General features: G+C 33.3%; 6 protein-coding genes across 8 annotated transcripts; 3 read left to right on the top strand and 3 right to left on the bottom strand.

Moving 5' to 3' along the window:
• Positions 1-511: 511 nt before the first annotated feature.
• On the bottom strand, positions 512-1315 carry LOC118039046 (14 kDa proline-rich protein DC2.15). Its single transcript, XM_035045613.2, has one exon. It carries the CDS (start codon positions 1200-1202, stop codon positions 789-791), a length of 414 nt encoding a protein of 137 aa, XP_034901504.1. The 5' UTR covers positions 1203-1315; the 3' UTR covers positions 512-788.
• A 17358-nt stretch (positions 1316-18673) lies between these two features.
• On the top strand, positions 18674-20826 carry LOC118039047 (probable aspartyl protease At4g16563). The gene has a single exon (XM_035045614.2). The coding sequence runs from the start codon at positions 18804-18806 to the stop codon at positions 20292-20294; it is 1491 nt and encodes a 496-aa protein (XP_034901505.1). The 5' UTR covers positions 18674-18803; the 3' UTR covers positions 20295-20826.
• A 4522-nt stretch (positions 20827-25348) lies between these two features.
• LOC118039048 (phosphatidylinositol/phosphatidylcholine transfer protein SFH11) lies at positions 25349-30438 on the top strand. Of its 3 annotated transcripts, XM_035045616.2 has the most exons (12): positions 25349-25460; positions 25561-26505; positions 26621-26720; positions 26881-27147; positions 27312-27389; positions 29035-29136; positions 29219-29268; positions 29385-29493; positions 29576-29644; positions 29793-29882; positions 29952-29993; positions 30080-30438. In XM_035045616.2, the coding sequence occupies exons 2-12, from the start codon at positions 26120-26122 to the stop codon at positions 30122-30124; spliced, it is 1338 nt and encodes a 445-aa protein (XP_034901507.1). In that variant the 5' UTR covers positions 25349-25460; positions 25561-26119; the 3' UTR covers positions 30125-30438. The 3 variants fall into 3 exon arrangements, with proteins under 3 accessions (XP_034901507.1, XP_073268242.1, XP_073268244.1); XM_073412141.1 differs by having other exon boundaries at positions 29952-30082; XM_073412143.1 differs by having other exon boundaries at positions 25367-26505; positions 29952-30082.
• A 3529-nt stretch (positions 30439-33967) lies between these two features.
• LOC118039158 (uncharacterized) lies at positions 33968-35063 on the bottom strand. The gene is made up of 2 exons (XM_035045769.2): positions 34909-35063; positions 33968-34812 (listed from the first exon to the last, which is right to left on the bottom strand). The coding sequence occupies exon 2, from the start codon at positions 34748-34750 to the stop codon at positions 34085-34087; it is 666 nt and encodes a 221-aa protein (XP_034901660.1). The 5' UTR covers positions 34751-34812; positions 34909-35063; the 3' UTR covers positions 33968-34084.
• Positions 35064-39755: 4692 nt separating this feature from the next.
• On the bottom strand, positions 39756-47085 carry LOC118039055 (copper-transporting ATPase RAN1). The gene is made up of 9 exons (XM_035045632.2): positions 46598-47085; positions 44969-45583; positions 44155-44584; positions 43632-43957; positions 42819-42877; positions 42372-42714; positions 41865-42059; positions 41504-41761; positions 39756-40681 (listed from the first exon to the last, which is right to left on the bottom strand). Exons 1-9 carry the CDS (start codon positions 46925-46927, stop codon positions 40205-40207), a joined length of 3033 nt encoding a protein of 1010 aa, XP_034901523.1. The 5' UTR covers positions 46928-47085; the 3' UTR covers positions 39756-40204.
• A 13395-nt stretch (positions 47086-60480) lies between these two features.
• On the top strand, positions 60481-64763 carry LOC118039057 (thioredoxin O2, mitochondrial). The gene is made up of 7 exons (XM_035045633.2): positions 60481-60800; positions 60911-60976; positions 61184-61234; positions 61366-61445; positions 62293-62337; positions 63293-63387; positions 64439-64763. Exons 1-7 carry the CDS (start codon positions 60584-60586, stop codon positions 64446-64448), a joined length of 564 nt encoding a protein of 187 aa, XP_034901524.1. The 5' UTR covers positions 60481-60583; the 3' UTR covers positions 64449-64763.
• Positions 64764-69465: the final 4702 nt, after the last annotated feature.

A 69465-nucleotide genomic window follows, 5' to 3' on the forward strand; every position in this document is an offset into this window, starting at 1 on the left:
GGGTGAACCAAGGTCTTATGAGTAAGACAGCAATACATGTGTAAAATTAAAAGCAAATTAAAGCCAAAACCCGTGCATCTCTATGTAAACATTAAACAGTGCTTACAAACAGTTAAACACTTCATCCTCTCCTCTTTTAGTTATTGTACAATGATACGAGAAATTAATGGGGTGAACATATGGAGTTCCAAGTTATATAATAGATGAATACTTTTGATTAAATCACAAGCATTAGATTTGTTGTAAGCTTCGAATATATTGGATAAGAAATAGACACCATTTAGATTTATTCTTTCTTAATGCATTCTTTTCATCCAGTTTTCTCTAAGATGAATTTGAGTTTCTCGTAAATTTTCTTCGGATGGTAAGAGTACTAATAACGGACTCAAGAACACTCGTTTTCTTTTTCTTTCCTGGATAATACTCACCGGCGGGGAGTTTAAGCATGCAACAATTTGTCATATGCAGAATCATAGACAAGAATTGCAAGTTTACTTCAAATAATTATAAATAAAAAGAAACAAAAAGAAGGATTTATAGCTGGAATTACATCTTAATCAAGTTCAACCGCGGCATTCATTACATCAAAAAAAAAAAAAAAAAAAAAACTTGAGGAGACATTATCAAGGGAAGCTACGCTTATTCGTGGAAAACAGACAAGCACTGAAACAAGCAAAGCAAGTAGCTGTTACACTTACATCACACGATTCTTAATAGAAAATCAAAGTACTTCACACCATGAAAAATCACACACTAAGCAAACCATGCATAATGGAAAAAAAATACTTTTAGGCGCACTGGAAATCTTTGGGGACCTTCTTTCCACAGACATTGAGAAGCAAGCTTAGAGATACTGGAATATTAAGGTTGATGCCCAAGATGTTAGCTTTGATGGCAGTGCAAAGGCAAACAGCAGCCTCGAGATCAAGAAGGCCTTGGATGACACTACAGCAAGGTTTTACTGGGGGAGTGCCAACGGTGACATTAAGCAATGAACCGAGCAAATCAGCACATACACCTAATTTAAGTGCATCCTTTGGGCACTTTCCACCGGAAGGGTTTGGTGTTGGTGTTGGTACTGTTGGTGTTGGTTTGGGTTTAGGAGGAGGGGGGCAACTGCTACTCTTGGCGGTGACTAGGGAGAAGAAGAGAAGGTTGACTGCAAGAAAGAGAGCAAGTGATGTCGTGCTTTTGGAAGCCATAGAAGAGAGCAGTAGTTCTAGTGAATTATAGTAGTTGAAGCTATAGAAGAGAGCTGTTTCAGTGATGGAGAGGTGCTGTAAGGGATGGGTTTTTATAGGGTTCAAGGAGCTAGATTCAGTCGGCTAATCAGACTTGAGGGAAAATAATTAATAGAATAAGTTCGTTTAGCCATGTGTGCTCTTGGAATTTATAGCTGGCAGCAATATTTGGCAAACGTTTGGATGCTTGTGTGGTGGGGATTAATTGGCAAATTGCCATGTTCCTCGGTCCTAGCATCATTACCATGGTATCTGTCTAGTCAGCAATAAGATTAAAACCCTGCACCATACTAGTTCTAGTTATCCTGGGCGTCCTCAGAATGAAGATGGTATGGTTGCTTGAACGTCTCACGAGGAAACAAATTTGAGAACCCACCTTGACCACATGTTCTACTATGTAAAATTGATTGCTAAATGTGCTCATGCATACTGGCTATGATGGAGGCAAGAACTTGCTAAGACAACACTTAACCAGTAATGTAAAGACGACTGCCTTTTCTTCTACCTTCTTTTTCATGAATGGTAATCCATGTCTTTCAGATCCCTTCTAAATTGCAGGTCAGATATCCTATTGCTGAGTTCGAGCTGGTTTTGATTATTGTTTTCTTGTACCCGACTGTCACCCTTCAAGATTATTCATCTTGGATATTAACGTACAATTTAATCCTCTACTCTTAATATACTTGATGCACATATTCATCCATGAATAATTAGCTTTGCTAAATCTTTTCCTTCTTAATTTTCCAGGAAATTAAACGTCCATTCCAGCCAAATCATGCATACAATTTCAGAATTATAGAAGTGTAGGATATCATTTTTTAAAGGATTTTTTTAACAACTTCAGTGCAAAACAAAGAGGTTTGTTGTTTTTCGCCTGTTAATTATTGTTGAATATGTACTATAGTTTGGTAACGAATACGCTTCTATGTTGGCTTATTCGATCTTGTGAAGTTTACTTGGTCCATGTGAGTGTCACGGGCAACCCTAAAACCTACAACATGGGCTCCACTGCGGTTCTTGATGGAATTATGCAAGCTATCAGCAGAATACATACCAAATTAAACCGTAGTCATGATTTGTTAATTTTCTCTCCATTCACACTGTGGAGCCAGCTTTAGCTCCAATGGTAGCTGATTTGTTCATTAATTACTATTGTTTTACCAAGTCTGCACATCCAATCTTGGAACCATTACATTATTGGATTTTAATTATTGCTTTAATCATAAATCACAGATCAGTATTTGATTCCGATCGGTGCTGTTTTGTTCTTGTGAAGATGAATGCGTCATCTATGATGCACTTTTAGAAACTCGAAGGTATATATATATATATATTGCAAGTTTGCATCGGCGCTTTCCTGTGGGATAAAAAGCATGCATGGTCCCTCTGTTTTGCACATTTATTTAATCAAACTCTATTTTGAATTGGATCAAATTTATTCCTCTAATTCATTGTTCAAGTAATTAATTTGAGACTCTGCAACCAATTACATCATAACAAGCGGCATTCATCTAGCTATATAATTAGTATCGGATTGTGGGATCGATGAAGGGGCTCAAATCACCTTAGATTGGAAGTACAGGAGTTGATTTGATCCAATTTAATGTAGAGTGACCATGAATTATCTTAGCCAGAGAAGTCGACAGCAATTTGTCATGTGTAAGCAACGGCAAGTTGAAGGGCTCCAAAGGACACAAGTTCTAACTTCTTACATTGATTCCTGACATGGGTTGCAGAAGACTAATACAAAAGTACCAGAACATGTCTTTCTTGATTCGATCTACAACATTGTGGGCATGTAACAGTTGGAAATAGTATTGCAATACTAGGAAAAAAAACCCCCCAAAATTTCGTTCATTTTCAGTGTTTGGTTATTAGGGAAGAAGCTTGAAGGTTAAAAAGGTTAACGTCTTTGGAAGTCCAGTCTATTATAGCATATATAGGCTAGTATATATTTAGAAAAAAATGATAATACATATATATATGTATTTCCTCCTCCCAGTCTCTTTTGGAGGCTGCTCCTTCTCCTGTCGTGCCTTCGCAAAACTTGTTGTCTTCCTCTATTATGCACTCTTCTCCTGCTGCTGTTGGCTGAAATCTTGCCACCATCAACGTTTCAAATTTGTAGACTTCCTCTACTGTTGTTTCCATGCAACTTGCTTCCATGGAAGTTATTGTTTCACTCTTCAATATTCATCAAGTTATTTTTTTGAAACTTACAAACACAAATTATATGTATTAGCGAATGCAGATGAAGTCATATTTCCTTGAACAAGGTGTTTTTTTATTTTGTTGATGACTTCTTGTCATGTCATTCTCCTCATGTGGTTGCTACTAATAGTATTTCTCATCACGTTAATCATTATTTTCTTCATTGGAAACAACATGACCATCTTATTCTAAGTGTATTACTTTTTTTTTTTTTTCAATGGATGTTCTCCATCTTGTTGATTGCCAAACCTTACACTTTGTTTGGCGTACTCTTGAGCTAACTCTTGCTTCTCCATCTAATTCTCATATTATACAACTTCATGGTTCCTTTCAAAATCTTCGATAAGGTAATGATTCGGTCATTATGTTTATATAAAAAGAAAAGACATTATTTGATGAATTAGTTGATGTTGGCCGGCCAATTTCACTTCAAAACTTTAATTTGTATGTGTTTTATGGTCTTATGTGTGAATTCAAAGAGTTGGTAACAACCCTCATGACCAAGGCATAACCTTTTTCGTATACAGATCTTCATAGTTATCTTCTAACTCATTAGTTTCTTCACAGGACTTCCCTTCAATCCATAGGTGTTGCTGTCATCAATGCTCCTTTACTACCCACGCTAAACCAGCCCTACAACACTTATTTCCCAATGTTAGCCTTTTTGTTCTTGTGGTAAAGGTAAAGGATGCTTTCATGAAGGGTAGCGTCCTATTGTTGGCAACGTAAGAGGATATAGGTTTATTTCCCGGTCTAATTTTATAGCTTTAGTGGGTCTTCCAACAATGATTGGAGGCAATGAAATTAGCAGCAAAACAAGGGGCATCATGGCTTTTCAAAGTGGTATAATGTTTGGTGCTAGTTATGTCAAGTCTTCGGCCATTGAGCCTCTCAATGTGTTCAACTTCAAAGCCATAGACAACAGCCTAGTGCAAATCTTGCGTTGAGAAATATTTCCTCAACATGTTCTGTCGATTGGTTTCCTGACATCAGTGCTAATCAACATGTCACACATGATCTTGCAAATCTGACAGGGTTTGAACCATATCTCGGTAATGATTATTTGCTTGTTGGTGATGATAAGGGATTTTCCATATCTAATATTGGTCATACAAAGTTATATACACCACATCATACCTTTACTTTGTATAATATTCTTCATGTCCTATATATTCAAAAACATTTTATTTTTTATCATAAATTTTGTCTTGATAACAATGTTTATTTTGAATTTCACTCATTTGTGTTTTATATAAAGGATCTCAACACCAAGGAACTGCTCATTTCCAGACAGAGTAAAGATGGTTTCTATGTTTTCTTTGAGTCTTCTTTAATGTCAATTCCTCAAGCTTATTGGTTTCCTTGCATATATGCTTCTGTTAATCTATGGCATCGTCGATTGGGTCATCCTGCTTCCTGTATTTTTAATTTTTTAGTATAAAAAACAAGATTGCTTGTAGCTCTAAAAGACTTAATTTTTAGTGTCAAGCTTGTCCGTTAGGAAAATCGTTGTATCCGTTTTTAGGATCTACGGGTCACAAAACTTCTACTCCATTTGAATTATTTTTTCATAGTGTTTAGGGTCCCGCTCCTCTTTTTTCATCTGATGGTTTTTGTTATTTTCTTATTTTTTTTTTATGAACATACAAAATATATATGATATTATCCTCTTATTGCGAAGTCTAATGTTTTATCTATTTTTCATTAATTTTAAATTTTTGTTGAGTATCAATTTTTACTAAAACTTAAATCTGTTCAAATTGATTGAGGTGGTGAATACCACATGTTATCCACTTTCTTTTAGACCATTAGTATTCATTATTATTTGATTTGTCCTCATACTCATGAATAAAATGGAATCGTTTAACGTCATTATAGGCATATTGTGGAAACTGATCTTACTCTTTTAGGATAGTGTAAATCACCATTAAGATTTTGAAATTACGCTTTTGAAACCTCAATTTATTTTATCAATTTAATGCTTACTCTTGTCCTAAACAATAGATCTCCTTTTGATTGTCTTTTTCAACGGTCTTCTAATTATAATTTTTTACATACATTTTGGGTGTCTTTGTTTTTTGTTTTTGTGTCCCTATCATAATCATAAATTAAAATTTTATACCTCTTCATATGTGTTTTTAGGCTATAATTCTTCTCATCTTGGTTATCGTTGTCTTAACATCGTTTCTCAACATATTTATATCTCTCGTCATATCCATTTTCATAAACAAATTTTTTCTTTTGTCAGATCTGAACAAATTGCACAATCCGCCTCTCACTCTCCATTCAACCCAACTAGTCTTCTACCCAATCTCCTCATCTCCCCACTTTTTCATTCTTCTATACTTGCTGCCACTCAACCTCTCCGTCCATATACCCCTCATACTCACACACCTATTTATGCTTACCAACAATAACTCGACAATTCCCTTTATCCATCACTACATGCATGTTTATCTAACAATCATACTATAGGTACATGTTCATCCCCCTCTATTTTGCAGCGTATCAAATTTGTTGTTGTTGGTCCTCCTGGTTGTCCTAGTGATGTTTCTCCATTGTCTGCCAGTGATGTCTTTATTACAAGCTCTACTCTACTTTTACTGATAGGCTAAGTTTAGTTGTAAACATGTCATCTTATCCCTTGTAGCAGGATCCCTATTCATATTCACCTCTCCATGTATCGACGCCTATAGTTCTTTATCTATGGCAGCTAAAGACAACCAATCTGACTTTTTTTTTTCGGCCACCACTAACACTCCTACCTCTCAGGTTGTTTCGTTTCCTGCCTATCACTTACCTTCTTTGATGTTGATAAGTGTAATGCCTAGCACGATGCTATGCAAGCTGAAATTTAAGCGCTGCCTTTCAATGACACTTGGTCCCTTATTCTTTTTCATCATTCGATGAATATTGTTATTTGTCATTGTTTATACAAAATCAAGTATCGTTTTGATGGCAACATTGAGCGTTATAAGGCTCATTTGGTTACTCAATGCTTTAGTCAACAAGTAGATATTGATTACTTTGAGACTTTCAATCCTTTTATTAAACAAGCTAATGTTCGGTTAATTTTCATGGTTACAGTGTATCGTGGTTGGAAAATTAATGAACTTGATATTGATAATGCTTTTCTCAATGGGATATTAGGTCTACATACAACAACCTCCAAGTTTTGTTGACTCTACTCTCTCTTCTTATGTATGTTGATTGAATAAATCCTTATATGGCTTCAAACAAGCTCCTCGAGTATGGTACACTCAACTTAGTGATTATCTCGTCTATATTGGCTTTCATGCTTCGAATGTTGACACATCATTGTTCATTTTATTTGTGGGTGATGATATTTTTTTATATGTTAGTCTATGTTGATAATATCCTGTTAACTGGAAGCAACCCAACCTTACTTCACATATTGATTCATATTGAGCTCAGAGTTTAAGCTTCAGGATTTAAGAGTTGTTCATTATTTTTTTATGCTTCAAATGTTAACACCTCATTATTCATTTTATATATGGATGATGTTATTTTTTTTATATGTTAGTCTATGTTGATGATATCCTGTTTACTGGAAGCAACCCAGCCTTACTTCACATATTGATTCATACTGAGCTTAGAGTTTAAGTTTCGGGATTTAGGAGTTGTTTATTATTTTTTAAGCATCAAGGTTCATCCTAGTGTTATAGGTATTATGCTACGGTTAGATAGTATGTTCTTGATGTTTATTGTCATAATCTAATTTTGGGTTATTCCTTAAAAATCACATTTTTTTTCAAAATAAAAATTAAAAAAAATAAGAAAATAAAGGCTGGTAACGTAGAGAAAGCAAGTCGGCAAATCAAGCTGCAATTTTAGAGGAAATTTTAAGGCCTAATTGTACCCTATTATGCCTAAAAATGGAGAAAATGCAAATTCAAGGTCAAATTAAATGATTATTGGATGAATTTGTATAAAAATTAAGTTCAATGACATAATTAAATTTTTAATAGGCCAATTTGATTTAATCATGGGCCAAATTAAATTTTAATTATGTTAAAGAATTAATTTGGGTCTAATTAAAGGATTTAATTAAGTGCAAGGACTTAATTATACTTTAAAAGAGACAAATTAATTTTATTAGGGGCTTAATTGGTGAAAATTAAGTTTCGAAGCCTAACTTGAGCTTAATTAAGAAGATTCAAATTTTAAGAGACCAAATTTATTTATTTTTCAAGTTAATTGACTGAAATTAAGAGCAAAATTGCAAGAAAATTGAAGTTTTTGGATCAATTAAGGGTCAAATTAACAAAATTCATAGCCAAGGACTAATATGTAAAAGAGAATAAATTAAAATTTTAATGGTCGATTAGGGGTTAAATTGTATAAAACAGAGACTAGGGACCACAATGCAAAAGGCGCGTACATTAGGGGTTCTAATTCAAAAGTATAGCGTCAATTATGGGTGTAATTAAATCAAATTTAAAGAGAGAGGATTGAAATGAACTTTGACCAAAACCAGAACTATGGTAGTGTTCATCTTTTTTTTTTTAATTTTCTCTAAAATGACAACTTAAGGAGGCTACTTTGTAGGTGCATTTGATGCATCTAATATCCATCAAAATTGACTAATCTTGCACACAAATGATCCTTTGTAATTTCTCTACAACCCTATATGGCCTGTTCAGGCTGAATGACAACCTATCAGCACTGGTGTTGGCCTAAAACGGCCAACTTAGTAAGCATTTTCCTACAAATTTAACAACTCAGGATGTCTAATTTGAACCAACGATTGGGATCATTTCCAACTGAATCAACCGCCTATATATATAAGTGGATTTCATGCCCTAAGAGAGGATAAAATCGGGTTCAAATTTAGCCAAAAAACCAGCTTTTTCCAGTTTCTGCACATTTCTTCTCTATTTCTCTCTCCACCATGGCTTCAGCCGTTAAAAACCCCACATAAACCTTTTTCCTCTGCCAGCAAACAGTTGCTCAGCCTCCTTACGAACCCAAATCCTCACCGACGATAGAGACAGCCACTACGAGGTCCTCCCTCTCCTCGCTGCAGATTTTCTTCTTCTGTTTCTTCTTTTTTCTTCCTCCGACACAAGAAACCAACATCGTCACCATTTCTTCCTCCACTCCGCCTTGAGCAATCAACACCACCAAGCATTGCCAAGACCACTAGCCAACCACTGTGAACGTCTTTCTCTCCTCTACAAGATGTTTCTTCTTCTTGATGTGACCAGTGTCGTCCTCCACCATTGCAACCACCACCTCTTCCACCATCCTTAGCCAGACTACTGACGGCAGCCATGACCCTTCAACCAGGTGAGCCCCCTTTCCTTTCCTTCTTCTTCTTATTCCATGTTCATTGCGTGAATAGTAGGCGTGAATAATTCAAGTCCGACTATTCATACAGGACGTGAATTATATATATTCAAAAATCATTTCAAAAAAATTATGATTTTCAGATATTTTTCTATCAATTTTTCATAATATCGAGTTGTATATTTACAATATAAAATATAAATCCGGTATTAAAATACCTAGTTTTCTCCAAAATATTTTTAAAAAAAATCAAAACATTTTCAAAAAAAATCTCAAAAACCTTTAAATTAATTTTCCATTAAAAAAAAAAATTCCATGCATACAGTCAAATCCTAAATTTTTTCCAAGCATATTTTCATTAAAAAATTGCATCTTTTTCATGTTATGAAAATCCAAAAAATAGATATCATAATCGGTTTATGAATCATTTATTAAGGTATGACCAAAATATCAAAAAATCTTTTTCCCAATTTATTTTTTAGGGTCTAGACATAGACTTTAATATTTGGGGGGTATAAAATATAATTACACAATAAGGCACACCGTCAGGTATTAAAGATACAAGGTGTAAATAAATACGATGCTAAAATTCAGACTGTAGAACGGTTAGGATTTTACCCAATAAGGTAGAGACTTTCTTATGAAAAGAGATCTACATTGAACCTTTGAAAAAACCAACAAATAAAAACTTGACCTAGAAAAAAAAAATTAAACAACAATGCAACTTATAGGTAGGGTGCACTGGGGGTGATGCGTCTTCCCCTTGCACAACCAGTCCCTTACCCAGACTCTCGCAGACCATAGGTTTCTAGTGACCATAATACTAGGTGGTGACTCCTAAATATTAATCATAATTTTATGATTAAATTTAAAAACCTTTCCTAACATATCACACCTCATTAGGGAGGCACAACAAAAGCCTTCGTCGTTTTTAGACGACGTCGTGGCGCGCGACCCCGTGACATTTATCATTAGCAAGTATGTCCTTTTGCATGCCTATTGATACTCTTATTTCTACATCAAAGGTTACTTTCGTGTTAAATTGCTTGATCCTTAATCCTACATGTTTTTGGTAAATTATTGGTGCGCTTCAGTATCTCAGCTTTACGAGACCAAACATTTATTTTTTTGTTAACAAAGTCTGTCAATATATGCATGCTCTTGCAGATTCACATTGAGCTGTCGTTAAACGAAATCTACATTATTTTAAGGGTACAATCTCATTTGGTCTTCATATCACATAGCTCTTCTTTTTCCTTGCATGGTTTTACAGATGCTGATCGAGCTAGTAGTGTTGATGATTGTAAATCTACGGGTGACTATCTTGTTTTCTTTAGTCATACATTGATTTCCTGGAAGTCCAGGAAACAACACACTGTTGCTCGATCTTCTACCGAGACTGAGTATAAAGCCTTAGCTAATGGCATTTATGAGGTCTTATGACTTCAATATTTATTGCAAGATCTGCAGATTACTCCTTCTTTAGTGTCTATGACTTGGTGTGATAATCTGGATGCTACTTACTTATTTGTCAAACCTATCTTTCATGCGTGTACTAAATATATTGAGTTTGATTATCATTTTGTTCGTGATAGAGTTGCTACAAAAGCCATTCATATTCGTTTTATTTCTTTTAATAATCAACTTGCAAATGTTCTCACAAAACCTCTCTCCTCTTCCTTTTTTTTTTGCTCTTCAGGTAAAATCTTCACCCTCGATTTGAGGGAGCATATTATAGCATAGGCTTGTATATATTTAGAAAATGTTTATTATTCTTGTGTTGTAATCTCTACATTAACTATTGTACATTATATATATATCCTTTAATCAAAACTCTCATTACATGTATTTCTTTTTTCTTTTTTTTTTTGATAAAAACAAGTCTTTTTTTTTTTATTAGAAGTATAATTCTAAGTAAAAAAAATTATCATAATATGAAAAGCAAGTTTCAATTAAAAAAAAACATGCCTTTATAATTTTTACGTGATTATATGAAAAAAAAATTTTATTTAAAAAAGTATGTAAAAAATTCATAATAAAAAATTACAATATAGATAATATATTCTCATTAAATATTCATGTGTATTTATTTTAAATATTTTTTTATGTTACTTTCATATATATTATTTATAAAATAATTTTTAATACTATTATAAAAAAAATATTATTAAAAAATTATGGTATAAGCAGAATTTTTTAACATATCATTTAAAAAAATATTTTAAAGAAATTCATTATAAAGTATAAAAAATAATCCAATTGTATAAATAAAAAAGATGAAGGATGAATATGGGTGCATGGCCTTTTAAAAAAAGATAAGGGCTTCTAGGTTTAGAAAGGTTTGATACGCATCTGGCCTATTATAAAAATCTCAGATGCACCTTTTTCTTCTTTTTTTTCATTAACTCAAGAGTACAATACATCATTCACCTAAGTTTTTTTTAATTAACAAACTTATGCATGGATTGCATGTCACAATAAATTTTTGACTATTTTAGTGGTTTGAAAATTAAGAAATTTGAATCTTAAAATCTAAATTTTAATATATTTTCATCTAAGAATACAACCTAACTAGTTTCAAAACACAAAATTAAATTGAATTTTGAGGATTTTTATCTACTTTTTCTATCACGATTAAATGGCCAAATGAGAACTTTTATTTTCAAGATAAATACATTAATATTAAGATTATTTTTTATGATTAGAATATGACCAATCAAAATTTTTTTTCATTTTTTTTCTATGTTTCTCTTTTTCTTTTTCAACTATGACCATTCATATTCGTTTTAATTAGCTATAAGTTCAAAGAAAAAAAAAACAGAGAGAGAAGGAAAGACTTGAGTCAGTTAAAAATACAGATTGATTCAGGACCTATCAATCTAGTGAAACCTACTCTAAGAACTTGTTATTTTTTTAAAAAAAATAAATAAAATTGTTTTAATAAAAAAATCTTAAAAAAAAAAAAAAAACTGGATTAACATAACTAACCTTCCCGACCTTGTCCTTACTCTAGACGGGACTTTAACTCCTAAAGATCCAAACATTCCCTATCCGTTAGTCAATTGACAAAATAACATATGGGATATCTCCACCGTTTTTTCTATGATTTTCTATTTCACAGTAAACTATTGATTATTAAGAAAAAACTAAAAGGCATAGGTGATTAATATAAATTATATTTGAGATCTTATTTAAAAATTAAAGTTATTAAATTGAGATAATTCTTTGATATAATATTAAATTTTCGATAATCAAGTGGTCACAAATTTGAATTTTACAATTTTTATTTATTTGATAAAAATTAAGCATAAAATAATATGAGCATGTGCAAGTTTTAAGCCCAAAAATTTTTTACTTGATGAAGTGTGTTAGAAAATAATATAAATTATATATTAAAATTTCATCCAAAATCTTAAATTATTGGATTGAATTAGTTCTTTTACGATGATTATCTATTCTTCCCCTGCAACAACAGACACATTATGATCCGCACAATGCATTTTTTTTTGTTTTTCCTTTTTTCCCCTTAATTATTTTTTTTCCCAAGAAGGGAAAAGCATATGTGACTTGTGTTATTGAAGTTATCCATCTAGGAGCAGTGGAATCAAAGACTGTCCCTCCAGGATCAAGATGAAGAATCCACCAGAACAGACATAGATATATACATATGTTACAGCTATCCAAAAAATGTGACAGAAAACAGCAGAGACATGCTTCCCATGATACTACAGCATGAACTCTACCATCATTGATTGCCTTTATGAGCAGTTTTGAATTCCCTTGGCTGTCTGTCCGTTTCCAAAAGTCAAATTAAAAATTCTTGAAGGGTTCTGACAGCTGGATGAATCCTAAATCATCAAGCAACAAATGAACCAATTGTCCTCTCGAGATAGTGACCAGTGTCATTAGCAGATTTATCTCTTTCGATATTGCATCACAATGTACGGGATGCTGCTGTGCTTTGACAAGAAAAATCTGTGTCCAAGCCAGTTGGAGCTAGACGAATGCTGTCCGGTGCTGCTTCATTATTAGATAGATCATGCAGCTTCCGCAGGAATGTGATTTCAACCAACCTAGGAAGGAGGAGGGAAAGTTGAAAATAAATAGATAAATACATTTGCATGAGCTCTAAATAATAAAGAGGATCATTTTTCAACCAAAAGATGAATCACTTGAAAAATAAACTAGCCATGTTTATGGACTCGTAAGAAAAAGAAAAAAACACTTGCGTTGGAAGAGGGAACACTGCATCAATTTAACTAGAAATCTTTCCTCTGTGTTAATTACTATATCTATCCTTCTTTAGGGAACACGTACCAATTATTTTCAGCTGGCCAGATTTTAAGTTTCCATTAGAGTCAGTGTAATGAATTAGTCTGCGACAGAGGAAATTACTCCCACCTGTCAATAGAAAAACTAAAGCAGATTATTCAAGACTTTAGTGCAGCCTAGTGAAACATATTCACATTCTGATGATGTTACTGATTTCTGTCGAGTTTTCAAAGCTGCCAATGAATACTAATTTCTGAAGGATAGCCTTTGTTTGTTATAATCCTAGCTACACAAACATAGTTGCCAAGGAATAACACCACACAACATATTTTAGTGTCATTTACTACTCAGCACCCTTTGCAGGATCGAACATTGAGTTTTATACTGTACGTCCTCCACTGTATGTGAAAAAAGCAAGCACAGCCACAAAAACAGATATATATATATATTATGTGTGTGTGTGTGTGAGAGAGAGAATATGAGGATTGGATGCCAAAACCATCAATCGAGATACAATCTACCATTTTCAAAGAAGAAATAAGATTGCAAAAAAATACTTACAGAACAAGGAAAAAGAGAAGGAACAGTAGATAGTCTATTCAAACACCTGGCCATAAGTCGTAGCTCGATATGGCACAGTCAAGTGGATAGTCCACCAGCAGCATATCATGAGCATGTTGTTGAATCGGTATATATTAACCCTTCGCCCAATAACTCCGAGTCCAGAATCTCACTAACCTGCAATTGAATCAGAAACAAACTTCATAAGTAAGCATTTGCATAACCTTCAACTACCAGCAACTCACCAAACACAATCTACGACTTTAGAACCCCATTTCAAAACATTGACTATACTTGGAAGAAAAACTTTACCATCTAAGCAAGAAAAACACCCGCGAAGAAACAACTATTCGACAAGGAATACCAATTACTATACTTGGAAGAACATCTGCTCGTGAAGGAATATCCTCACCAATATGGAGTTTATTAGAGCTGTCAAAGAACCATCTCAACCCAAAAGTTTAAGCTGTTAGGTGAGGTCCCAAGATATGATTTATATTATTCTCTAACACACCCCCTCAAGTGAAAACTCTTTGAGCTTGAAACTTGCACATATCCACATTACCTTGTGCTTAATTTTATCAAATAAATGGGGATGGTGAGATTCGAACTCGTGACCGCTTGGTCATTAAGGCTCTGATACCATGTCAAAGAACCATCTCAACCCAAAAGCTTAAGCTATTAGATAAGGTCCGAAGATATGATTTATATTATTCTCTAATAAGAGCGTATATATGTTAAGGATCTTTATATTCTTTCCCATACCATTCACATGCAATACTTTTCTGGTTCTGATATTCAGGATCTATAGTCTGTTTGGCCTCCCTGATTTTCTAGATTTTATAGATGGCCTTACTTTTAAAAAAAATTAATTAAGAGTATCAAAAAATATTTTTCATAAGAATATTAAAAATAAGTTGCTTTAATCCTTGAAGATAGATAGTGATTTTTTTTATAAAACAATAAAAACATGACTAAAAAGTATCAATATAAGATAAAAATAACATTTATAAATGCCAACTAATTTCATCATGTTCAAGGTTTAAATCAATTTGAACGAGTTTTTAAACATTTTTATGCTCCAAATTAATGAGAGCGTGGAATTAGATAGATAATTATTAAAGTATAGGGTTGAGGATAAGAAATCTGATTGTATATAAATGGATCACCTAATTGCAAATTATGTATATTATATTGGTAAAACTAATTTTGAGCTTGCTATTGATACAAACTCATTAAATCATTTCATCTATATTTTTAAAACTATATTTTAAATCATTTAAAAAAAAAAGAATAACTAAGAGAGCTTAGAGAAAAACATTAATAAAAATATGCATTTCTCTCAATGTTCTTTTTATTCTTGAATTCTTGACCTTACATTGTTATTTTTTTATTTTTTACTATATATATCATTTTTTCAACAAGTGGTATTAGAATTTAGATTTAATTATTTAACATAGTTAATTTAAATTTTTCACTTTAATGATCTAAGTTGACAAAAGGCAATTATGAAACTTGGCATTGTGGGTATGGTTTATACAAGAGAGATTAAAAGCTTTTTCCAGTAAGGACTCTTTGAAATTTCTTTTTTTAAAAAATTTATAAGCCTTCTTTTGTTCTAAGATGTAGTGATTTTCTTTACTGTTTGATGGATGCAAACGATTATGGCTGGTAGGACTGTTACATGGAAGGTGCTGACTCATAAGAAGTAGGCTTTCATGAAATATGGGACGGGGTAGGCCTCTGCAACCTTTGAAAAAACTAAATGGAATTAATTTCTCGCTCTGTGAAAGCATGTTCACTTGCGGGAAATGCCTTATCAAAATATTTTTTTGACCACTAGTATATCTCTAATTCCTAAATTCCTAATATACAAAAGTTAAGAATTATAAATAAATTAACAAAAACATAAAATGTGTTGCTCTTTTACTGTTTGCTTCATTGTGGATGCTGAGACATTTTGACTATGGATTGTGGTAGTGTGCTGCCAGTTTTGCCCTTGGTGAATTCATTACTGGGTGTTGTTAGGCAGGGGCTGTCTTGGTTTTTGGTTGCTTTCTTTTTTAGAGGCAAAGTGAGGCAAGGAACAGTCAACCATTTTTTTTCTACTGTGAGTCAGGGCTTTCTACAGGCATGCAAGCTTGGTGTTCAACCGAGACACGTAAAATCAAGGACAATATCAGGTGGATCAGTGGATGGATTCATTGTACTGGTAGCTACGTACAAGGTACATGCACAAATGTCGCATGGATTCTAGGACAAGGTTAGCAGCTTTATCCAAACTGAGGGGCCCATTTTTAACTTCAAATAGAACCAAACAAAATCTTAGGACCCCTTTGACGTCTTGGCTTAGCAATGAAAAGGGTTTGTTCCTATTTCTCTGTATCAGGGTTCAAACCTCATTGTACATGCCTGTCATCCTCGTAGTGCCTTACATGTTCACTGGATTTACAGGATATTCAGTGGTCGTGGGATTAGTCGTAATGCGCGCAAGCTGGCCCAGACACCCACATAAATCAAAAAAAAAATCTCTGCGCTCCTTCTAGTGTACAGTGTACACTGGGCTGAAACATACATGCTTGGAAGAACTTTGGAAGGATATATCTTTCTGCTACTCCAATTCACTGACACAGCTAGGTTTAGTGCTCTGTTTGAAAGAAATAGCAGTGATTGCTCATCTCTAGCGTGAGTTCCTTGTTATGATTCTTATTACAGAATTGCAATAACTGTGGCTGTCTGGAGCCTGAAACAATTGCGAGTAAGCGAAGAAGAAAGAGAAAAATAGGAAATTGTAATAATATATAAGCATATTATGCTCCATTTTATACACCAGGGGTGAGTAAAAAAACCAATTAAACCAAGAAAAAAAAAAAAAAAAACTGAATTAACCGATTAAAAAATCATAAAAAAATTCCGGTTTGGTTCGATTTCAGTTTCTAAAGTCTGAAACCGATTGAACCGAACCGAACCTAATCGGTTCAACCAGTCAGCACTTAAAAAAAAAGTAAGTATAAATACAACATTTTCTAACCCTAAAATCACATTTAGCAGCCGCCCCTCTGCATATCACTCCCTCCCTTTAGCCCTCTCCTTAGCCCCCCCTTCTTTGTATATCCCTCCCCCTTGTCTACATATCCCCTTTCTCTGCATATCCCTCTCCCTTCCCTCTAGCCCCCTTTTCTATGCATATCCCTCTCCCTTCCCTTTACTCTTTGTAAACATAAAATTATAAGCTTTATGGGGTGCTTGTATGATGTGGGTAAGTGTCAAGTGGTGGATTTTTTTTCCTTTCATTACCCCTCTTTTTTTTTTCTATTGTGTTTCTTATCTTTTACTGGCTTGTGTGGCTGAGGGTTTGGACAATTTATTCATACAAGTTTTAGCCAACGAACATTATATCTTTTGTTTATTGTGCGCAGTAGAAGTTTTGATTTGGAGGCTCTTGTTTTAATTGTGGGTGGTCGGGACATGGAGCATCAAAATGCCCAAACAGTGAAGATTTCTAGTTGCCTTCTTTGACGTAGGAATTAGGGATTTTTTTGGGACTGTGAACAAGTTGGAATAATTTCGGTTTGAACCGGTTTGGAAGGGAAAAAAACCAAACCGAACCGAACCGAAATTAATCGGTTTGAACCAGTTTTGGTTCAGTTCGGTTCAAAAAATTAAAAGAAAAATATTTCAGTTTGGTTGTTTATTTTAGTTCAAAACCGAACCGAACCGGAAATGCTCAGCCCTATTATACACTCCTTAACAGATTAGTCCTAGACCTTCTAGCTCTCTCTAAACTCTCCCTATGCTTTCTTCGGTCTAACTGATCCATCCCCTTCCATGCCGTGTAATTGAGTTTCCATGCTACGTAATTGAATTTATCAAATTCATCACTGTGAATGAAATGCTAGAATTATATTTCCAAGTACAACATTTAGAAAAAGTAAGAATTTCTCATTTTACTTTGTGAATATAAGTGCGAATCTTTACTTTATTATAGGCTTGGGGAGAAATTAGCAATATCCTTGAAGATCGGGTATTTAGAGAGTGTTTAGAAGTGGTAGTGGTTGTTTTTTCAAATAGTTTTTCATGCCGAAAAGCATGCCAATAATGTTTTTTTATTTTTTAAAAATTATTTTTGACATCAGCACATCAAAACGATCCAAAAAGTACAAACCGCACTCAATTTTAACAAAAAAAAAATTAAAATTTTCTGAAAAACAGATTCAACCTCAATCCTAAACAGACACCATTCGTTGATGACTATGTAGGCTGGTTGCTGATTTACAGTTATCCAAAGAAAAGAAAATGATTCAAAAGTCGTAGACCCCGTTTTGGCAATGACAAGCAGAATTTCATGAAATTTAAAATAATAATATTGTTTTAAAATATTTTTTTATAATTTTTTAATTATTTTAATGTACTAATATTAAAAATAAATTTTTTTCAAAAAAATTAAAAAACTAATATATATATATATATTATTTTATTTTATTTCCAAATAAAAAAAAAAACTTTCAAAACTATTATTATTTCCATCCCAAATAACCAGAACTCTTAAAAGGAGAAGGATCGTACCAGCTATATTTTTTATTTTGCCCCTTAAAAACATGTACATACACTTAAATTTTACTCTAGGTCGACCCAGTTCAGTGCATTGGTTTGACTTCACTTTGAATAGTGAACTGGACTTTGATTATTATTATTATTATTATTTACCCCCTTCCAGCCTTTCAGGGGCTTCGATTAGTCTTTGACTTCTGATATGTTTCTTTACCATGTCCTCTGCATCAGATTAGTTGATCGTTTTAATTAAGAAATTAATGGTGGCTGTCCTAACTTGTATAAGTCCAGGCCCAGACAAGACCTGTTAATACTTTGCTTGCTTCAAGTAGGTATAGTCACTTAAAATCTTGCGCCATCGGACAATTAGAGCAAGTACTCCAACTCCACATATATTCCTCCACGTTTCCATTACTTAAATCGCCAATGATTGTAGCTCTCCTATACAATTCCATATATATATATATATATTGAAGCTTGCTTGCCTGGCTGCTAGCAACAACATAGACTCCATTCTCTCCCAGAACCTTTCTCCTCACCTCTTCAAAACTCCCCTTTCAGCATTCTATCCTAAATCAAATTTCAACACCATTCTCTCCCTATGCTCCTTCTCTCTTCTTAAAAAAAATAAAAATTACGCAAAGTGCTTGCTGGCTCATGGCAACCTCTTACGCTTTGTTGCTCTGTTTCTCACTCTGTTTCTCCCACATTTTTATCACTACTTCACGAACTCATTTTCTGCCTTTAACTCACTCCCTCTCCAAAACCCAATTCACCTCCACCCACCACCTCATCAAATCCACCTCCACCAGCTCCATCACCCGCTTCCGCCGCCGCCACCACCAGAAGAACACCCACAACCATCGTCAAGTCTCCCTCCCTCTCTCCCCCGGCAGTGACTACACTCTCTCCTTCACTCTCGACTCCCAACCCATCTCTCTTTATCTTGACACAGGAAGTGACCTTGTTTGGTTCCCATGCCAGCCTTTTGAATGCATTCTTTGTGAAGGCAAAGCTGAAAACACTTCTCTAGCTTCCACTCCACCACCTAAACTCTCCAAAACCGCCACCCCAGTATCTTGCAAATCATCTGCATGTTCGGCTGCACACTCCAACCTCCCAAGCTCCGACCTTTGTGCTATTTCCAACTGCCCGTTAGAATCCATCGAAACATCTGACTGTCAAAAACATTCTTGCCCGCAATTCTATTATGCTTATGGCGATGGCAGCCTGATAGCTCGCCTATACCGCGACTCTATTAGTCTACCGTTAAGCAACCCAACAAATCTGATAGTCAATAATTTCACATTTGGCTGTGCCCACACCGCGCTAGCCGAACCTATTGGAGTTGCTGGGTTTGGCCGGGGAGTCCTTTCTTTGCCTGCTCAACTTGCTACATTATCTCCCCAACTTGGGAACCAATTCTCTTATTGTTTGGTGTCTCATTCCTTTGATTCAGACCGACTTAGTCGGCCGAGTCCGCTCATCTTAGGAAGGTATGATCATGATGAGAAAGAGAGAAGGGTAAACGGTGTTAATAAGCCTCGTTTTGTATATACTTCTATGCTCGATAATCCAGAGCACCCTTATTTTTATTGTGTTGGACTTGAGGGTATTTCTATTGGTAGAAAGAAAATCCCGGCTCCAGGGTTTTTGAGGAAGGTTGATGGAGAGGGGAGTGGTGGGTTGGTGGTGGATTCAGGGACTACTTTTACTATGTTGCCGGCGAGTTTGTATGGCTCGGTTGTGGCAGAGTTTGAGAACCGAGTTGGGCGAGTTAATGAGCGAGCTAGAGTTATTGAGGAAGATACTGGATTGAGTCCTTGTTATTATTTTGACAATAACGTGGTGAATGTGCCAAGTGTCGTGCTGCATTTTGTGGGGAATGGATCCAGTGTGGTGCTTCCTAGGAGGAATTATTTTTATGAATTTTTGGATGGTGGTGATGGAAAGGGGAAGAAAAGAAAGGTTGGGTGTTTGATGCTGATGAACGGTGGTGACGAGGCTGAGTTGAGTGGCGGACCGGGGGCCACGTTGGGGAATTACCAGCAACAGGGGTTTGAAGTGGTTTATGATTTGGAGAATAAAAGGGTTGGGTTTGCAAGGAGGCAGTGTGCATCTTTATGGGAAACCTTGAACCAGGATTAACAATTAAACCTTAAGAGGGTTTAAGAAGTCCGAGGTTTTGGGTTTTGTTCGTACAAGTTTAGTTCATATTCGCATTTCACTTTTTTGCTTTTGGCATTGAACTCAATAATGTCCATTGAAATGTTTATTGCTTGGCAAATAGGAAGGTGGACGTGAGAAGCAAAAGAATGAAATGCCTATAAAAAGCTGTGTAAAGTTGGTATATATAGTGGTTTTTGTAATTAAATAGTGTTCCAGGGATGGATGATGTATTTAGTTTGAGCAATGCTTTGTACATTTTCAATAAGAGCTGACAGTGACGATGCAAAACGTTTTTCCACAATTCCCTTTCTCATTTACTATGTGTTTGTTGAAGCTCTTTAAATCTTCTCCAATCCGCAGGCACTACTGATCATAGTTCCCAAAATTAAAATGGGATGAAGTTAACCTTACTGGAAGAAGGTAAATTTGTATCCCATAGGTCAGATTTTTCCATGAAGGCAATGATATTTTGCCAATCTCACCTTCTCACTATGTTATCTTGCTGCTGCTATTAAATTTGATTTTGAAGATCTGATCCCCAGATTTGCTGCACAATGTGGACCATCTTATGTTTCTTATCTGAATGGCGGCTACCTGTTGGACCTGCTATTGAGGTACATTGAAGATTTTTAAAAAAAAAAAACATGCATGGCCATTCAAAAGTATGAACCCATCCACAGAATTTCGATTGCTGTTCTTGGCTGACGTCTGATTTCATAGGTGTTCGAGTTATGTTGGAACTGTTAATTGTTTTATATATACTCAGGAGAAAAGAATCATTTTGGGATTCATTAAAAGAGATTTCTTTCTTAGTACATGCACCATGGCAGCATAATATAACACCACCAAGTTTACTGGAGTGAGTGAAATCTCAATTTTTACTGCATAATGGAGGTCATTAATTAATTAGCAGGAGTAGCAAAGTTTACTTGCAAATGAAAGCCTGTTTCAGTACTCAATTACAATTTGTTTCTTCTTCTTTATTGAAAGGGCCACCTCGAGAGAAGATGTGCGTGTGCAGCTCCCAAGGACGAGCTGGCATGGCAGTAGAGGAGGGTCAACTCAGTCATGCAAAATGCTAACCAGCTGGCAACCAGTTATAAGATGTTGGCTGCATATCAAGAGTGGCTTCTTCTGCGCAGGCAGAGCCAACCCGGCATCCATCACCTCGTTTTGATCCATCGATCCTGTAACTTTTACCATGAAGACATCCATTTCTATCTACAGTACGACAAGGATTCTAATTACTCCACAGAAGAACAAACCTTTTGAAATAAGATTTTTGAAAACCCTTTTTGATACTGAGTTCTTTATTTATAGTAACCAAATTGCAAGAATTGTGGGAACACTTCTTCCTTTTCTATTTTTTATAACAAAAATAATGTATCTAATTTTAATTCGATATCAAAAAACTTCAGTGGTCACTGCAATTTTTGCGGTATTTCCTCCTTTTTTTTTCCCTGTAAACTTTGGCTTGGTAGCTGAGTCACGAGTCAAGAGTCAACCACGCAGGTTGGCGGAGTATTACGTGGCAAGGAGAGCAAAAACGCCGCCAGGATCTTCTCTTTGTTCGGAGGTAGAAAAACGTGTTCTCGATTCCCCAAAAGCTCAAAAGCTCAAGGATTATGTCTCTGTATCTGTCGATCTGGATACAACTGGCTAGCTGTACCCATGCGTGCGTTCCTAGATACTTCGCCACGTGTGTTTTTCGGGTGCCATCATCTCGGGCCTGCGCCTCTCTCCTGCCTTTTACGCAATTTTCTGTCTCTCTCTTTTTTTCTTTTCTTTTTTTCTTTTTTGTGCATGTTGTTTGGAATTGGATGTCATTGTTTCAAGCACTGCATCGCTGCAACTGCCAGTGTTGGAGCCACGTTAACCCATCAAGGTCCTATAATTTTTAGAAACTTGCTGGTGCCAATACCCACCAGAAAATAAATAAATATATCAAGAATATTGTTATTATTCAGAAATGAGATTTTCTTTGAATAATTCCATTATTCCCAAGCATTTTGATAAAAATGTCGAATCCAGATAGAATGCGTCAACCGGATTCCTTGAAGAAACTCTTGGAAAAAAAAAACAATTGAGACTGACGCCTATAAAAGGATATATTAGGCAATTAGGATGCAAAATACAAACAAATGATGAAATGAGACCTCCTCCTTACCCCAAATTTATTTTATTAATCTATAAATATATTTGTTAAGCTATTTATATAATTTATTTAAAACAAATTCTCATTTGATTATAGCAAATTTATAATTGACTACTCAAAATCACATAAAAAAATACTATATAAATAATATATTTTTTACGATTTTAATTGGAGTTTATTTTATAGTCTATAAATTGAACAAAAATATATATTTTTATTCATAAAACATATTTGAAAGAACAACTTTATAAAATTATAGTTTTTTATATGAAATGATGGATCAATTATATAACTGTATTTAATTGGCTGACAATTAACAATTGTCACGTTTTAAAAATATCATATATTTAAATATTATTATTTTAAAACATAATAACTATTTTATTTTTACTTAAAAATTAAAATATTTAGTAAATATTACATTTTAAAATCAGGACAAGATTATACAATATTATTAATTCAAATCTTTTTAAAATATACCATACTATTATTCTATAAATACTTTTAATATATTAAGTAAAGTCCAAAATAAAATGATGAAACATGGGATTCGCTTTCCTTTTGTGCCCTCCAGCCTGGCGCCATGAAGTTGCCAGTTCAGCTGACGCTAACAAGTTGGTTGAGCTTCCCGCCGATTTCTCCTTCATTTGTAATGGATTTTGAGGGTTTTCTGAGTTAGGGAGTGAGGGAGATGTTATCCATTTACTTGGATCGTCGTGGGTAAAGAGGAATTCACTTCCAGGTAAGTGAAATGTTTTTAATAATTTGAATAAAAATCAAGTTGATTCCTAGACCCAATAATTTCACATCCTCGTAAGATTTTATATTTTATTTGATGGTTTATATTTAGATAGAGATCGAAAATAGTGTGTGCAAAACAGAGACTATCGAATATATTGTTTGGTCGATTTTTTAATTTAATATATATAAAGATAATTCAGGCATTTTATTATATTTGAGAATTTTATTAATCATGATATAAACTGTAATTTTCTATAAAACTTGTAGGTATAATATCGTTTTAATTTTTGTTTTTTTTGCTAAGGAAAAATGTCAAAAGTGCAAAACAAAATATTTTTATTGTTTTTTTTATTTTATGATATTTTAAAGAGATTAGTTTAATTTTTATTGAATTTTTTTCATTTTATATTTTATATATATTTTATATATCTTAAAAAAAAAAAATTATAAAAATTTAAATCATTTATTATTAAAATCAACAATGAGTCATTAAGATTAAAATAAGTGAAAACATTTAAAATAAAAGGGACAATTAATGCAAAACATTTGCATTTGTATCTATTTTTTTATTTTTACTATGAAGATTAACTTTGTACTTTTAATATTTAATTAGTGTCAATAATATTTTTTTATTTATAAGTTCATAAATTTCTTAATTTATTTTATAATATACAAATAGCATATTTTTATCTCTCAATTAAAAAAACTATTTTAAACATTGAGCCTCACAATTTATTTTGATTATTTTCTATAAAATTATCGCGATATCAAATAAATATATTGACATTAAATTGGTGCTCGATTGAGCTTCTATTTTTTATATTATATAATTAAATAAAAATAATTTTATTAAATTTAATAGAGTCCATGACTCGGAATCGCGAGCATAACAGATTAAATTAAATTGATTCAGGATCGATTTAATATGTTAACATCTCGATTTTTTTAAGAAAATAAAAGATGATTTGATTTGAAATCTAAGCTAGTCAAAGAAATAAATCAAGAGATTTTAAAGTTGACATATTAAGTCAGATTTAATAATATTATCAAAGAATATTTCATGGCATGAGTATTTTTTTTGTGTTAAAATAATTTCTTATCCGACCTACAATAAAATGCTTATCTAGTCAACTTCAGTAGAATCATTGAATATTTTCTCTATAAAGAACAGCAATAGTTTTAAGAACTTTAGGTAGTATTTGTTATTATAATAATTATTGTTTTTTTAAAGTATTTTTTTGCTCACAAATACATTAAGATGATATATTTTATTTTTCATGATTTATTTTAAACTCAACACATAAAAAAATCTAAAAATATAAACAAAATTTAATTTTAAATAAAAAAATTAATAGGTTACTACCCATTTAAACTCTCTAAATATTTGACAACTTACAATGCAAACTTATTTAATCGTTCGGTAAAATTGATTTCCCCCCTTTCATAAATAATTTAAAGATAAAATCTTGGAACTCATGTAGTTTTTCTGATTCTTGCTCCTAGTATTCTCCGAAGCTATTTCATCATTACGTGTATGTATATGTACTATACATAACGGGAGATAATCACATTGATCCCCCAAACCTTTAGCTTCTGATTCTTTACCTTAAAAACAAAGTTTATTCATCCTTCCTAGCACAAGAAGGAATTTCTGATCTTGTACCTTGTAAAATCGAATCCATGGAGATTCTGTCTTCTATATTCTAAGATAAATAAACAAAAAAAAGTAACGTCATCCCTTTGTGATCACAAACGTTAGCCAAATTCTTTTATTGACGTTGCTTGGAAATACAAAATTTTCAAATTTTAATTCATACTTCATGAAACTAATACCGTAAAGATTATTTCTATAAAAAAAAATCCTATAAAAAGACTTGGGTTTTTTCTCTCTGGGGATGGGCTGCTAATAGCCGTATACGGTCATCAGCATCGCCTGTGTGATTGGATCATGCTTATCAGTCAAGTCTTTAGCCTTAGACCCTGGACCTGTGGATGGGCCAGAGTGGGCTATTTCTTGTTTTTTCTGGGCTTTTAGGAAGTTTGAAGAGAATTTACCGTTAAAAGTTCTTGGCACCATATATATGTCTCCCCCCCGCCCTCATGCCATGTTTACTTAACAATCTTTACTGTTGCGTGAAACCTCCATAAATTTGTTTGCTTAACAACATGAAAAAAGAAGAAGAAAGAAGAGGTTACTTGGTAACGAGATATTCCAAAGAGAAAAGTTAGAACCCAATCGTGAAGACCAAGTAAGCATTGCATTTCATTCGATGCTTTCTTAATTATTTAATATTCTGCAGAGTTTTCGTTCTCCTCCGTCATTTTGCTTCTTCTTCTTTTTTTTCCCAGCCGTACACAATACGTACAGTTCTTCTCTTCATTTCTCTCTGTTAAAAGCTGTCATGTTCACTTAACTTGGACAAGCTCAAATTATTCCGTCTCTTTCCGCTTCAACAAATATTACTCTCTAATGGTTGATATGGATTTGTTCATGTAAATTTATTTATTTATTATCACTCTTGTTTTCATTGTAAGCTGTAACCAGTTTCCTTTATTGTGTGCCTTAATAGTTTCAGTGGTACCTCCACCTTTCTCTCTCTCCGTAGCAGAGTTTGATTGGATGGCTTGAGAGATGATATCTTGAAATTTGATCAATTCTCTATTACATTTGAGCTTGAAATTGATCTCTTAAACCCTGCACTAGAATTTTGATAGCAAATGACATTGCAAACGCCAGACTAATAGAGCGAGACCTTCGAATTTTGGTTTTTTTTGTCCTAGATAGGCCATATAATAGTTTCTAGATGGGTAAATAGAATTGGATTCTGCAGAAACAGATTTTAATGATCTTTTGTCGATAAGTCTTTTCGACGTGTGCACGCATTGAGGTGAATGGATATCAGCACATATGTTTAGACCAACGGAGACTTGCCGGGACATAACCATCTCGAGAGGCAGTGGAGAAGGTGAGGAAACTTCGGACTTGAAGAGATCTCAATTTACACAAGGGAGGGAAAAATCAATCCATCCACCCATTGAATCTCATTGGCTTCTCCGTTCTCCAGGAGAAAATAAGCCATCTTCATTGCCTAAACAAGGCATCAAGTCAATGTTAAATTACCCTCTCAGGATTCGGGACTCCTTGAAGAAACTTGGAAAGAGCAAAAGCTTGCGAGTAGTCCTTGAAGGAGTTCATGATCCAAAAGATGAAAAGCTTATCGATTCTTTCCGCGAGCTGCTTTTTGTTGAAGGTCATTTGACGGGGAAGCACAATGATTATCATACTCTTTTACGGTAAGTTTGATGGTATCAGTTTTAGTTTTAATGATAAATTACACAGCAATATTCTTAGTTTTTGACCGCTTATTCTACCATAAGTCGATGGTGTTTAACGTTATATGCGTGTCAGGTTTCTCCGAATGAGAGACTTTGATTTTTCGAAAGCAAAGGACACATATGTGAATTATCTCAAGTGGCGTGAGGAATACGGGGTCGATGCAATTCCGAAGGTGAAGGCCGAATTTATCTGTTACCATACATCGTTTGACATTCAAACCCAACCTTCCCTTTAAATTCGACCTCCACCGAATCCTCGATCTTAACAAGGCTCGACTCTTGCCTGTGTCTGTAAATTCTTCAAGGGATTCATTTGTTTCGAACTCACTGCAGGAATTCAAGTTCGAAGAATATGCAGAAGTAAAGAAATGTTATCCTCACGGATATCATGGGGTTGATAGGTATGGAAGACCGATATATATCGAACGGATTGGAATGGTAGACATTAATTCCCTGGTACAGGCAACTACCATTGAAAGATTTGTCAAGTATCACGTGTCCGAACAGGAGAAGACATTAAATTTGAGGTTCCCTGCATGTTCAATTACAGCCAAGAGGCATATAGCATCCACCACAAGTATCTTGGATGTGAAGGGAGTGGTGAGTGTCATCTCCTATACTTGTGTCTTGCAAATTATTAGCTCTGAGAATTAAGAGTTACTGTTGATGTCGGGGGAACCATGAAGTTTTCTTGATACTAATTTTAGTTCCAAGCTTTTCTGTGGCATGTCCTGATCAATAGTTTGATTCTTGCCTTTGCTTAGGGCATGTCCAATTTCTCAAAGCCTGCGAGATGTCTCTTCATGGAAATTTTGAAAATCGATAGCAACTACTACCCAGAGGTAATATTTTTGTTTAAAGTTTTAGATTTGTGAAGGTTTTAGGTACCTTTTAGTATTATAATAATTATTATATTTTTAAAAGTATTTTTACTTGAAAATATATGAAAATAATAATTTTTTTATTTTTTAAAATTTATTTTTAATATTTTCATATTAAAATAAAAAAATAAAAAATAATTTCAAGCAAAACAATTTTTAAAATTTTATAAAACATGGTTTTTTACAACAAAAAAACAAACAGGTAATTAAAGAGGTACAATCTTTTAAAATAAAGGAGAATGAAAAGAAAATGATATTGTGATATTATAACAAGTCTTGGACTTCTTGTTCAGTTTTAATTTTTTTTCTTTTTCAACAAGCATTATATTTATTTTGAAGCATCCATCTTTTCAGCTAACTCTATTTTACATCCAATCGATTTTGTGAAAAGGTTGCTTGAGTTTTTTTATTTTGAAAAATTAAAAGTAAAGGGACTTAAACTGAATTTGAGGAAAAAAAACCAAAAAAAAAAACATGCAGAATTGCAGACCTTTCCTTCTCCACCACCGTGTAGGCAACCTTTTTGAAGAATTATGCCTTCATTTTTTTGTCAAAATCTTTTGTGGTCCCTTTAGTTTGATAGTTATATAATTTAGTTCAAAACTTTAATTTGTTTATGTTTAGATTCCTTGATTTGAGAGAGTAAAGAAAGAGTGATTAAGAAAGTAGAGACGAGAGAACAAGTCATTGGTTTATTTTAGTAATAAAAATAACCAAATTTAATATAAATAAATTTCAAATAACAAGAGAAGTGTCAACGAAATGTTTATTTTAGCAACAAAAATAACTAAACTCAGTGTAATTAAATTTTAAATAACGAGAGAAGAGTCAAAGAAATATTTTTTAATTTTTATCTTGGTAGATTAGGTAGATTGAGATTCGAGAATTTTTATGATTCAGGATGATTTTTTTTATTATTATTAATTATAAGATGTTTTGAGCTTAAAAACAGGTTTATAGAAATATCTAGAGTGTTTCTTAAATGTTTTCAAATAATAAATAAGAACAAAAACATGAAAAACAAGATTTTCTAGGTTAAGGGCCTCAAGCACATTTTTTCAACTGTTAGAGGTGGTCGGGGGCTCACCAATGACGATGTGCTGCCTAGTTTTATTTGAATAGATGGTTGAATGGGCCTTGTTTTGTAGGCCCAAGCATGCATAACCTTTTGGGTTATGGCCCATGTTCCTTCTAATTTGACTTTTTGATCAAATGTGTTCCTCTATTATTATGAAACTGGGCATAATATATCTTAAACTTGCATTAACTAGTTAATCATGTGTGGTCCCCCTAATATGATTTGTAAGTCAAGCTAAGATGGAAAGTAAGTTTCGCAATTTGTGAGTGTTGAAGATTAATAAAGCCTTATTGAAAACTACAAATTAATGAATACCATGAATTACAAATCCTAAAATATTAATTTTTTAAATATATATTAATGTATTGATATCAAAAAAATTGTTTTCCCATTGTTCTGTTTGTGCAAAGCAGGATGGGGGTTATGCTTCTGTCTAGGAAGACCAAGTGGTGCTGTTGTCAAGCTTGGCATGTTCCTCATTCTATGAATTAATATTAATTAATAATCTTTTGCTATGGAAATCTCCAGACTCTGAATCGGCTCTTTATAGTCAACGCTGGAAACGGGTTCAGGATGCTGTGGAAAGCACTCAGGGCTTTTCTTGATGCACGCACATTAGCGAAGATTCATGTAAGGATTCTTCTCCCATTGAAAAACACAATTGCAGATCCCTTCTCCAGCTGCTTGAATCGCGTGTCTGTTTCAATTGCAGGTTTTGGGAAGTAACTATCTAAGCAACCTGCTTGAAGTTCTTGATCAAAGGTGGCAAGTTTTTGGCACTTGTATTACTGTTCTGGAAAGCATGTGCATGCTGCTTTTGGATCTGAATGTTCCTCACACTTGTTAGCACCACTAAGTTTTCCTATTTTCTTTCACAGTAATTTGCCAAGTTTTCTTGGAGGGAACTGCACATGTTCTGATTATGGTGGTTGCCTGTTTAGTGATAAAGGACCCTGGCAGAACCCAGAAATTGTAGAAATGCTTCAGGTTATCTTCTTAACTACCGTGAAATACCTTCTTTAGGGTAGTAGCGATTACTTCCTGTGAATATTTAACTTGTTCCCTGCAGTTAACTTCTATAACAGAGGAGATTTACAATACTGAATCAAACAGAGGTGTCGCTTCAGAGGAAGCTATGGTAATTAATCAACAAATTATTCAACCTTTCTTATGACACTTGCAATACTGATCAATTCATTGCCTGCGGGCTTCTGGTTCGGTGCTTTTAATATGATATGATAAAATTCAAACCTATCAGCCAACATTTTACTCGCTGAATAATGCAGGGTACTGGCCAAAATGAAGATTCCGGTGATGGAAAAACCGAGGCGCAGAAAATCCAGGCACTAGAACGTGCACTTGTGGACACCAACAAAGTGAGTGATATTCACATAACTTGCTTCAGACAGGAAGTGGAAATGCTGAATAAATCGGTTGTGTTGCAGGAAATCCAAGCACTGAAAACTGCTCTAGACAGCACGAAGGCGGTGAGCCTAGAAATGTTTGTGGTTTACTGCTGCCAATTCAAATCTCATCATGTTTTGTTTATCTAATCATTCTTTTCCCCTCACAGGTGTTGGAACGACTTGAACAACAATTAAAAGCTTTGGGAGTTTAAACTTATAAGCCAGTTAATTGTTTGTCGATGAACAATTTTCCTTAAATTAAATAAAAGTCGTTTGTCGATTATTTTTTTTATCGTCAAATATACTATTTCATTACTTAGATTTATAGATTCTCTCCCATTTTATCTTGGTTTCAACGTTTCCTCCTCCTCGCCTCCCCTTTTTATCACTATCTGATGCATTTTGGTGAAATTATAGAGAAAGAACGTCATCAGTCACGTTGATGAGGCAAAGTGGGAGCGAATTGTTTGGGCTAGTCCCTCTTTGCATTAAATGAATGTGGGCTTTGCAGGTTTGATCAAGCGGTTGAAGTTCTTTCATGGGATAAAGAATGGTAATTCTAACTCTTTAAAATTGAGATTTTTCTTCTTTAAATTTCCAACTCTTTGTTGAGGAATTTTAGTCCAAGCACTCTACAATTTAAAACTCTCAAAATAACTGCTTAAAAATGGTTTATATGTTTGGAATTAATTGTTTTATGACTATAATTATGGTGTACCAAAACATAGAACGAAAGAATAAAGAGAAATCTGACTCGAAAAGACTTTTTTTTCTTAATTTGTGAGCAAATAATTCAAATGAAATAAAGGATGCCTAAAAAGCCAACTAAAAAGCCAGGTAATTTCAAAACTGCTAGAACAAAAAATAAAGAGGAGATCATAGCCATGAAGATGGAAACAAGATTTCAAATCAAGAACAAACAGTGGAGCATTTGTATGCGGGGGGGGGGGGGAAAAAAAAAGAAATCCCAGAAAGGAGAACCATTGCATATGATTTTGATATCCTTGAAACTTTACCATTCAACCTTTGGCCTGCAAAAAAAAATAAAAAGATCCCTCGCAACCACCATACGAGATTTCTTAATAGAACTCGTCAATTTTGTGGAGTGCAAATCCATATAAGCATTGTGGGTATTAAGAAGAAAATGGAGACCTTTGGAATTTTACCACTCAGCCCTTGCTCTGCAAAAGATAGATCCCTTACAATGGCAATTCTGATTTCTTAATAGAACTCGCCAATTTTGTGCCCTTATGACTCCTAATCTGCTAGAGTAACTTCATTCCATAATGTAACATAACAGTCACAAAAATGCATGATTGTGGAGTGTAAATGTTTTCAATATTATGGATGTTTAAAAGAAATAAAGACTCCTGCACTCCATATGGTGACTAACCTCTTCAATCCATGCCCCTCGCGTTCCAACAGGTTGAAGAAGGCCGTCTCCACCACCAAATGCACAGGCAGACACCAAAACTTATAGGTCTGCATCATGCAACTGTTGTCCTCGTCACAAATCTTAAGGCCTCGGGCTTGATTCCCAATAAAATCTTGCGTTCACAGGAACTCTGTTTTCATGGCAATAGTTAGTCACAACAAACACCTGAAAGGACAATTTCACTATAAAATTAGACTTGGCAGATCTCTGGCGATTATGACATCATTAATTTGGATGGATTCCATCGATAATGAAAAACATAGAGAGAATGGGCAAGTCAAAATGAGTTCTTCAAATAATCTTTTGGAACATACTTCAAACTTAACTCAATGTGTTGAAGGCGATGACAAAACAGCGCCTAGAAAACAGCAGCGAACACCTACCAGCTCTTAGCCATGTTCAACCAAGCCGCCACAGCCAAGACACGATTAGAGAAGAACCAGTAAAAAATGTCAAAACCAAAACAAAGCTCAAAGAGTGAAGGGTGAGCCAACATGGTTGCGAGAAGGCTAAGGACTCACCGCGATAATTTGAAAGGAATGGTGAGATTAACTGCTTGAATCCATAGTTAAAGCTCTTATAGTCTACAGTGAGATGCATATATTATTTATATTTTATTAAATTGTATTATTTTTCTAAATAAATTTAAATAAACTTCGATATGTGTTATTTCTTCTTCTTCTTTTTCTCTGTATTGCTTTGGGAAAGAAAAAAAAAGTTTTTCTCGATTAGCTTTCTCATTTGTCTTTTCACTATGTCTCCTCTTTTTTAATCTGTAGGCTAACCTTTGGGCTTGCAGTCTTCTCGATCTCCGTGTTATATGGACTTCTATTTATCAATTAAAAAAAAAAAACTGTGTCCATGTTATTTTTAAAAGTATTTTTATTTATAAATAAATTAAAATAATATTTTATATTTTTTAAATTTTATTTTTAACACTAATACATATTCAAAAATATTAAAAAATAATAATTTAAAATAAAAATAAATAAATTTTGACAAAAATTAAGTGTAACCTCAGAGACAAATGGGGTCCAGTGGCTAGTGCCTAGATTGACTCTATATTCAAATAATCAAGGGTTATTTATTTGACCGGAAACAAATATTGGCGTGAGAATCGTTCTATTCTTGCAATTGATCTTCACGAGGAGTCAAACTCATATTTTAAAGGTTCCAGTAGAAGATGGTGGCGGATGCAGATGGGAAAGAATATGTGTTGTCTTCAAAAGGCGAGAATTCTAAATCAGTCGATGAACATGTGGTTGTCGAAGGATTTATATCAGAATGCTGGGGCCATGCTCGCAGGTGTAATTCTATTTTAACCTTTCGATCCACTGATTTGGTTTGAAACTCAACGAGTTTCGGTTCTTAGAATGAACGGCCCAAGATTAATATCTAGCAAACTTTCAGGCATCGAATTCAAATGCCACTGCTTGATTATTCACTCACAGATTCCCCCATTGCGACTGCTTAATTGTTCACCTCTCTGTTCTTCGTTAGTACTTTTCAAAACACTTGAGCAAAGAGGGTGTTTTTCATTTGGAATCCTATGGCACAAGAACTTATGACTGTCCAAACACCAGCGGGATAAGGAGTTGGTTTTATCTGTGGATTTTTCTTCCATTCTTTGACAAGAGGTGTTAGGGTGCTTTCTGTTCTTGAGGAACATGAATGCTTTATGTATATGATGTTTAGCCTGACACCTAACGAGCTTCTCTTTTTTACTGTCATCCGCGTTCTGCTACCCCTGTTGTTGCAGATGGAGCTCTGCATTGGATGGTCTCTGCATCAAAGTCAAAGTATCTTTTTCTCAAAACCTGCCACCAAGAAATAGAGAATTTGACGATACACCATGTTCAAACTCAATTTCGAGGTTTGATATGGTAACTGGAGAATTTGATGACATGCCACACCCAGAGTCCGGCAATTGCTTGCGGCAAAGTAGAGATGAAATGAGTCTCCGAAAGATGGATGAACAATTACCTTAAGTCATGTGTAGCGTGGTTTAATTGATGTATGGATATTAGAGGATTATTCAAAGTGCCATGGGGTGAGAAAATATATATAAATATACACTTCCCATTTCTAATTTTCCATCAATAGCATCAGAAAAGAATCGTTGTTTTCTGTGTGCCACCTCCCCGGTAAATCAAGAAAATCCAAACACTTCGAGCATGTGCCAGAAAAATAACCAAGTAAAAACGTTCAATTTTAAAGGAAGTCATCATCACCATCCCATTGATGAGCAGTAGGATATGCATTCTCGCCCCTGGCATAAGAATGAAATCCCAACCAAATCATCATAAATTAGCTTAAAACTGTTTGCCATGCCAGCAATTTCAATACAACAATACAAAAATGAATTGAAAAAAATCGTGGGCTAGGAATCAAAATCAGACAAATGAAAGGTTAGGTTTCAATTGATCAAAACTCCAGTGATTTGTTTTTTCTCTTACCAAATAGCCTGCAGTTAATCATAACTTTGGTCTATGGTATCACTATTCACTAAGATTCAGCTCCATCCCACTCTGTTTGATAAAAAAAAATGAAAATTTAATATATAGTATATAGTATATAGTCTTGGTCTTAATTCCTTTTCCTATGATATTTGGATGAGGAATTAATAAATAGCAAATAGCATACATGCCTGTGGAAATTGATGGATAAACATACAATATAGCTCTAAGAGGAGATTCTACGAACAAAACCGCACCTGGATATATATGGTTAACTATCCCTAAAAGCAATCAATATTATTCAAATTTTCATCGGAGAAAGACTCCTTAGCAAGCTCTTGCAAAGCAATATCGTCCATGTTGAAAAGCCCGTCATCAGCTGGCCTGTCTAAATTAGGTCCAAGGTCACTAGACATCGAGAAGTAAGCATTACTATTAGGAAGATGATCAAGTAATCCTTGGTCCTGGTGCGGTTGCTGTGCGTTTTCCCTCGGTTGCTGTCGTTCTTGCATCTGAGATTGCCCGTGATAATAAATGTTGTCAAAAGGTGCCATCTCTGCAGTCGCGTAGCTATGATCTTGTGCACTCCCGAGTCCAAAATTCAAGTTGATTGGACCCTTTTGGTTCCCGATTGAAATGGGATTACCAGGACAGCCAGTGAATTGTTGCACCAAGGCTCTGAAATTTGCGGTGGTGGCAGTGAGCAGGGTGGTTGGTGTCTTCTTAGAAGCTCTAGACCTCCTTTTGATTGGCTTCGACCCACAACCTTTAGGGGTCGACGTCTGATCAACAGCACTTGAAGTGATTGAACTGCTTGGATTTATGATATGCGATGCACCACTGGTTGCAACACTGGTGGCATCTGAGAATCCAAAGGAAGGTGTTGCCTGTCCATGGATATTGGCTTGTTCATAGAGTTGCACCCAATCACTCGACGAACTAGCCATAGTGTCACTCACGGTGGCTCTGATTGTAATCTTAAATTGCCTGCCTGGCACTGTATTAAGCCCTGTTATTTAGTATGGAAAGCAAACAAATACATATGTAAACCTCGAGTCATATATATACTGAGAAGACCATCTTCAGTCAAAGTAAAGGTGCTTACTCTTGACTATTCCTTGGGGGAGAGAGAAACTGAGCCACCAAGGCCGAAGCGATTGTAGTTTCCTGGAAGCAACAGCTGTTTTTGTCAATGAGATCACAATACCAGAGAGTAAAAATCACCTTTAGACTAGTAGTATGTTATCTTCGGGTTCATTTGAGATGGTCTTAGCTTCTTGGTCAGAAAATCTTGCTTAAATTAATACAGATTCATCAAAATAATGCAGCACTGCTTTTTATTACTGTGATTTGCAATCCCAAACCACCACGTGGGATATCAAAGGAGGGTCTAGCTTATTGGTCAACTGCAAGGCTTGTCTTTGCGAACATCCTGGGTTCGACCCTCTCTGTGTACTCTATTACCCCCGCGGTGTCTTACCTGTTCACTGGGTTTGTAGGATATTCAGTGGGCCCGGGGATTAGTTGTGGTGCGCGCAAGCTGGCCCGAACACTCCGGGTTATAGAAAAAAAAAAAAAATAGCCCTTTGTTTTGAGAAACCAAAAGCAATGCCTTAATTTTCGAAACAGTTTTATTGCCTACACAGAATAATATATGTTGAAATTATAATTATTCAACCAAACACATTGTTGAATCAAGCGTCTAAGAATGACCGCCCTTAGTTTCTTTTGACTAGAATCAAACATCCTAGTGGTTTGAATGTACTTTTGTACCTTCAGATTCAATTCAATGCAAGAGAAGTAAGGACGACGCTCCATTTCCCTTCGTTTTTGTTTTTTTCCTTTTTTTCTTCTTCCGTATTTATTCGTTAGGAATATGTTTTGTCTTGGATGATTTAAGGTGTAGTTTACTTAGACTAAGAAAGATTAATTTATCAAAATATTTAAAAAACTGTCGTCGATCGATCAGAAGGGACCACTGGATGATATATTTCCCCATTTGACTTTGGCAATTAATGGACTTAGTCATTCATCAGCGCACGGTATTGATTGGTATTTTTCAACTGTCATAAACGTGTTTCTAGAATTTCTTTTACATGAAACTGAAGTGTTATATATGTGCATTTACACGATCAGCAATTCATTAATGTCATGATCTTGTTTTCGACGGAATTTTATCCACCATGTAAATTTCCTGGGAATTCCAGCTCTTGGAATTATCAATATGAACATATCATGAATTAATGAAGGCTGCTAGCTAATGCAAGTTGGGGTTGAGAACGATATGCCCTATATTCAATATTCGAATTTGCTACAGATTGATGTTTTGTGCCGTCACTCTCCCACAAAATGGTGTCAGCAGAGTAATCAATTCTCCGGTGACGGTATTGAGGTTTTGACGTAGGCATTGATGTATATTCTGGTTTTTTTCAAGGATTAGCTAGGATTATGAAGTAGGCAGTGGTGTTTATTTTATGGATTAGCTAGGATTATGTTCCCATTTAAAACAAATTCCCTGCTCTCTAAGATTAAGGATTAGTTGGGCATTGAGGAAGCTGCCTGGAAATTCTATGATTCCAGCAAGGTTTAGCCATTAGTTAGCTTGCAAGGCAAGCAAGTGGAAGAGATGTGGCTTTGACCAAAGGTCATTTTCCAGGTCCACAATAATGTCTGAGAGGCATATATTGATTAATTAGTTGACTGTCAGCTTTGACGTCCTTACCGATGGCCACGTTTGTAGGGCAGAGTGTGGATTTGTCGCTTAACGAGGAAGGCAACTTCATTAATTGATCTTCTTACAAGTCAATTCTATTATAATCCCATTCAAAGTGATTGCTTCAGAACTTGAATGCACACACCACCCTGATTTGTTATCGAAGACTTGGCATGATTATTTACCAATTTCCTGTTTTTCGCTAAACTATGTTTTTGCCCTCGTAGATTCCTCAATGCTCCACTTCTACCCCCCTAGTTCAGTTTTTCCCAATGTTGCCCCTCTAATTATTAAAAACAAAAATTGAATTTGCCGTTATTGATTAAGTAAAAAGATCAAATAGCTAGGTTTTTTTATTGTTTCTTCTATTGTTCATTCATTGTTTGTCCTTTTTTCCGTGCTTTCCTTTTTTTCCTTCATTTTTTTTTCCCAACACCATATGGCGGCTCCTCTCACACACTAGAACATGTAATACACGGGCCGGAAACGTTTTGCTCTTTTGTATAATTTAGTCCTTCATTTTCTAATAACTTTTCAATATGATCTTCAATTTCATCTCATCCAAGTTCAAGCCCTCCTTTTTTCTATTTAGTCATTGATTCTCTAGTAACTTTAAATTTAATCTCGAATCCCATCCCATTCAATCCTAATAAAGGCTTGTCCCGGGAGGGAAAAGAAAGAAACACCTAGCCAGCATGAGCATCTAAGCTATTTTATACTAAATAAGAGTTGATTTTAAACTACATGGCTAGAAGCCTAGAAGTGATAAGCCTTCTGTTTTAGGTGGCCTTACTCAATTACGAAATAAAAGAATATAAAAAAACAGAGTGTTGAAAGTTGAAAACACATCTTTCTAGAGAGGAGAAACAGCTGTGGCATACTACTTTTCTTCCGTCAAGTGTGGTGTGAAAGCAAGCTTCAAGTGAAGTGTTGACTTGGACCACAGCGGTAGGTGCATAACAAAGACCGGTGAGATAAACAATTTTCCAGATCAAACTTATCCATCTCTCCGATGACAATTGAATTATATGAACGGATGTATTGCCAAAAAACGTTTTTAGACTTGACTTGGTCTATATAATATAATACTACACATGTTTTATCCCATACATAAAGAAATTTGATTTGATCACTTTGTGGGTGCGGCACCTTGGACTGATGTGAAGATTGCTGCTTCTTCACCACTCTACCAGCATCAATCAATGATTTTTGAATAGCCGTTGCATTTGTTCTTGAATTTTATCTATAATATTGCATGTGTCAAAGCCCACATGGTTAATGCGGGTTCCTTGTCTCGGCTATTCAAAAAATAAATAATTATTAACTTGATGTGCTTGCTTCCCACCTTGCTGCTACTGTGGCAGTTTTGGTGCTGTGATCTTAATTTATTGATTTAAGAAAAAAAAGAACCTGCAGCTATATCTTCCCACTTCCTGGGGTAGTTTCACACGAACCGGAACTCACTTAAAGAGAGAGAGTCCCGTTCTGACAGCCAGCTGACAAGCCTATGGCGCCGTAAGGAGGTCCAGGTGGCTTCACCTTTGCTGTGTTTGGTATTGAGATTGTTTTTGTAATTGTAATTTTAAAAAAATTATTTTATAAAAAGTATTTTTAGTTAAAATTGATTTAAAAAAATATATGTTTGGTTAAAATTGTAATTGAAATTAAGATTGAATAAAAAGTAGTTTAATGTGTTTGGTTAAAAAAATATTTTTCAAATTGAAGGTTATATATATATATATATATGTAGATTTAACTACTATTATTATATCATGAAATAAATAATATTGATAGCAAATATTTTTTTTATTATTCTATTAAATTATATGCAATGTCATCACATACGAAATCTATCCAACAAGGACTATATTTTCCATAGTTTCTTAAGCGCGCAACAACAAAAACTGAATTTTTTGTTACATCATCAAGCGATCTCCTTCTAATTTTTTGAATAAAACACAATTAAAATAAAAATAAAAACTGAAAATTTTTTTTTAACAGGGTTGGATCCAGCAAGAACATAATTGGAATTGCGATCATATTCCACAAATACTACGTCATTATGTTGTATCCTTCTAATTTATATGGTGTTATTAAATAATATTAATACTAGTTTTTCAAGTAAAACAAAATTTAAAAAAATTACAATTTCATTACATACAAAATTCATTCAACAAGAACTACAGTTTCCATGATTTTTTGAGCGTGCAATAAAATTAGGTAAAATATTATCAGGAATAAAATTAAGATTATAGTACAAGTAAATTTAATTCACCTTAAACTAATTTTTTTAAAAAACAAAAAAAAAATATTGTTCACATTCACGTGAACAGTGCGAGTGAAATCAATTAACTACACTGGTTTTTCAGGGGGGGAAAAAACTAAACTTTTCACATGAATAGTGCAAGTGAAATAATTCATTCGCACTAGTTTTTTAAAAAAAAAAAACTGTTCACGTGAACAATGCGACAGTGAAACATGGCTCCATTATTGTGATTCCTCCCCCATGAGAAGCAGCAATACCAAATAAGGTATAGCAATAAAAGAAAAAAGAAGAGTCCGTTTACAATGTTAATAATGAAGTTAATGAAGATCCTTATTTTTCAAACTCCAACTTGTCCATAAATAGAGTAAGTTATTTTTAAATCTGTGCAACTTACTAGTAAATTTGATTTTTGTTGAGTTAGGTTGGAAGTTATTTTTAAATGAGTTTGTGTCATGATTTTGACTCTAAAAATTCATTAGGTTCCGGCACGTATCCCAAAGATAAAAAAAAAGTATCACTAACTCTTTTTTATTGCGGATAGGAAGGGGGAAAAATCATATGTAATTGAATTAGAAAGAGTAATAAAAAAAATTGGGTTTGTTTAGCCATGGCTTCGTTGTTGTGGTTCCTTCCCCACGAGAAGGAGTAAAATATTACTTCTACAAAACATGCAGCACAACTAAGTTTTTGATGGATCCTACCAGCATAAACCACTATTTTTCTCTTAACCAAACACTAATAGTTATGGCTGTGGGCAGCCACGTTACTAAACTAGCACTAAAACCCTAGGTTTACGTTTTCCAGCCTTACAGCATCGCTAGCCGAGGTTTATAGAAAGAAATTCCAAAAGGAAAATGTGAACCAAGCCACCCCAACAGTAGTTTCCACGAATTCTTTCTATGTCCAGAAACTAAGATTATTTTCACATTAATGAACTGTCAAAGAGTACAACAAAACGAGAGAGAGAGAGAGAGAGAGAGAGCCAAACCCTTTTTTTTTCTTTTTTTTTCCTTTTCATTGAATGGGAAGACCACAAGAAAATACAACAATGATGACATTATACAAGTACATTTACATTTCGGGTGATGAATTGCATCCCCTCGGTGTATAACAAGTGTGCGAAAGAACGAGAAATAGATACAAAATTGAGAATTTTATGTCCCATCCTCCTCTTCATCTCCGTTTTCTTTTTCTTTTTTTTCCCTACAGATCTGACACCTAGAGTTCTTGCTTTTCTCTCTTTCTACTCCGCGGTTATTTCCAAGATGGTGGTGAGTATGGGTTTTCTGTATCTTCGAAGAAGCAAAGAAGAGCACACAACAATAACAGATGAGAGAACCATGCAAGCACTGGCTACCCATGATGACAACATGACCCCTAGAAAAGGGATCTGACAGCTAGAGTTCTTGTTTTTCTCTCTTTCTACTCCGCGGTTATTTCCAAGATGGTGGTGAGTCTGGGTTTTCTGTATCTTCGAAGAAGCAAAGAAGAGCACACAACACTTACAGATGAGAGAGCCATGCAAGCACCGGCTACCCATGGTGGCAACATGATCCCTAGAGAAGGGAATAGAGCCCCGGCAGCAATAGGTATTGCGATCACATTGTAAGCCATGGCAAAAATATAATTCAGTCTAATGCGAGTGAAGGTTTTTCTTGAGAGATCAATGGCTGTTATTACATCCTCCAAGTTATTCCTCATCAACACGTAGTCAGCAGCTTCTATGGCAATATCCGTCCCTGCCCCAATTGCCATACCAATATCTGCAGCAGCTAGAGCAGGCGAGTCATTGATGCCGTCACCCACCATTGATACGATGCTTCCATCCTTTTGAAATGAGCGGATAACATCAGCTTTGCCAGCTGGCATTACTTCAGCCCTGACATCTTGAATGCCCACCTGCTCAGCAAAAAGTCTTTAGGCTTACTTGAAAAGAAAAATGAACAAAGAAAAAAATTCCCTTCCAAACAATACAAGGAAAGCTATAAGTTATTTACATTACAGCTAAAATATAAAGCCCGCCCAACGTAAATCGATTTTTTTTTTTTTTTCACACAGAAAAATAGCTTAAGTTTGGTTTTAGCCTCCAAGTAAGTAGGCAAAGTGCAGCTAAAATCAGCATATAAAGAGCCATATAGCATAATAACAATGACCAACATGAAGCTGGTGATGGAGCACTTGGGTTCAAAAAGAGGCCTATTAATAACAGCACAAATGAGAGGGAATAGCCAATGATGCCAGCAATCAACAGTTATTTATTCAGCAAAACTAGGAAACTATTATGGTTTCATGTGGGTTCCTAAATCACAACCTTAAAATCACTACTAGAACTGTTTGAAAAACGTTGTAGTGCAAAATTTTCACTTCATGTGAAGTATTCAAAAAAATCATATTGGTGAAGATTAAAATGATAATAATTCTGCCACGGCAAAAAGTCAGACATCAATTAAGGAATTACTTTAGATTCTATTGTCTTGTGGGATCAAGAGAAGTGGTAAAGATTGATCAGAACCAGGATGCATAAATAGGGAGATCGTATTTCCATAACATTGGTGTCTAGTTTCACGAAAGAGGGGATAACAACAAAGTGATTGTTTCATTCAATTCGGTCATGGATCTACATACTGTTCAAAATTGTGTGAAAATAGATTTTCTTTGTGAAAGTAGGTTACAGTTTCCGGGAAAAAATTATGGGCAAGGTATTATAGAAAATATACTAACCTCCTTAGCGACTGCACGTGCTGTCCTCCAATTATCCCCTGTCACCATGACTGGTTTGACACCCATTTTCAGAAGGCCCTTTATCACTACAGTAGCTTCTCTCTTTAATGGATCTGCAATCCCCAAAACACCAATTATTTTGTCATCAAACGCAACAAGGACGCCTGTCTTTGCACTTTCTTCAAGCTCTACTACAGAATGTTCTACTTGGTCTGGAATGGCAATTCCACTCTCAGTCATAAGTTTCCGGTTACCAACCTGTTAAGAATACAGTCCTATGAGTATTCCCAGAAGTGATTGAACATTTTTCTCGAGATTCAAGCTGTAATACATTACATATTTATTATGCCAAGGAACTCACCAAAACTTGTTTTCCATCAACAAAGCACTTCACACCTCTTCCAGGAAGAGCCAAGAAGTCTGAGACATCAAGAAGCCACCCAGAGATTGTAGACTCTCTGCTGGGGGTTTGGCTGGTTGCAGAAGGTTCGTCAAAGAAATGGAAATGGCGTGCATATTCCACTATTGCTTTTGCCAGTGGATGTTCACTGCTAGACTGAGACATGTAAACAAGGTAATGGAGAATCAGAGATCGTTTTTTAATTTCTGAATAAATTGTAACAAAGAAGGGGGGGTTGATTCCCTTCAGTGCCTAATTACTCATAGCATGTCACAAAATGCATTATGGCTTATTTTCCTGTAGTTTTAAATTATGGGTATCCTCTGTACCGACACTTAAGGCACTAACTTTGAAACCTTAAATGGGACACCAAGCCATAACCATGCTCTGGTAGGCTGTGTATGCACACATATCATAATCATCACACGCAAACACATGCAAAGATACATTTGACAAGCAAAAAATCACCTCTGCAGAGGCCACCCATCTGAGAAATTCTCCACGGCCCATTCCAGTGAAAACTTTTGCATCAGTAACACTGGCTTTTCCCTGGGTTAGAGTACCTGTTTTATCAAATATCACGTACTTAATCTTCTGGGCCCTTTCCAAAGCTTCTCCTCCTTTTATCAGCACACCATTGTTAGCCCCAACCCCAGTAGCAACCATGACAGCGGTTGGTGTTGCCAGGCCAAGTGCACATGGGCATGCAATTACCACAACTGAGATTGAAAACATAAGGGAAAAGACAAAGAAGGTGCCATTTTCTGGAAGCCAATCTTCCGGGTAAGCTCCCAAAATTCCACTAATGTACCTGCAAACGATTACAGAAAATATTTAATCAAAAGAATTTATGAATACTACCATTAAAAAAAATAAGATGCCACATCAACAAAGCAATACAAGCAATGAACTTACCAGCTAAAGAATGTCACCAAAGACAATCCAACAACTATAGGAACAAAAATGCTTGCCACCTGCAATTCATAGAGACATCTAATATAAGAAGAATATTAAAGAGGAAGACAATCTGAGTACATATCTGTCTATATGCATAATAACACCAATGATTGCCTATAGAAAAAAGAGTGGCCAGAAAGAAATGAACAACCAGATATGTATATAAAACAAGACACAAGTGAGATGGTTTTAGCAAATAATGTCCAAACGAGATTAAATATCAAGCAGTAATTCAGTGGAGGGGAACAGACAAGGAAAAACTGGATTACGAGATTTAAAAAATTGACTGAACTTGTGTATCAAGTAATACATAATCCCCTTGACAATTTATTTGTAAAAACAGCAAACAGCAACATGAACTATAAAATATTCCAGAAAGACAAAACTGGCAGTCTTAAAGCCAGTTTTTATTCTGATCATAGCAGTGTCTCCCTCATCCCAATAAAACTAGCTCAAATTAACATTAATACAGCTGAAATTGGACCTTTTTACATCAAAATAAGAGACAATTAAGCTAATGCATAGCATATATTTGGCACCTAAGAATATGGATTGGCAATTTAGCAAGGACATGTTCGGCAACAGCAAACAAGTGTTTAACAAAGGTACAGTTTACTTCGTGCATGAAAACTCATTCAGTTACTACAGATAGGCAAGCAACAGGAACTGCAATTCTTCCCAAAGCAGATGATATATTCCATAAAAAATTTCTACCAGAAGGAAAATAGTGGTAAAATAGATTCAAGCCGAAGCCACTTAAGTGGTACTTACATAATCTGCAAATTTCTGAATTGGAGCTTTGGACATCTGGGCTGTCTCAACCAAACTAATTATCTGGCTCAAAACAGCATCTGATCCTACTTTAGTAGCTTTTATGTGAAGAGCGCCGTGTAAATTCATCGTACCTCCAATAACTGATGAGTTAACTTCTTTCAAAACAGGTGCAGATTCACCAGTCACCATGCTTTCATTAATGTAACTTGAACCCCATACAACCACACCGTCAGCAGAAACTTTGGTACCAGGAAGAACTTTTAATGTGTCACTAGGTTGAATAAGCAATGAATCTATTTCCCTTTCTCCAATGCACCTTCCACCTAGAAAATGAACCAAAATTTACTTAGCTCTTCAATGGTTGGTACTTCATTTTTATTATTTTTAGCCTGATTAAGATTGAGGGGAATTTATCTGTGTTTCGATATTGGCTATAGCTCATTGTGAAAAAATTTTAATGAGATAATTTCAAACCATATCTCAAGTGCAAAAAATTAAAAAGGAAAGATCGAAAAAATACCTTTGTCTTTGACAACCAGCAGTGCTGTTGCTGGAGCAAGTTCTACTAACTTCTTGATAGCATCTGACGTTTTCCCCTTGGCAAGGCACTCCAAATACTTCCCCAACAATACAAATGTAATCAGCATGGAACTTGTCTCAAAATATGTTGGAGACCAAAAGCCAGTGACTGCACCATATAGCAGTGCACAAACAGAGTAGAAGTATGAGGCTGAAGTTCCCAATGCAACTAAAACATCCATATTGGTTGAACCATTTCGAAGGGCTCTACCAGCTGCCACGTAGAAGCGCTTCCCAATTACAAATTGAACAACACTCACCAGTGCCCACTTCAACCAATCACCCATTAGGAAGGGTCCACAGCGCCAGAGCAGCAAGGAAGACAACAGTGGTACATAAGGGCAAATTACTCGCATGAAGAAGATGGGAATCTGGATACAATTCATCAAATGCCAATAATTAATACAGCAGTAAAAAATAAAAACAGACCAACAAAGAAACAAACAAATGCCTATATGGGCTTTACAAGTGTTCAAAGAGAAGATGTCACCATAGCGAGATTCCCAGAAGAATGTATTAACATATAATGCCTTCTCAATTATCCTCGGTCCTTAGAAGAAACCAGGAGATATAGTGCACACTTGTGTATGAAAGCAGGTAGACAATGATACCAACTGTAAACTAACTTCAACATACTCACCAACCAACCAACCCCAACACACACACACATAAACATAAAGAACGAAAGAAAAAACATTAGAGGTACACTATTGAAGAGATAATCAAAACCATTAGCATGTTAAGAAAATACTCACACTAAGAAACACACTGGAAATGAAAAGTCGAAACATAACAGCGGTCTCTCCAACATCTTTAGAAGTCATTCTTGAGTAAGGGTTAATGGGATGTAATTTAAATTTCCCATTGCTCCCGCCCTCAACCCCATCAACCAAGGATCTAGAACCTAGAACTTCAGGGTCAAAGAGAACTTCCAGTTCACTGGATATCCAGTGGTAACGGAATTGTCTTACTCCTTTAAGCATGCGCAGTATTCCCTCTAAAAGCTGTACATCCACCTCACTGAATATCCCAGCAACTCCAAGTACAATTTTATCATGTTGACTACTCTGTACAAGAGACGCATCAAAGCCTGCATCTTCAATAGCATTCACTATATCATCTTTGCTAATGACAATAGGGTCATACTCAACTTCCCCTAAAGAAGTAGCTAAAGCCACCACAGCCCTTTTGACACCAGGAAGATCTCTCAAAATGCCTTCAACAGAGTTTACACAGGCAGCACAGGTCATACCTCCAATTGTGAACTGCCCCAAAAGGGTTCCATTTGGCTTTGTTTTTAATTTAATAGGTTCAGATAGAATCTCTGCTTCAAAGCCTGCATCCTCAATTGCATTCTTGATATCGTCATCCTGAATTCAGAGGCATTTATAAAATACTTCAGTACATTTACGTTAACAGCAGTTAAGCCACGCAAAGTAAAAGCCCATGCAGTTCACTTAAGCCATTCAGGGAAGGAAACCATATGACATAAATCTCTCACAGTTATATAAACATCTCAGTGATCCTGTTATCTAGGTGTCTTTCAACAACCGTGGAAACCCTCTTTCATAAGCCACAAATATATAACCTTGAGATTCACTTGAAGCATTGCAATCAATCTATAAAACATACAATTTACAATTTTTTAGAGTACCTGAATATTTCAATTTACCAAACCCCCACCCATAGCAAGAAATGTATTCAGAAAATGGGGACCTAGAATTTCAAAGTCGAACTTTCTGAGTGTATTCAAAAAGGAAAATGTAGGAGCAAGAAATCTTTAACCTGAATGCATCCAGAGTAAGTGGTAATATAGGATGTCCTGTTGTTCTGCTTTATCAATAGCAATGTCAAATCATACCTTTCTCATCATTTAGGACTAATATGTCATCTTAGATCTGTTGTAACATCAGAAGTACTGTAACCACAAAGAAGTTCCTCAATCAAGTCTATATGATATATGATCCATGAATGTACATTAAAAAAAAAGCCGTGGTTGAAAATATATGAACTCAATAGCGATAAGGAAGCCAACCTGGAGCTTAAAAGTCAAAAGTAAGATATTCAGCTCGGCTTTAAAACTTAGAACATTCAGTTCAAAACACTATGCTATAAAAAAAACTTCCAATCCACCATCATCTATAACCAAACCCAAACTGAAAATCTAAAACTATTTCACATTGAGCACTAAAATATGATCCAATTCAGCAAAACAAAATTTCAAATTAACCAAAATAAAATCAAAGCTACTAACTAATTAAAAGCTAAGAATCTCTAAGAACTAACAATAACTCATCTCCTACTTAACAATCAAACGCCACAAAAAAATCAAAATTCAATTGTAATATTTTTCAATTTAGCCACCGCCAAGAATACCAACCTACCTTAACCAAAGCAGGGTCAAATACAACATCAGCTTTATTTTGAAGCAAAGCAACAGAAGCTCTGAAAACCCCATTAACACTCTTCAATGCTGACTCAACAGAATTGGAACAAGCTGCACAAGTCATCCCTGTAACTCTCACTTGAATTCTCTTAAACCCATCTTCCTCGATCACAATTCTATGCGAATTATCATTATCTCCAAGGCTTTCATAAGAATCAAGAAGCCTAACATCCTCCTTCATGTCATCGGCATCTTCTTCGCCGGCAGAAATCATGGCCGGAGGGGATTTCCGGGCTCCAGCAACCTGGGTCAACTGTAGGTCTCTCATGTTAGGTGACGTCAACTGGGTCAAAAGCAGAGCCAATCTATTTCTCTCTCGATATATCAGACAGAGCTGAAGTAATTAAAACGGAAGAATGAGAGATTTTTGGAGAGAGAGAGAGGCCAGAGAGATGGAAAGAGGGAGAGGGCTTCGAGGGAAGATTTATTGGTTAGGACAGCGACTTTTTTTTAACTACTACTTGGAAAAGAAGTTGTGTAAGTACATAATTGCCCTCTGTACTTGCATGGTTGGTGGTTTTGTAATCTGTACTGCCTCTCTTGCTTCAGCCTGTGGGCGTCACTGTTGCTTCCGTTTATAGTCTACACCTAATAATTTACAATAATTTTTATTTGGTTGGTTCGTCTTTCTTTTTCTATTAATAAAAAAAATATTGTCCTTGTATTGAAAGTGTTCCTGTTCAAACTTCAAACATTGACTTATGTATTTAATTTGAATGGAAAAATGAATTTAAATTTAATGTATTGTGAAATATATATTAAATAATTCTCATAACCATTATAGATCAAGTTTATTTCAGGGACAGTTTAGTGTAGCAGTTTCACCCCTGTTTTGTTGATTTTTAATTTTTTTATGTTTTTGATTAGTTTTAATATATTAATATCAAAAATAAATTTTAAAAAATAAAAATAGTATTATTTTAATATAATTTTAAATAAAAATAATTTTTACTATTATATCAAACGCAGTATCAGCAGCAGCTTATCTTTGAGAAAAGATACATTAATGGACATGATCGCCACCAATCTTTTCTTAGCATAACCATTTAAAGTGATGTCCACGTGAGCAATCTTGATGAAGTGAGACCATGGTCATTTACAAACATTAAAAGAAACTAAAATAGCTCCATAGCCACGTTATTATTCATTATCTCATTTATATTACATTTTATGGATTATAGTAGTGGTTTTTTTAAATTTTTTAATTTTATTCTTAAACTTTTATTTTTTACTATTTTACCCTTTTAAATCCAAATTGATATCTAATTGCATGTTTTTCTGGAAAAAAAAAAAGGTTGAATTGAAAAATAAATGATTGAGATGAGAACAACTGATAAAATAGATGGTGACATTAAAATTTATCTAAAAAGTTTATTTTAGTACCTTATATTTTTTTAGCTTTTGCATAACTAATCCTTTTAATTTTTAAAAAAATTAATTTTGATACCAAACTTTATTTTTCTTATTTTTCAGTCCTTTTTTTGGTAGGGTAAGAGAGAGGGACTTACCGGATTCAGCGTCAAGAGAAAAAGTTGTTATTGGCGACAATTTCAACCACTAAAATGGTAGATTTTTGTGTAAAATAATTCTATATAACAAAAAGAGTTCAAATTAGGTGTTTTTTTTTTTAATCTTGAAAATACCTAAAATATATATCTGAGCTTAGAAAGATTTTTTATTTTGGGTTAATTTCAGGTTTAGAGGTTTTTTTTAGTGTTTTTTGAGATCATAAATTGGTTTAACAAGGTTCCTATAGTGTTTAAGTCAAAATGAGTTGCAAATAATTTTTCATGTGAAAAAAAAAAATACAAACTCTATTTTTTTTTTGTTATCATAGTGGTTGGAATTAGGGGAATTTAGATAATGCATTTTCTATTTTTCCCTGGATAAATTAAAGCATACGACATGTCGTCCACCTCCATTCACTTAAATAAAAGGAATAAAGGCCCACATGCATGGGCTAACTTTGATGGACCTAGAGCTGGGTCTTGCTTACCTGATCCAATAGTGTTTTGCCTCTTTCTTTTAATAAAATACCTTTTTTTATATGTCTTTTTAAAACTAACTTTTAACTTTATATTTTAATTAATACATTTTCTTTGTGATTTTTTTTTGGCTTATTTAGCCTTTTTAAATAGCAATTATTTTTTAATTATAATGGGTGTATTTAATTTTTAAAGATGCATGATTCATTTCTAATTTTTTTATTTTATATAGATTAAATTTATTTAAAATAATTAAAAATATTTATTTTTTTATAATATTTCTAACATATGCAACCTTACATGGTTTTTTTTTTTCTTTTTATTTTATTTAATAAATTTTACGTGTGTGTCGATTTTTATTACAAATTGATTTTAATAATCAAATTCATTCAATATAACTGGTTAAATAATATATGTTGTGATATTAAATATTTTGATCTATATTTGTTTTTTAGTTTTTATAGTTTTGTTTTTATTTATTGTTAATTTTTTTATCAAACTATCTTGATCTCATGATTTATGACACACGATAAATATGTTATCTAGACATATCTCATGTGTAGGTTACGGGTTTCACGTGATAGCCCAGTTTTATCCAAGACAATTTTTTTTTTGCTATCTTATTGTTTTATTATATTATTAAATTAATTAAAATGTAATCTAATCATTAATTTTTTTAATTAAAAACATAATCTAATCCGCAACTTCCCAAGAACACGAGTTAGGAACTAAACCAAGATTTATCAAAGCGGGAAACTATAATAGAAAAACACTAATCACGTGCTCCCAAGCTCCCGGCTGATTTGGTTTCTATACATGAAATTATTGAGCTAGTTTACTACAAAATGAACATTTCCATCGATCAAGTTTGCCTGTTTAGGAGTTTAGTGTGTGTGTGTATATATATATATATATTCAAAAAGTTTTGAAAATATAATTAGATCACAATGCCAAATATCAACTCTTGTCTTCTATGTATGGAGTAGTAGTGTGGTACATTAGTGATTTTTATTTTTTTACAATCTCATCTTAGACTCTACTAAATTGTTGGCCCGCACTAAGCTATTGATCGGATTAAAAAAATTACCATAAAAAAAATTTAAGTGTTGCTAATTCTTTTTAAGTAAAAAAAATAAATAATGTAAGGATTGATCCGGTTGATTTTATTGATTTAAAGACAATCTGAATAATCAATAAAAATATAGTTTGATTCAAAATAAATATTTAAAATGAGATTTTTTTTATAATTTTTAAGATGGCAACATGTTGGGTTGTGTATAAGATAATGATAAACTCATCGAAAGCAAATCAAAACAAAATATATAATCAGATTCTCAATAAACTCAATGTTAAAGAAAAAAATTGAGAAAAAAATTGATTTAAAAATACCAAAAAAATGACCCGATTAACTCAAGTTAATCTGTCAAACTTGCATCTTGAGTCATAAAATCTGGATAACCAAATAGAAATCAAATTGAAACAAATTATGAAGATCAATCTTCAACCGACCTAATGATGAAATATAAAATCAAAAAAAATATTTGATAAAAGAAATTATTTTAGCAAATTGTGTTAAGCGAGGAGGAGTATAATGAAATATTCTCCTCTTTTAGGTTTTTTGTTAATAACCAGTTAAACTCGTGACCAAAGTCATAAGACGAGTATAATCTCATAAAAAACAAACCAAAACAAATTATAAAATCTATTTCTCAATCAAACAAATATTGAAAGATAAAATCGAGAGAAAAATCAATTAGGAAAAGGGAATGTAAATTTGAGTCAACCGAGTTAACCCGTCAAACCCGCGATCCGAGTCATAAAACTAGAATAACCTCATAAGAAGTAAATTGAAGAAAAATATCAAATTCAATTCCTAATAAATTTAATGATGAATGATGGAATTGCGATTGAAAAAAAAAAAGAAAAAAATAGTACTATAGTGAGTAGTGTTATGTGAGGAGGGGTTCAGTAAAATCCTATTCTCTTTTAGTTTTTTGTTAATAACCTGTCAAACTTATGATCCGAGTTATGAGACAGGGATAATCGTATAGAAAATGAATTGGAACAAAATCATAAAGCATAATTCTCAATTAAATAAATGTTGAAGGACAAAATTAAAAAAAAAAATTTAGAAAAAAGAAAATAAACCTCAAGTCAATCGAGTTAACATGTCAAACTTACAATCTAAATCATAAAACTAAGATAACTTTATAAAAAATAAATTAAAAAATATATATATAATTTAATTTTTAATAAACTCAATGTTAAATGTTAAAAGATAAAATAAAAATTAAATAAAAAATATTATTCCAATGAGAGGAGAACTTCAATGATTAATAATTTTTGTTAATTAATAATTTTGAATGTTAAGGTAGAAACATACCCGTTTATTACATGACAAAGCCTCCAGTGATTTTATTTGAAATTATAAATTGAAGTCTTAAACTTAATAAAATTTACCTAAATTTAATAGTCCTTTTAATATTAATAGAATTTATCACAAGATTAAAATCATTTTTTTAGTCAAAAGTAACATTAAAAAATTACCAATGGCTCCCTACAAGAAAAATAACAAAGATCCAATTAACTATTTATTAAATTTTGATATAATTTTATTAGTTTTGAATTTTAATCTTACATGTAAAAATTAAAAATATACACATGAACATAAATTCTAAGAATCATCTTATTTAAAGGAGTCTTTTTTAATATCAATAGCGATAGTATAAAAAATAGCAAAGATTTTACGAACTTTTTCATCTAGAGAAATAAAAAGTTGACATAAAACAACCCTAAATAGGTAAGGGGTAATTTAAAATTCTTATTCTATATTATTTAAGGCTTTAATTGATATATAAATTGGTATATATTAAAAATACAGGATTAACTTATTTTTCAAGAATTATATTAATAAGATGTATAAATGGAATATAATATAAAAACAGGATTAACCTATTTTCTTAGAAAATATCTTAATATCTTAGTCCCTTATAATTAAATTCAAATACTAGTATTACCATATTTTTTGTATTGTCATCTAAAAAAAATTGTTTTCTTTATACATGGAGAAGAAGCTTATTTAATTTTGGTACATAGAATCTTTCTAAGATAAGACAATATATTTGATATTTACCAATAAAGTTATTTTAATATATGTGATGGTTTTTGAAATTTAAAAGCACTTTTATCGAAATTAAATATTTCGGCATAGATAATTACGAGTTATAGATTGTTGATAATAAGAATTAATTAAGCAAAAGGATAAAATACAAATACAATAGAATAGCTCGGAAGCTGGGACCAACGAGTTTTTATTTTTTAATTAATTTGTATTTTTCTCCTGGCTTATTATTTTTTTGGTTTAACACATGCAACACGTGTCTGAGAATGAATAAAATATGTTAGGGATCTCGAGGGTACTTTGGGATTTGGGAAGTTAAATTAAATGTGAGAGAATTACTAAAAGTAACAGGGAACAGGTTAGCGTGTCGTAATTCGTATCGCTGTTATCTGTAGCAGACACGGAAGGCGTGGAAGAAGCTTTGACCAACCTCAGGGCTAGCCTGGGAGGCTACAAATTTGAACATGAGGAAAAACATATCAGAACTTTCCAATTTCGCCACCGTTCCATTAAAACCCTATTTAAAACATGAGGAAAAATATATCAGAACTTCCTACGATTTCTCAACGCTCTTTTCCTGTTGTCGGTTGGATTCTATTTTTTAAAACCCTATTTGTTTTTAGTTTAAATTCATTTTTTATATATTTTAAATTATTTTTGATATGTTTATATTAAAATTGAATTTTAAAAAATAAAAAATATATCATTTTAATTAATTTTAAAATAAAAATTATTTTAAGAAATAATCTCTACTATAATCTAAAAAACACACCAAAGTTGAAGCGATGCCTTTTCAATGAGTCAAGTTCAAAGGATCATACATTTCAGGATTTCGACTTTAAGATGCATCCACCGATTAATTCCTCACCTATGAAAAAAAAAAAAAAAGAATTGGTCTTAATTATTGGTTAATGTACTGTTATTTGCTCGGAAAAAATAATGGTGACTGTATGCTGATCGGCTTGTTAATCATGTTTTTTTTTCCAGCAGAACCTTGGAATTGGAGTGCATTATACACCTCACGCCGCTGGGGGGTGTTTGTATATGAGAATTAAAAGTGTTTGGTATTGTGGTAGTTGTTGTGGTTATGGTTTTAAAAAAATTATTTTATAAAAAATATTTTTAGTTGAGATTGGTTTGAAAAAATATATGTTTGGTTAAAACTGTGGTTGAAATTGAGGTTGAATAAAAAATAATTTAATATGTTTGGTTAAAAAATATTTTTCAAACTGAGGTTGTAAAATAATTTCAAAAAATATTTATTAATATTGATGATTTTTAATTTAAATATTATAGATTTAACAACTACTATTATATCATGAAATAAAAAATATTTTTTTATTATTTCATTAAACTATTTACAATTCCATCACATATGAAATACATCCGACAAGGACTACAGTTTTTTTGATTTCTTATGCGTGTAACAACATCAGGTAAAATATTATTAAGAATAAAATTAGGATTGTGATCTCCGTCTAATTTATCATTAGTATTATTGAATAATGTAAAATACTAATTTTTTTAAATAAAACACAATTAAAAATAAAAAATTAAATTTTTTATTTATTTTACTAGGTCGGATAGGTTGGTAGCTATGTTTTAAAATAATATTTTTTTTTATTTTATAAATTTTATTTTTGATATTAATATATAAAAAATTAATTTAATTTTTATTTAAAAAATAAAAAAATAATGATAATTTAACCATAATCCAAGCATGGCCATAATCTTCATTTACAAGAAGAAAGCACTTGGCATTGGCATATAGAGAAAAGAATCTCTATGACAATAGAGTATAATAAATTACTTTATCTGGGCATAAATATCTACACCCCATAGATTAATTTATTATGATGGGTAGAGTCCGTAAAGAATGAGAGCTCGATTATTTACTGAAACAAGTGGGAAGCATGTGAAAGCAGCTCTTGGTTGCTTCTTCTAACCCTGCATTTGCAACGCAATAAATAATGGGATCCATGAGTAGTAATAACTGTTTTTTTCTCTACCAAACATTTGGCTTGTAAGAAACTTGGAGTGGAAATTGAAGAATTATAATAGATAATTAAAAACAAATTCAAATAACATTTTTATTATGGGGTTGACCTGGTTAAAGGGACGAGTCTCGAGTCAACTTATATAAAATAAAATAAAAATTGAGATTTTAATATTTTATATAGAAAAGTTAAAAAAACAATCCATGTAGATCTACTCAATATATATTATAAATATTAAATTTTAAAATATTATTTTAAAAGATTTTTTTAATTTCACATTATAAAGATACCATCTTCTCTTTTTAAGTTAAAGTATTTAAACAATTTTTTTTATTTTACATTAAAAAAACATATTTTTTTTTCTTATGAATATAAAATATATATACTAACAGTTTTTTAATTCCACAATAAAAAAAATAAAAGCTTCTTCTAATATGTTTATATAATGAATTTTAATATAAATTAGTAATCAACAAAAAATAACGACAAACTTGTGCACATAAAATTAAACCGAGCAAAAAATACTCTTTAATTGCCTCATCCTATGCATGAGATTAATGCAATGTAACATCTATACTTTCTCACCTTACCTTTTGTTCTTGTCCCTCTTTAACTAAAACCACTTTGTTTTTTTAATTGTTTTTGTCTCTTCTTTAGCTATAACCACTACTTTTTTTTTTTGTCCATTCTTTAATTAAAACCACTATTTTTTATTTGGACTCCTTTTGTTACAGATAGAGATGTTGATGGACATGCTTTCAAAAAATAGTTACCATGATATAATCACCTAATTATTATCAAATTGCCACTAATGCGATAATGGACCTAGTAGTGGTGTGTTTTTCTGCTGCATGTGTTTCAAAAAGTGGAACTTGATCATGATACCTCGCTCTCATTGCTCATATAATGGAAGTGGTGGTAACAACTAAATCCAAGATTTTTAAAGGGATAATTACAAAATCCCTACTCATATAATTTCATCTAAATTTCATTTTTCTTTGTATTTTTATAAATTATATTTTATATCATAGATCAAACAAAAAAATAAAATAAAATGAATGGTTAAGAAGGTAACTTGTTATTGAATATATAAACTACATAATGAAAAATATAATTTATAAAAGTACGAAAAAATAAAAATAATAAAATATAAAAGTATTTTTGGATTTATTCCTTTTTTAAAATTTTAGTAATGAACCCTCGTACCTTTTTTCACTTAGTTTTATTATTTAATTAAATTGACTTATCATGAATGTGATCAGTTATTGATGTGATAGTGAATTTTTTTTTTTAAATTGACTTATCATACCAGACCCAAACAGTATGGGTTTGTCATGCCTACCAACCCCAAAACACTTGGTTGTCAAACGCTAGATGTCGGGGTATGGCAAGGTTGGGGCATGACAAGATTGTAAAACACCAGATGTTAAGGAAAGACACTCGAGGCACTGGTGTATGACATGATTGTCAAGCCCCATGCACTAGTGTATTGCATCGCTGCCAGGCCCCAGGGGCTAGGAAATGACATGATTGTCCAACACCTAGTGCTTGGGTTAATAATATCTGCCAGATCTCAGGCGCTCGAGTTTGACAAAAAAATCAGATCCCGAGAGATCGGGTTAGCCATGAATGTCATGCCCTAGGCGCTTAGAAATGGCATGGCTGCCAAACACCTGACACTAAGACCAAGCATATTTGCCAAACCTCAGGTGCTCGGATTTGGAAGGGTTGTCACACTTAGACGTCATGGGTCTAGCAAGGGCGCCATATCCAAATTTCTTAGGTTTTGCACTAACAGACCTAAGTAACTTGGGTCTGACGTCCCTGCTAGACCCTAAGAACCTGGGTGTGGTATAGCCAAACCCTAGGAATTAAAAGTAATTTAGGTGTGGCGCACTTGCCAGACCCAAGGCACATGAGTCTAACATGATTTACAAATATTAAAACGTATACAAATCTAACTTTCAACTGCTATTACAATAACCATTTATATTATTTATGAATCGGTCCGCAATAATGTGCAAACGATCTATCTAGTAAGTCCTAAATGAACAAGAAAAAAAATAAAAGAAAAACTTTTAGTGGCAACAAATTACTTATAATATCATTCTGGATTGTAATATTGAGATTTTTGAAAAATTTTAATTTGATCATTGAACTTTTTTTTTTGCACAATTAAATCTTGGTTAGCCCAAATTGAAGCTCAATTGCATATTTTTTTGGGGGTGATGGTTGAATTGAAAGACAGGGGACTAAAATAAAAAACACTGGTAACATAGATGGTGGCTTTGAAATTTGTTTCAAAATTTCATTTTCATCCCCAATTTTTTTTAACTATAAGGTGATCGATCCCTATAATTGTAAAAATATATATTTTGATACCAAATTTTATTTTCCTCTTTTTTAATCTTTTTTTGGGTGTAGGAGAGAGAATATGTTGTTAAATTCTAGCTTAGAGAATGAAAGTTGTTACTAAGAAAGATTTAGGCCACCAAAATAATATATTTTTATGTTAAAAGGTTCCATAGGATGATGAGAGTTAAATTTAATTTTTTGTTTTACCTTGAAAACACCTATAAAAACTTATCCGAGCTTAGAAAGGTTTTTAGTTTCGGGTTGATTTAGGGTTTTGGGATGGTTTTTTTTGCATTTTTGGAGGTTATAGATTGGTTTAATAAGGTTTCTAAAGTGTTTTTGGTCAAAAATATATTTTTGGATTTAAAAAAAAAATCATTTTTTTAGCCACATCAATAACCGAATTCTAAAATTAATAGACAACTTCTTGTCTTTTCCATTCTTTCACTTCTAAAAAGAAAAGCCCGTGCGGGACCTTTCTTTATGGACCAGGTGTTGAGCTTGGCTTACAAGCTCATAACGCATGACCTCATTCTTTTCTATTTTCTTTTTTATATATATATAATTTTCTTTTTTTTAATTACTACCATTTTATATGTATTTTTTCAAAATAATTTTTGCATTTTTTTTTTATTAATACTCATTCTCTTAATTGTTTTGGCTTATTTAGCCTTTTTGAAATAACAATTGTTTTTTTAATTATATAAAGTGTGTTTGATTTTTTTATGAGGTTGGTGCCGCTCATCTATATTTTTTATATATATACTTTATATAGATTAAACTTATTTTTTAAAATAAAAAAATTTGTATTTTTTCAAAATTTTTAATATGTGTAGCCTTGAACAAAATCTTTTCCTTTTAATTTATTCAATAAATTTTATATGTATATCTATTTTTGTTATGGATTAATTTTTATAAATAAATTTATTAAACACAATAATGTAAATTACTCATATTATGATATTAAATATTTTTCCTTCCAACAACACTCTTATGGATGTCGCAGGAAGACTTGCAACAATTCAGTCAAAATAGATCAAGTGGAAAATTATATTTATATTTTAATTTTTTTTGTTATTATTAACTATATTTTTTTATTTATATAAATAATTATCAATTTATTTGGTTAAATATTTATATGGATTTTTTAATTTAATTTTGAAGTTTGTTTTTAGAAAACAACCGGAATACCTAACATTTTTTTTTTTTTAAAAAAAATGATAGCTAGTTAGATGGAAATGACGTCTTGTCCACCAGCAAATAGCAACGACCAATTAGCAAAGCTTCAAAGAAAAGACAACTCATTCAAGAAACTGGATTTTCTCATCTTTCCACCCAAAACTATTAAACTACAGTTTCCCCATTCAAAGAAAATGGGTTTTCCCATCCTTCCACCAAAACGTAAAAGCTAGCTTCCTGGTAAAAATGGCATGACGTGGTATCCATTCACACCCACTTACCAAGTATGCATGTATACACACTCACCGGATCTAATTCTGTCAATGTTAAATCCCGGCCCAACATTTACCCAAAATAAAGAGTTCGAATAATCAAGGAACAAAAAACCCAACATTTACCCCATCGGTGAATATAACATTACATTATTTGTATCACCATGTACTACCAGGTACTTGATCTCCCGGAACAGAGAGGAGGATTCGGTAATTCCGAGAACTGCTGTTAGGTGATCTTAGCAATAAATAGCATCATGGTTTCATGCTTTTAAAAGCACCAAAGTTTCACCAAATCTGTGGAGTATGGAAGAGAGGGTGATAGCTGATATGGACGCTTGCGGGAGAAAAAGGAAGAAATGCATGCGAAGTCAAGGGTTTTGGTTTTCTAGTTGGGACAGGTGATCCAGAGCGGGCGGTTGGTGTAACGTCCGTCACCCAAATTAGTTATACAAATTCGTCAAGGGCCCAATCCTAAGATCTGCAACCATCATCCAGACAAACCCCCACAACTGGGAATATGATTTTCTAATATTAAGGTGCTTTCCGTTTAGGGTTGGTAGTGGTGAGGCCACTGACTCCATAATTCTTCTTTTTCTTTCTTTTTTTGTTGCTTATCCCGATGATGAATGCGATGTCTGTGCTTCGAGGTCAAGTGGATTGCTGATAGGGAAAAAAGAAGATGTCGGATCATAACGAACTTTTTATCAACTTTCCATGTGCTAAATCAGAGAATGCGAGTAAATACATTACAGCAGAGGAATATTTGGACCTTATTGCCGATTTTGTGTTTTGAAGTGTAAGAAAAGCATTAAGAAAAAAGCTATAACGTCTCAGGAATTACCGTGGTATGTGAAGAGATTCACTGTGAATTTAAACAGTTTAATGATGATTTTATCCTTCATAGCTATTAATAATTATCTTTGTATTGGGAGCAAAATCGTAAAAAAATATTGACATTTAAAAGAGGGGTTGTTATGTCATGTCTTTGCACATTTTATGTAAAGTGAAATTTAATGCTTGCCCTTTGACTTCAAAAAATTAAAGGCTGGCCTCGGAGTGTATTTTCATATTTATGTCATGGTTTTTCATAATATTCGTATGCCTTAAGGCTTTTTTAGCAATTTGTTTTATTGTGATATTAATAAATTGATAAAGTAGGTCTATACATGCCTCACACACGTAGACGCATCATCACCCTCTATGCCATTCTAGTAGTGCACAGAGGTATGTACGTTGATTAAAAAAGGTCAATCGCCTACTCACCCATCACGAAATGTTATGATGTATATTTTAGGGTTGCACGTTTTGTCATTTAAGCGGCGGTTTGGCGAAGGTTGATCTTTTTTCTTCTCATTTTCTTTTCTCTCTCCCAAGTCTCGATATATAAGCAGAGCTTTGACAAATTCAATTGTGTCCTCTAGTTTGTATTTGTTTTGGATTGGGTCCTTATTCTTTTTATTTCTATTTTTTTTTCTAGATTTGATACTTCTTTAAATTTGTCCCTAATTATTTAATCTCATTAGATTTTTTTTTATCCAATATGATCTTTATTCTTATGATTAATATTTTTTTTATCCTTTGTCATTTAATTATTGACCTTTTAGCATGTTTTATTAAATATTATTTAAAAACAAATGCACGTGTCAGCGTGTGATGAGTTATCCCGAGTGCGAGGTAGTAAAGTTAACCCGAGTTAGCTTGCATTTTTTTACCAAGTTTTTTTGTTTAACTTTGGTATTTTTTGCTAAGTGCTTCTTCTGAAAATCTAATTTTTTTTCCTTGATTTTTTATGAGTTTTTTTTCTTTCAATTTCATTGTTTTGCATATAATAATTTGACCTTGAGCATTGTTATTTTTTCACTTTCTTTCTATTTGGTTATTACCATGGTTGGTTGATAAAGTTAACTTGGGTTAGCTTGAGTTTTTTTGAACTTTTTTTTTGTTAAACTTTGATTTTTTGCTAGGTGCTTCTTTTGATTTTTTTTTTATTTTTTCTCGATCTTATATCACGGGTTATGGGTTTATCAAGTTAGGCCGAATTGACTCGAGTTTGCTTCTTTATGTGTGTGTATGTGTATTGTTTTCATCTTTGACATTAACTATTAGGTCTTAAACTTTACAATTTCTTTTCACTATTTTTTAGCTGGTTATTTTAGTTTTATATCGTGAGTTGTGCTTTAGTAAATTTAACCTGATTTGTCTTAAATTATTGTCATTTGAATATTATTTTTTTACATTGAGAAAATTTATACCAACTCGCAGCATAGGACGAACCACCTATCTACCACCACCTAAAATATATATGATTTTTATTTATTTATTTATTAAAATAGTATCTTCGATTTAGTTTTTTAAATAATAAAATCAGATTGTTCTCAATCTACTTTTAAACATGTCATAACATTATAATTGATGAGTGTGTGTATATAATTTTTGTTTTCTATTTTCTAGTTTCAACTAGTAATTGGGTGAAGAACCTAACGTTAAATGATTGTTCTTATCTTACAGCTCATTGATGCTCTTAATTAATTATCATAAGGATCTGGAGCTCCATCGCATGCAAACTCCACATTATTTGTTTCGAAATAATGTTTACGTCGTAACAGCATCCAATTAACATAGTCGCATCAGGAGATCAGCAAAGGAAAATTTATATTAATGCAAAACTATATATAAATAAATAAATAGACACAGACACACATGGTGAGGTCTTTTTTTTTTTTTAGATGGCCCATGTCTAAAAGATGGATCTAGGCTAGGCAAACATCTATTGGGCCAGGTTTTGTTAATCGTAAATTGAGATCGTTTCTAGTTTAAGATATTTGGGCCGTGTTAGGTCCAAGAGCTTACACCCATGGACTTACAAGCCCATTAATTTGTTTGTTTGGGTATCCTGGATTTTCCATGCCCCCGAAACCAGAAAGCGGTGCTCGGAACAAAACAACAAAGCGGAGAGACTGAGAGAGAGAGAGAGAGAGAGAGAGATTTGGTAACAAACGGCGAGAGCTAAACATGAGGGGGAGTAATAAAGCACTGCTGGTTCGAGCTTTAATTTTCGGAAGCCACCGGAGTTCAATGAACTCCTTCTCCCGTCGTCTTCATGAAAACCTAATTTCAAATCCAGGCAAAACCTCACATCCTTCTAAACCTCTCTCCAACTTCACCACAAAATTTCACTTCTCAACTCCTTATCCGCAACTCTTCCAAAGAACCCTCTCCTCCTCCTCCGGTAAAGCCTTAATCTCTTCTACTTTTTTTCTTTTTATAATTCTCTGGTGTTTCAATGCTGCATGTATGTATACCCGTTGAATTAATGATGAATCGATCATATAATTTCAGGTGCATCAAACATTGTTCTTGTAAAATCAGATGAAGAGCTGAATAGCGGACTGAAAAATGTTCAAGGTATTCCAAAATTAGTCCTTTTACTCTTTCAGTTTGTTCAATTCAGTCCTTAATTATTAATTATTCTATGTTGCATGCAATTTGAATTTGGTGGACTTTCAAATTATAAAACAAACATTAGAAATATAAGGTCTGAAGTGACAGCTCCTTGCATTGTGCATTCCTTGTGGCTTACATTACTTTTCTGTTGAAAATTCGTTGACTCAGAGAAGTCTTCTCCAGCGGTTTTCTATTTTACTGCTACATGGTGTGGGCCTTGTAAGTTCCTCATCAATCATTGCTTTGTTTTGCTTTCGGGCATTGTGATTTCTCCTATGTAGATGTTTGTGCGCAATACAGCACGTAGAGCTTCCTGTTTGGTCATGTTATTGAGTGTTCATCTCCTGCAGGCAAGTTTATATCTCCTGTAATCGAAGAGCTGAGTAAGAAATACCCTCATGCAACAATATATAAAGTTGACATTGACACGGTATGAAAGTTTCATGCTTCATGGTGTAAAAATGATACTTCTATTCTTACAAAAAAGTTTCTCTCTTGATTCTATATCATGGGATTTTCTTTCTATTTACATCTTAAGAGAATCGATGAAACCAATTAAAATGTAATCAAATTTGCAATTTTAATTTTAATACACTGCCGCCACCACAAACACCATAACCTAAATTTTGGTGGCTGATAGTCATTATTGATTAAAAGGTGTAATGAATAGCATTATTTATGAAACATTAGTCTTTGCGCTACAGGGGCACCTAAGATGAACCTGTCCTAATGGTCAACGGCTTAAATCTGTCTGGGGGGATTTGTGGAGCTCTTTATTGTGTTCATGACCTGGGTTGAGATAATTGAAAAGGACTAGGAGCGTAAGACCATGGGGAAATAATATTTGAAGGCATTAAACAACATCAATATTATGCATGAAACATTAGGTTGTGTGCTTTAGGTTTATCTAAGATAAAAGTTAAAACTATCCCTGTGATCTGAATGACCCACTGAAAATGGTCAATGGTTTGATCTGTCTGCCACATTGGAAACATGGGATGGTGTGGATTAAAAATGAATAAGAGTATAGTGGTATGAGCACATTGGTTGAAACAATCAAGAAATCAAGACTTAGTTTTGACTGTTGAGTATTCTTATTTGGCTCACAGGAAAGCCTATCTTGTGATCATTATAGTAATGTGACATAGCTCTGGTCTTCATATTTAATAGATATAAAGCAAAATTGTTAAAGGGCCAGATTTCTTCCTGTCTTATGGTAGCATAGATAGTCATGAATTCAAAATGGTAGGGACCAATGTTGCCAGCCTCCCTTGCAGGAAGGTCTTCAAAATGCGTTGGCGAACTTGAATATTGCTGCTGTGGTAAAGTTCACTCCTCTTTTTCATTCTTTGATTGCTCTTATTCCATATATGTTCCCTGTACATCCCTACTAATTAATATATTTGTATTTGTTCTTATTTTATTCTGAGAGTGTTCTTGGGAATGGATGGTATGTGTATTGGGTTTGCAACCAAATCGTTTCAGGTTCAAGTCCTAAGATTACCCACTCTATGCAAAGTTTTTGGAGGTTGAGAGTTTGAGTCTGTCTCCAAGTTCCCTTCCTGTTCTCTGTTTCTATTACCTGCTGAGTGACTGTTTTGAACCAATAATATCATATGTTTTGCATCTGTTCTTCATTTTCTTCATAGAATAAATAAGAAATTTTCCAAGGTTGTGATGTGACATTAAAAAACATGGAATTCTCCACTTACTGCTAGGAAACCAGAAGGTGCTTATAAATTAGAATGTTCAGATATAAAGAGTTCTCTGCATGACTTGATTGTGATGGACCAGGCATGGGAAATTGTGTATTGGTTTTGCAAGATGCAATGACAGCCAACATGGCATTAAGGAGAAGGTTTTGGGCATGCCAATGTGTTAATGGATTGTATGGTAACCATTCCACTGTGGCAGGGTTTTAGGGAATATCTTTTGTAGGTTTTGGCAGGAGGAAAGTTTGTAATATTTTACATGTATGTTCTGCTTTCATAGTTTTTCAGCATTTATAGTGGCTGGCATAAGAAGAAACATACAATGTCTAGTGCTTGTTGCCATTAGAGGCCTTGGTTGAAGTACAGTTGGATGGGAGGCACTCTTGTTTTGAGTTTAATTTTCTTTTCTACAAATTTTTTTTCTCTCTCCTAGTTGTATAAGTACATTATTCTCCTTATACAATCACTCCATTTATACCTCAAAAGAAGCCTTGCCTATTTGTGCAAAATTTCTTTTTGGAGGGCTTATGGCTCAAATCTTTCTGATTTGAGTCTTCTTTTGCAGCCAACTCTTGATTTCTACAAAAATGGCAAAAAGGAAACTACAATTGTTGGTGCTGATGTTGCCAAGTTGAAGAATACCATGGAATCTCTCTACAGGTAATTTCTAAGTGGACTAAGTTTAACTTTGCATATGCTTCTGTATGTCAGTGACTGCTGGGTAAGTTCATTAATGCCTGTCTGTGAACCAAACTTTATGTATTTAGCACTAGTTGTTACCTAATGATATTTATATCTTTTCATATATCTATGCTTTGCCTCAAGGAACTTACACAGCCCGTGATTTCTACATATCGGTCTTTCTTTAACCCACAAACTTTCTATATACCATTGGAGTGCTTGAAGGAAGTAATTTAAACTTTATCAATTGTATGCCTATATTTGATGCTGCTATGACTTTTTATTCCTTACAAGAGGATAAAAGAGTTGGAAATATTTAAATCTTATTTGATTATAGCTTTAACCCCCCCTCCCCAACCCCCCTCTTTTATTTTGAGAATGATTAAGGTCCTCTAACTCAAATGTTATTGCTGATTTTTTGTATGCATAAGCTCACGTGTCACTTGTGCTCAGTCTCTGGCACTCCTGTATGTTTGTCAACAAGTCTAATGTGTCGGTTTGACTAACATATGCTTTGTGTCTTGTCATGACATTCATTTGGTGTTGTGTTCGAATTTCAGTTTCCAAAAATTTTACCTCTGAAAGCAGTTCCTATCCTGGTAGATTTGCATTGACTTATTTTACCACACTTGATAATTTGTCAAAATTCAGTTTGAAGGGGTGGGTGTGGTTGGAAATCTGGTTTCTGCTGAATCTAACCAACTGATACATTGTTCGTGTAAATGGAACTGAAAAGTGGGATCAATTTTAGGTTTTGGGCAAAGCTAAAAAAGTCTCCCAACCATATAGGTCCCCTAACAATTTTCCTTCTCAATCGGGTCCCCATAGTTTCATAAATTCCATTGAATTCTCTTTTCCTTAATGGATTCCATCCAAAGGCAATCTATTCAATGCTTTCCTATAAAAATTTATCAGGAGCTTATATGAAAAACTCAAATGAGAATTTTAAATGCTTTATGGATCCAATTGAGACCTTACCGCAGAAATGGCATTTGTCTAAGGATACTTTCTTCTTATTTTTTTTTTTCAGGGAGGATTAAGGGAAGATGCCAAAATAAAAGGATTGGTATTGCAAATGGATCGTGAAGGTGTCTAGACGGTGGTGGTTTTGCGGTTCTCTCTCTAGAAAAGTTTTTAAGATGCTTTTACCAGGCCTCTTGTCTCTGAAATCATCTTGCTGTTCTTAATGATCCGTCGGTAGAATATGCTGTGAAAAGACTTCGACATGATCTGCCCATGCTTGTGATGGGACTATCTGAAAAAATGAATACCAGAAAACTAACACATGTTATGCTTCTATAGCACGTACGTTTTTTATTCCTGGATTTGTTTTAATAAATTTACCTTGGTCCTTATTTTATTTTTTTCATAAAAAAGTCCTTCATTGAAAGTTTTTGTCATCATATTTTACAAAAAATACAATTTAGTTCCGCAATTTCTTTTTTTTCAATTAAATTCTTACGTGTCAAATTATAAAATTTATTTGAATTCTCAAAATAGATATATGATCAACCAAAATCATTAAAAAATAATCACATACATGATCAATTAATCCAAACAAACAAAAACTGTCAGGTATTGAGCTATTACTTTGAGATAGAATTCATTCCTATAATATCACGTATCCATCAAGAAATTTTTTTCTCTTTTTTTTTCATTTTGATTTTTTAGGTTAAACTTAGAGGAATAAATGTTTATAATGAAAGAAAATAAAAGGAAAAATATAATAATGGATATTGATATCATACAAAATAAAATCTTTATTTTTAAATGGGTATATCTATTTAAATTCACTTACATTTTATCTTATCTATCAACCCATTTAAAATTAGACTGATTTTGACCCGTTTTATAATTTAACATATAGGGATGTAATTAAGAAAATGAAATCAAGGAATAAATTATATTTACTATGACAAAAAAATTTCAATTAAGAACTTTTTTTATAAAAAAAAATATAAGGATCAAAGTAGTTTTTTAAAAAAACATTAAGGACCAAAAAATACATCAATGAAAAGTTCATGCTACAGGAACATACCATGTATCAATAAATACACATCAACTAATAGACGTCTTAACAGATAAGAATGATATTAAAAAAAAATTTGGTCTCAAGTTTGAATCATATGATTACTAATATGATGGTCATTGGAGGTTTACATGATTGTTAACTTTTACAAACTGACTGGAACATCCATATTAATAAAAAAAAAAAAGGATTTTTTTAACTCGAATGCATGGTTAGAAGAAGAAGAAGAAGAAAATTTTATTGACATTTCCTTGATTTGAGTGCGATAACATTTTGCCTATGTCTTTTTGAGAATTACCAATTTAATGTAAGATTTAAATTTTAATAAAAAGAAAAAAAAAAACTCTTGCATGTAATATAGCAACTAAATACCAAAACAGATGATAGATCACATTCTCTTATTAGCTTCTCGAGTTTTCTTTTCAACCTCTCTGTAAAATGATTACAGCAAACAAAATCCAACACAAATCAAAAGAAATCGAATTACGTAATCTTCTCTACTTTATTTTGTGTCCTGGAATATTTTATTCTCTTTTAGCGGTGAGCAAAAATCAAGAATGAGAAATTGTAGCCCTAAACAATTGCTTATACAAATAGAGATATTAAAATTCAAATCTAGTGTATTTTTTTTGGTTAAATATTGATAATTTTGAATCTTGAATAAAACCCTATCGAATTCCCTAGAAAAACCAATTTCTTACACTAAGCTCGTCAATCCCGAATGAACAAAGCCCTAAAAACGCAATTGTTGCCTAACTGTTTCGGTTAAATCAAAGTATTTTAGAATCCCCAACACCTTTTACGATTTGTAAATGAATTATTGCTGTTGTTTTTTTTTTTTCAAAATCCTAAAAAATTATCAAATTTTCGTATCTACTAATTACCATTCCCATGATAGATTTAAAACCTGATTTTTTAATCTTTAATTAACTTTTATTTAAGCTTTAATTGATTGTTTGCAAGATAAAAAGCCAAATTTATCATACACCATGAAGTGACACCTACATCTTAAAAAAAAATGCACTGGCTATACATGGCACATAAACTTAGTATTCATGTGAAAACAAGTATTCGATGGTGATAAAAAGGGATTTCAAATTCAAGTTGATGAAGGTAATGAAGTTTTTAATGATGTTTCCATTACGAAGATGTTGTCTTTGCATGAAGATGTTGAAGTCCTACAATTATACATTCATCTCTAAACATAATCCTTTTGATTTTTAATGCTCAAATGCTACTTAGGTAAACTAGACCTCCAAAGAGTATGTATTTTAACAATTATGATGATGATATTAATAAGAGAAATAATATAATGTTTTTAGTTAATGAAGATGTTATGGGTGAAGATAATGACAATGTTAATTTGAGGCGTGAGGTTGATGATGATTTTATTATTGGTATGGAGTGAGATGTTGATGAAGATAAGTATAACAATGACATTGAGAATTAGTGAGAATTAGGACGATGATTATATTCCATCAGACGAGGAGGGATTTGAATTTGAAAATAAAAGTGAGGATGAATAGACTAACAACACTCATAATTACAGTGATTTTGTAATAAAAAATAAATTAGATCATGGCTATTATTTTGAGGATGAATGGAAACTAAGCAGTGATGATGACAATGTTGATTTAAGAAACAAATCCAATAATAATGAGGAAAACAATAGGGTAAAAAAAGAAATGTAGATTAACTCTCGAAATACAATACAAATACTGATATAAGATTTCAATTGATGGATCTATAGATTTTTAAAGTGTAAAATACTCAATGATGTATTTCACTTGAGAGAATATAAAGTTAAGCATACTTATCTATTAAAAAAACATTAAAAAGAACAATTAATTAAAATGAAAAAAGGGTGCATATTTTTTAGATAGTGGTTGCACATTGGGGAGTTGTGCTTTTTCTTGTTACCTGATAGAAAAACTATTATGATTAGATCATTGAAAGGTAAATATAGTTGTCTTAGGTTAACCATCATCAAAGCAACTAACTCTACATATCCAATAAAGCTTTCAAGATCATCCTAGATGATAAGTTTGAAATAAAACTACAACTAATGCAGTGGTTAAGGGCTAGAAATAAAAAAAAGCTAAGGAATTTGTAAAAGTTAGTCATAAGATGTCTTATAAGAAATTGCCTAGAAATGTTTAGTCATTTAAAAGAAGTCTTGAGGTTTGGCCCTAATTCTAATATTGATATCTATTTATCTTGAAAGGTACAGAGATTTTATATTTGCTTGAAATTAATCTTTGAAGGATGACTTTGTAAGTGGTTATAGATCTTTTATGAGAATTGATGGTTTGTATTTGAAGGGTCTTTGTATAAGAGTGTCATTGATAATAGAATGGATTATTTTCAATTATATGTGTTATTATAAAGGTTGAAAATAATGCTTTGTATGGCTCTCAATCAAAACTTGAATCAACTACAAACCATGCAAGGAATATATATTTATGCTAATTTAATAATATAAAAAAAAGGGATTTCATAGCATAGAGCTCAAAATTAGATTTCAGGTGCATTTATATCATTTACATATCATAACTACTACAACTATATAAAGAATATTGGTGATATTAATAATGGTGTTGTTACTTGGTTAAAAAATATCCTTTTTAAAACTTGGATAAGATAATTATTCGAGTTTAAAATAAAAGTTAAAAATATAACAAATAATATGGGTTAATCAATTATTGATTGAGTTGGGAAGCATTATAGTTGTGATATTATTCCAAAAGATTAGATTGAACTTGATGTTTAGGTTGGATAATAGATTTGCTAGAGTTGCTAATTGGAAGACTAAAAACACTCATAATAAAAGGAACGCAGTGAAAAAAAAAATTGAAAATGTATTATTCGATAAATAAATAAAATCTTTAAAAAACATATAAAAGTTTCATCTAATATTCAAAAAAAAAAAAAAATTACATGGATCAATTAACCAATTATCATTCGACGAAAGGTTTGAATTTCAATAGACAACAAAACAAGAAACTCCAATGCTATCAGGCTTCCTCTTCAGGTCCGTGAGATTTAATGTCGGGATAAAATCTCGTGAACATAAATAATTTACCTTGAAGAACATCAAGAAAATTCATTTACCGGGAGGTGGAAGAGACCGGTGCTAGGAATCAATCAACAAGCTGCCGCAACTCCAGATTTGGTCTCAATTTTCAATAAGGGATCTTCATCATGTGGAGGACGAGAGGGGGAGAGAGCACAGCCTGTACGGTGGAAGAGTAGGGTGTAGGGTCAAAGGGAGGGTAGAAAAAGGGAGACCGGTGGTCAAAGAAATGGGACAATGATAGGCTCTGGAATATCTGGTGTCAGGTCCCTTTCCACACTCTCCTGCTTAGCAAGAGTACACAGAGGGTGCCCATCTGCGTTTGTATCGTGTAATGCCAAGATCAAGAAAATCTTAAATAAAACAAACACTACTCCGGCTGTTAGCGGTGGTGGCCGGAAGGCTTTTGGACCCTTCCTCCCTCCCTTTATCTGAGCATCCATTTCCCGTCACTCCTTTATTGCCATCATGTCTACGCTGGTGCAGTTAATTATTGGACGTGCCGGAGAAATTATTCTTATTTCAAAATATATTAATATATTCTTTTTATTTATTTAAATTTATTTCTAATATCAATATATTAAAATATAAAAGAGAGGTGTTATCGTCGGGCATGGCAGCAACAAGTTGCACAGCCGAGGACGATAGGGATGTGTGTTTATTTAGATGAGACTAAACCCTGCAACTCTCTCTTCCTTTCTTGCAAGTAGCGTTGTCCCATCTCATAATTCTGGCAGTGCTTCATGGGGGCGGTGCTGCCTCTGCTTCTCCTTTTGTTATTGCTTTTTGGAACATTTCAATCATTAGGATCTTCAAGGGCTTGGCATCCTTGTAATTCTCATTTTCTCTCAAAATGGTACCTAATTTTTTTATTTTTTTTAAAAAGGGTATCCAGCTGCGGATGCCAAAATCTACCCATATTATCAGTCTCGTCTGAAGCTGAAGATTATCCCTC

Source organism: Populus alba, chromosome 1 (genome assembly GCF_005239225.2).
Source record: "Populus alba chromosome 1, ASM523922v2, whole genome shotgun sequence".
Classification (NCBI taxonomy): Eukaryota; Viridiplantae; Streptophyta; class Magnoliopsida; order Malpighiales; family Salicaceae; genus Populus; species Populus alba.

What these genes read in the sequence shown, in the direction of transcription:
- LOC118039046 (XM_035045613.2), bottom strand. Translation starts at nt 1,202, where the DNA reads ATGGCTTCCAAAAGCACGACATCACTTGCTCTCTTTCTTGCAGTCAAC.
- LOC118039047 (XM_035045614.2), top strand. Translation starts at nt 18,804, where the DNA reads ATGGCAACCTCTTACGCTTTGTTGCTCTGTTTCTCACTCTGTTTCTCC.
- LOC118039048 (XM_073412141.1), top strand. Translation starts at nt 26,120, where the DNA reads ATGTTTAGACCAACGGAGACTTGCCGGGACATAACCATCTCGAGAGGC. An exon ending in AAATTGTAGAAATGCTTCAG is followed by an intron (nt 29,494 to 29,575) that starts GTTATCTTCTTA and finishes TGTTCCCTGCAG; the next exon opens with TTAACTTCTATAACAGAGGA. An exon ending in CACTTGTGGACACCAACAAA is followed by an intron (nt 29,883 to 29,951) that starts GTGAGTGATATT and finishes GTTGTGTTGCAG; the next exon opens with GAAATCCAAGCACTGAAAAC.
- LOC118039158 (XM_035045769.2), bottom strand. Translation starts at nt 34,750, where the DNA reads ATGGCTAGTTCGTCGAGTGATTGGGTGCAACTCTATGAACAAGCCAAT.
- LOC118039055 (XM_035045632.2), bottom strand. Translation starts at nt 46,927, where the DNA reads ATGAGAGACCTACAGTTGACCCAGGTTGCTGGAGCCCGGAAATCCCCT. An exon ending in TTTCCAGTGTGTTTCTTAGT is followed by an intron (nt 44,585 to 44,968) that starts GTGAGTATTTTC and finishes AATTGTATCCAG; the next exon opens with ATTCCCATCTTCTTCATGCG. An exon ending in TTGATGGAAAACAAGTTTTG is followed by an intron (nt 41,762 to 41,864) that starts GTGAGTTCCTTG and finishes TATTCTTAACAG; the next exon opens with GTTGGTAACCGGAAACTTAT.
- LOC118039057 (XM_035045633.2), top strand. Translation starts at nt 60,584, where the DNA reads ATGAGGGGGAGTAATAAAGCACTGCTGGTTCGAGCTTTAATTTTCGGA. An exon ending in AACCCTCTCCTCCTCCTCCG is followed by an intron (nt 60,801 to 60,910) that starts GTAAAGCCTTAA and finishes ATATAATTTCAG; the next exon opens with GTGCATCAAACATTGTTCTT. An exon ending in CGGACTGAAAAATGTTCAAG is followed by an intron (nt 60,977 to 61,183) that starts GTATTCCAAAAT and finishes TCGTTGACTCAG; the next exon opens with AGAAGTCTTCTCCAGCGGTT.